Source organism: Amborella trichopoda, chromosome 12, assembly GCF_054954075.1.
Source record: "Amborella trichopoda isolate Santa Cruz 75 chromosome 12, AtrichopodaSantaCruz75HAP2 v2.0, whole genome shotgun sequence".
In the NCBI taxonomy this organism is placed as follows: domain Eukaryota; kingdom Viridiplantae; phylum Streptophyta; class Magnoliopsida; order Amborellales; family Amborellaceae; genus Amborella; species Amborella trichopoda.
This window is the reverse complement of record NC_142347.1, coordinates 2,597,617-2,669,705: the sequence shown is the minus strand read 5'-3', so window position 1 is coordinate 2,669,705 and position 72,089 is coordinate 2,597,617. Positions and strand designations below refer to the sequence as shown.

Sequence of the window (72,089 nt, the reverse complement as noted above, 5' to 3'; positions counted from 1 at the left end):
TCTAGTACCGAAAAACATATTGCGGCACTATTTAAAGGTGTGGCTTACTTTGATTGTTTGGGGTCTCAGCCCTCTACAAACACATCAGTTAATAATTAAAAGTTTATTTTTTTTCAATTATTCCAACTCATGGTCATGAATATTTTGATAAGCATTTTTTAAATTAAATGAAAATTTATGGGTAAAATAATAAATAACTGATCTTTCATGTGCATGTTAATAAATTTCCCTTTATTTGCATCATATATATACTAAATTGATAAGAGCCTATCACTACCATTCGCAAATTTTTATATAAAACAATTTCATACGCGTGCGTGCTTTTCAGATCGTGCGTAGTACATCAAGAAAGTTTCCTATGGCACCATGGGTCAATATTGCAACAAAGCTCTCAAATTATTTAAAGGAAAAAGTTTGTATAAGGTTGTAATTTTAAAAATGTAGAACTACGGTTGCACTTAAAAAATCCATCGAAAAAAGTTATTTTAATGTTGAAAAACTGTGTGATTGATCATCTCGACATTCAGATATATATGAATATGAAAAATAAAAAGATTTTGAGTCTCAGAAATAGTGCATCTTACAACATATTATCTACACCATCCACTTTCAAGATTATAGATTTACTTGATTTTAACCATTTTTGAAATTTAAATTTTTTTTTATAAAAATATATTTTGAGAAAATCCTAAGAACGTTTTACTTCAAAATTATATGTTATGATAAAATATGTTATGATAAAATCTGAAAGTGCACGTCAGTTGGATTGTTTAAGGTTGCAACCTCATGAAAACTACACCCTTATTTAAAATCCTCCCCACAAATTTGTTATTACATTCATAACCATTTTTATATTTTTCTAAAAAAAAAGATGAAATTGCCCTCAACTTTAGATCTTTGAGGTCCGGAGTTCTTCTTGGACCCTAGAAAGGTCATTTAAGAATTGGAAGGTAGTAAGTTCTTGTACCTAGATCCCATAATGGAACTTAGGACCTTGAAGTCCCTAAGTTCTTAACATAAGTTGCTTCTAGACCCCTAGAATGTAAATTGCTTTTGGACCACTAGAAGCCACCCTCTGGTAAGCTGGCTCCTACTTAAAAAAATTCATTATGAGATTTTTTGAGATATGTATAAATTTGATCCTTGTATATTTCCTGTACATTTTCTTTTTAGGTAGGTATGTGCCATTTGTCACATATAACAACTTCCTGTATATTCAGCTTCTTTCTCTGATAATGAGATATATACAACATTTTTCTCTGCATCTATAAGCATTATCATGGTATCAAAGCCAAGTTAGTCGAAAAGGTGAATAGTGAGGAATAAGCGAGGCTTTATCTTGAGCAGAAACCACTACAGCTGACTGGTGGGACATCTGTTTGCATTCCAGTTGTTGATCGACAGGACATTTGTTCTAGTGGTTAAGGATCGATTTACTCAAATTCTTCGTCTCTAAAAACAACATGCCCTATATGATCTGCTATGAGAAAGACCCCTCTGATCTCATTTCCATTCCTTATATATTTTCTCTCTCTAAAACTTCAGTTAGTGATTGTGTTCGGGTATGCATCTGCTGGGCTATGGGAGAGGATATTTTTTATAAAGAAAGAGAGAGGATATCGTTAAAAAAAAGAAAGAGGCTTGGGCTCTTTTAGATAGAGTTGCAGGTGCTTTGGAATAAAAATTTGTTCCCTTCGGCAATAGAAGGGTAAATACTATTGAGTTTGTTGAGGAGAGAGAGCCGATGCACTGTTTATAGTTTTCTTGCCCACTCTTTGTTGCTGTTTGGTGGTTGAGGTAAAAGAGAGTCCAAAATTTTGTTGAGCTTTAGAAATTAAGATTTTATTATTATACTTATTAATTGGTATTTTATTTTCCCTTTCTACAAAAAATGAAAAAAAAAAAAAAAAAAAAAAGAGAGACAGATTTTATGGCATTTTTAGATTCAGCTCCATGTATTATTGCTAAGTTATCAAAATGCAATCATTGGTCCTATCTAATGCGAAGTTTTCTCAAGGAAAGGGGCTCTTGAAATATGTAACCGGTGATAAACAATGTCCTAAACTATCGGAAAATCTTCGAGAAGGTGAATTTGAATCTAAACTAGATGAGTTGGAGGCCAATAATCATAAATTGTTACTTGGATTGCGAATTTTATCATTCCCTCTATAAGTATGCAACTAGGGAAATTTAAAATAGCTAAGGGAGTATAGGATTTTTAGCTAGAAGGTATGTCTAACTAATTTTGTTCACAAGGTCTCGTAACAACACCAGCTTCTACAACTCCTCAATCAACTCCTTCTACTCAGACCCCTACATCTACCACATACCTTACTACAAAAGAGGTCCAAAAAAGATCAAACAAGCTCTCTCTTGTATAAGTAACTCATCTATTGCTGCTTCTACAATATCGCATGCTTCAGGTAATCTTAACACGCATTTTGCTCCTTGGTATATTGATTCTGATGCGTCAAACCATATAACATTCGCACAACATCTCTTATGATCTCCTGTTTCTATTAACAATCATTCTCCCATTCGCACTGCTAATAACTCGAAGATATCCGTAAGTCATGTTAGCACTGTTAAAACCCCTAATCTCTCAAATTCTAATGTACTCCTGCTTCTTAATCTTTCTATGAATTTGACTTATGTTGCTCAGATATGTGATCAAAGTTATGACATCTTGTTTTCCTTATCTGGTTGTATTGTATAGGATCACTTGCTGGGGAAGCCAGTTGAGAATGGCCATAAAGTTGGTCGTTTGAATACCTACATATTCCTTGACAACCTAATGCTTCACTTGTTACTGGAACTTCCTCGAAATATGGTCATACCTCAGTTTTCTCTCTTTGGCATAGCAGGCTAGGCCATATTTCTTTTTATGTTTGTAAGTTTTTGATATCCTCTGGAAAGTAAGAGTGTCAGTACAAACTGATAGTTCTCATAGCTGTGTCAGTTGAAAACTAGCAAATCATACTGCGTTGCCTTTCTCTAATAGTGAGACTCTTACTACCGCGCCTTTTGAACTTATATATTCTGATGTTTGGGACCAAGTGTTTGTAAAATCGAACTCGAATGGTTAACCGGTCATGGGGCCAAAGTAGTTTAACCGCCATAACCGGTAAACCGGCCGATTCAACCATTCTAACCGAGCAAGTCTTGAGCGGTCAAAAAATTGTTGAAAAAAAATAAGAAAGATACAAAAAAAATCTACTAAAATATAAAAAACATATAAAGTATGATTAAAACAAATTATATTAAAATGAAGTTGAAAATTAATGAGAAAAATGGATTTTAAATAATGGATTTGTGCCTAGGGGTATTTTTAAATTTTTTCAAAAAACTGAGAAAATATAAAAGTGAGTATTAATGACCAAAACACTTTCCAATATTTAAGATAATATAAAGAATATTAAAAAAAATGTATTACAAACCAAATTATTTATTTTTGGGATTTTTCATACATTTTTTTGAATTTTTTTTAAAATACCGGCCAATCACCAAAACCGCTCCGGTTTCGATCTAATTGGGTGGTCACTGGTTAAATCACTCGGTTTTTTCAACATGGGTGGTACTCGCTGCTATGTTTGCTTTATTGATGATTTTTCTCGATATACTAGGATTTATTTGTTAGAATACATATAGGACTTTTGTCATGTTTATGAGGAATTTTCCACTATGGTCAAAACTCAATATTCCAAAAATGTTAAAATCTTTCATTCTGACTCTGGTGGATAATATTTGTCTAAATCTTTTAACAGTCTCTTGAATTCCTATGGAACTATTGCTCAGTTATATTGTATTGGTACATCTCAAAAAAATGATGTTGCAAAGTGAAAACATCACCACATTCTATAAACTCGAAGAACCCTTCTTTTCTCCTCCTCTATCTCCAAAGAATTGAGGGAGAGGTTATTTACATATTTTCATACATCAATAATAAGATTCTTTCTTCTGTTATAAGAGCATATCTACCTATGAGTGGTTGTACTCTTCTCCTCCTAACTATGCTTTGGTTCAACATGTTTTGTTCTTCTTCTAAAAATTGAACGAAATAAGTTATCTAAAAGGTCTTCTATTTATGTTTATATTTGTATGGTCTTCAACATAAAGATTTTCGATGCTATGATTGTATACCATAAAAGCTTCGTATCATTCATCATGAAACCTTTTGGGAACACATTCCATTTTTCTCTCTTCCTCAGTTTTGTTTTACAACTCTCTCATCTATTAAATCACTTCAATTACTCGATCCCCTCTATAAACCTTTAGAGACTCTGCTAGTTCAAATATTGAAGCAATTGTTACCCCTTAGGATACTCAAAGCAATTAGTATGAAAGTGATCCTTCTCATCACCATGTGCGATGTTACCCTAAGTGCTCATGTTCTGCTCCCAAATATCTTTAGGATTTTCAATGTTTCTTGGCATCAATTCTTACTTTTCATGAGAATCAAATTATTGTAAAGTTGTTTCGGATCCAAAATAAAAGCAATCTATAGAAGATGAGCTTAATACCCTAAAGAAAACTAATACCTTGGCAAATTAATAGTTGGATGCATATGGGTCTATAAAGTTAAAACCGGCTCTGATGGGACCCTCGAGCACTATATAGCTTGCCTAGTCGGAAAAAGGATTTATTCAAGAATATGGGGTAGACAATGAAGAAACCTTTATGCTTGTGGCTCGTATGACCTTAGTTCGGACCTTAGTTGATGTTGCTTCTATTCGTGGTTGATTCATGTACTAAATGGACGTTAAATATACCTTCATCCATTTACATTTGCATCAAGAAGTCTATATGAAACCTCTTCATGTATTGCTTCAAAAGTTTCATCAAGTCTACAGGCTTCAACGAGCCTTATATGGTCTCAAACAAGCACCTTGTGCTTGTTTTGAGAAATTCACTTCTATCATTCCTCGCTGTGGTTTTATTCAAAGCTACCATGATTTAGCCATGTTGGTTAGACTTTCATCCAAGGGTCTTGATGATATGATTATCACAAGCAACGATCTTAATGAGATTCATGACATCCAACTTCATCATAGTAACTATATTGAAATGAATGATCTTGTCCAGCTTCATTCTTTTTTGGGAATAGAGGTGGACTCTTCTCCGTACGGTTATGTTTTATCTCAAGTAAGGTATGCATCTGAAATTTATTTGACACAAAATGTGGATACTTAACTAGAGATCAATGTTAAACAACGACCCACTGATGGTGAACCTCTATATGATCCTACACGGAATCGGCAACTAGTTGCCAGTCTTAACTATTTAACAGTTACTCACCCTAATATCAGTCACGTCATTCATACTGTCAGTCAGTTCATGTTTGCACCTCGTTCTGTTCATTTTGTTTTAGTACTTCGGATCTTGTGATATCTTCGTGGCACTCTATTTTAGGGTCTTCTTTTCTGCTCTACTTCTAAACCAAAATTGGGAGCTTATTTTGATACTGATTGGGCATGTCTTGCTACGGATTGTCATTCCACCACTAGATTTATTATTCTTCTTGGTTAAGAAACAAGAAGTAGTTGCTCGGTCCAATGTCGAAGTTGAATACCATGAACTTGTTTATACTACCTCTAAGATTATCTAGTTGCGATGGTAACTCCAAGATATGGGTGCTTCTCACTTTGGTCCCCAACCTATTTTTTGTAATAATGAAAGTGCTATTTAAATACCTCAAAACAATATATTTTATAAGCGAACGAAGCACATCGATATTGATTATCATTTTACTCACTATCATATTTTACAAGGGACCATTACACTTCCTTTTGTTCCCTGAGTACACTTAGTAACCGTTCTTCTAACCAAGGCTAATCTTATAGTGCATATTCGCTACTTATTTTCCAAACTCTATCCGCTCTCTTTCAAGGCACCTTGAGTGTGAACGAGGGTGTTAAAAGATATAGAAATATATTCTTTAAGATTTTTTGAGCTGTGTACAAATTTGATCTTTGTATATTTTTTGTATATTTTCCTTTTAGGTAGGTATATGCCAGCTGTCACATATAACAACTTTTTGTATGTTTAACTATTTTTTTAAAAAAGGAAATACATACGACACTTTTCTATGCCTCTTTGAGCCTTATTAGCTCCTAAGGTGTCATAAGTTAAGGAACTTCACACCTTCAAGGTCGTAAATCGTTCTTTTAGGATCAAGGAAAAGCTTAGGACTTTGAAGGTAAGAAGTTAAGAGTAATTTGGTTATTTTTTTAAAAAAAAAATAGAAAAACATTGGTACGAATGCACTATTGGAAATTTGGGGGCGATTTTTTTTGTTAACACTAATTCACGTGGACAAATGCATAAATTTCTCTTTATTTTTATCATGGGCAAAAAATTAGAAAAATGATGGTCAGGAGTTCAAAAAATGCCCCAATATCCAAAATCAAGTCTTGACTTATGGATGACTCAAGACCACCCAATTGTTGGACAATAGGAAAATATTTAGTTTTGAAAAGTTCAAAATTACATTTCTTTATTTGGGATTCTGAGCTAAAAATTGACGTCAAAAGATTTCGGATTGTGTCGCCTATTGAGGCTTAGTGGGATCGTATGGACACCCGGAGGTCTTGGATCCTTCGAGGTTAGGGTTATGCAGTTTTTGGTAGGTTTGGGTGACCATTCTAGAATAAAGGGGTTTACACTGAATTCGAAATAAATAAATAAATAAATAAATAAAAGGGATTTCAGGTTTCAAGAACACTAAAATTGGGGTTTAGCCCCTGTACCATCAAGGGGAATAGTGGCCGCCCCTGTACCATCAAGGGGAATAGTGGCCCACACGACAATAAAATCCTTACAATTCAAGGGTTTGTGTTTGTCATACATGAAATGAAAGTTGTGATGAAGAAGCAAACAATAGAGCTGAACTGGTGATGCACAAGGGCAGGCCAACCATCCACCTCAGCAGTTCCCAAGGGATAGCATGTCGCATACGTTACACATCACGTGCATAGTCTATATTTATTTGTATATAGCTCTAAACAATAAAAGTAAAGCAGAAATGTGATTTTAATACTTAAAATTTTTATGATAGTTTTAAAATATATTTTTATTTTTAATTATAAAGTTTAGAACTTCAAAAATAATCCAATAGATCCATAAAAATTTGAAAATCTTAAAATTTGAAGGTCCAAAAATGTGTTACAAGATGCATTATGTCCAAAATTTGAGATCCATTTTTCTCTCATGTCCATACATCTTGATATTGAGATGATCAATTTGAAGATATATGAGCATCAAAACAACCTCTTCTAATGAAATTTTTGAGGTGGGCTCTAATTTGATTGTGTAGAGCCTCCTAAATAATTGAAAATTGTCTCAAAATTAATGAGGCTCTTTGCCTGCCTCTGCATTATAAAGGCAAGACCTCTGACTTTTTCAATAAAAAGACCAAAAGACCAGCCATTCTAACAGCCAAACACCACTTGGGGGTGGTAATTGACCCGGAACCAACCCGGGTCTAGGTATGGATCCAAAAATTGGGCCCAATCGGTGGGGTCCGGGTCCATGTGGATCCGACCCGAATAGTATTAGTATTTAAAAATTATTTAAATAATAATTTAAAATATTTAATCAGTATTTAAATAAATATTACTATATATTTTAATTTATAATATTTATATAAGGAAAAAGTTTATATAAGGTTGCAACCTTAAAATGTAGAACTACGGATGCACCTCAAAAAGTCATCAAAAAAAGTTGTTTTAATGTTGAAAAGCCATGTGATTGATCATCTCGACATCGAAATGTATGACTATGAAAAATAAAAAGATTTTGAGTCTCAGAAATAGTGCATCTTACAACATATTATCTACACCGTCCATTTTCAAGATTGCCATATGTTTATAGATCTACTTGAATTTAACCATTTTTGAAATTTAAAATCTTATAATTAGATCTAAAAATAGATTTTGAGATAATCCTAAGACCATTTTACATCAAAATTATATGTTATGATTAAATTTGAAGGTACACCTTAATTGGATTGTTTAAGGTTGCAACCTTATGGAAACCATACCTTTTATATAATATATGTATATATTTGACATAATATTCAAAGGAAAAGTCTAAAAAATACCATTTATCTTTGACCATAAAGAATATTAAAATTTTAGAGAGAGAAGCCACCTTAAAATTTAGAGAGAGAGAGAGAAACTATCTCAAAATTTTTAAAGAGAGAGACTATCTCAAATTTATTTTTAGAGAGAGAAAGTATATTAAAATTTTGGAGTGAGATACTATATCAAATTTTGTTGCCAAATAAAAGACATGAAAATGAAAATGATGGTAAGGAATCAATGAATTTTGTGTTGTATATTCAAACAAGAGATTTGAGGAACCAATAACAAGAATCCTTGATATTGCAAATCTATAGTTTTTTTTGGATTTCAAATATCTAAAACTCCTAATCTCCTCCTATCCAACGGGCTGTAAGAGGACTTTTCCTAAATTTTCATTTGTGCCTCTATCCTAAGGAAATACAAGAATATATATATATATATATAAAAAAAAAGGCCTGGGGAGATGCCATTTAGAGATACGGTAAGACAGTTTAGGGAATAAATAGAGTTTAAGTTTGAGATTTTATGAAAATATCGGTATGGAGAGAGTCTATGTATTTGTAAAATATATTTAGGAAAAGAGCCTGGGCTTAATTGGTTAGCACTTGACGAATTGCAACGCTCCATTCCATACTCGTGAAGGTAGGGCCCTCTACCCCACAAAAAAAACAAAAACGAAAGATGCTTGAATCTACCTACAATTTGCCTCCTATAATTTATGTGGGTATATCTTTTTCTCTCTAAAACCTTATTCCTACAAATTTCAGTACTTGCATATTACTTTAAATAATAATCTCCTTCTTATAATTTTGCTAGGATCATTGAGTATAGGGTAAATTTAAGAAATTCTTTTCTAAAATTATAATCGTGTCTCCATCCCATCCCATGGAAATAAGATAATATTTTGGAAAGATGGACTTGGCTTTAGTTTGAGATTCTAGGGAATGTAGCATATAGATCAAAGTTGAGTTATATATTATATATTTTTTTTTTGGGTGAATAAATGAGGAGACAGCCCCTACCTTTGGTAGGAATTGAGCATAGGACGCAACATGGTAAATTGTAAGCGCTAACCAATTAAGCTCGGGATATTTTTTTATAATATAAAGATATATTCTATTAATTGTCAATATATATATATAATATTTTTATATTATCGTTTCCTCTCATTCTCCTTTTTTTTTTTCTTTGTGTGATCGATTTCTTATTTGAGAACCTCATCATCATCATGTTGGTGGTGCTCGGTTAACAGACACCTTGGATGACTGTGAGCTCTCACCTTCCGTATTGTAAGTGGTCTCGAGGAGGAGGTTCTATGAATGGTCTAAAGAAGCTGTTTAATAGTATGAGTTGCACGACATTTGTTTTTTGAATAGTATTCAATTATATAATCGGTTTTTGTTTATATCATGATTTTTAATTCATCTTATTGCTACGTGCAATGCATGTAAATTTACTAGTTTAATAAAATTTATCACTACTTAAAAATGAGTATCTAATAAAATATATTTTGCATTATAGAATGAAAAATCATGTCCAATTTAGTAAATTTTACATCTCGCTCATCTTGCTCTTGAAAAACAATGCTTAAGACTATTTATTTCCAATTTGCAATAAATTACTTGAGATGTACGAGAATGTTATTTATGACACTCCAATTTGGATTAAAAGGGTAGCTTTTTGGGGTAACTTTAAAAAATTTGAAGAGAGAGACAGAGAGAGGGAGTGGAAATAAAAAAAAAAAAAAGAGTAGAAGGAAAGAAATGAAAGGAAACCCATGGGTTGATTCACTAAGGTTTTGCATTCGAAGAGATAGAAAGAAGAAAATAGAGACAGAGAGAGAGAGTTTTTTAAGATAGAGATCGAAAAAGAGTCTCAAATTCCTTTTACCTTTAGCAACTTTTAGTGTGCATTGAGAACTTCATAAAGCATTTACAAGAATATAGAATGCATGGAATGCCTATGTTAAAATCAGTTGTCAAACTTTTTACACTTTTAATAAAGCACCAAAATTTAAATTAAAATTGAACTATGAATCTCTTATTAAAAATAATTTTTTTAAAATATATTATTTTTCTCCTAAAAGAATTTCATAAATTTAGCTCACATAAAAGCAATTGGCTTCTAAGTTCACCAATAAAATAAAATAAAAAAAATTATCTCGATGAAGAATTTAGTGAAAACTTCATTGTAATCAAACCATTTTATCAGTCATATAGTTTAACACATCATACTTTTCAAAATATATAACATAAGAGTATATTTTATAATATTCATAATATTTTGGCGTTTGTTTATTACTGAAATAGTATTATGAAGCTCTGCTTTGCATAAAAATGGTAGCTTTTTCAAGTAACCTTAAAAAAAATTTGAAAGCTACCTTTTTTGGGTGACATTAAAAAAATAAATAAAGAGAAATAACAAGGAAATAAAGAAACAAATAGCAAAAAGCGAGAAATGAAAGAAAATCTAGGGATCAATTCATTGGGAGAGAAGGAAAAAGAAATTGAAATTCTCTTTCCATGATTATCAGCTTCCGAATTCACATTGAAATCTTCAAAGCTTTATTGTAAAACATTGGCAAATATCTAGAATATTTATATTAAAAATGTACAAAAAAATTCTTAACAATAATTAATAGCAATATATTACTTATGAAAATAGTGCACACATTAAACATGCAGTACATACTCTATTGCTAGTGGTCAGAAAAGCATATGTCCATGAGTTCATGTGCAGGAGGTGAGAGATGTGACTTCAGGTCCTACATGGCTGGCCACTATATGCAACACATTAATTGATGTTCAAGAAGACCCAAATAAAAGTGCCCCCAAAGAACTCATGTGTCTTGAATTATAAGCACCCCAATATATTTAGGGTGTGGTTTGTATACGGATGAGGCTCCCAACAATCTGCACTTTTAAATAGTATTGGAATTTTTTTTCGGTATTGGAAATCTTTGTGATGGCTTGAAACTTTATTTTTATATCTAATATAAAGTTTAAAGCTTCAAAAATAATATACATTGAGCAGATCTATGAACTTTTAAAAAAATCTTGAAAATTGACAGTCTAAAAATACATTACAAGATGGACTGTTGCAAGATTTGGAATCCATTTTTTCTCATGTCCATATATCTTGAGGTCGAGATGATCGGTTTAAGGATTTTTTAGCATCAAAATATCATTTGCTACTGGATTTTTGAGGTGACCCTTAATTTAATTGTTTAGAGCCTCGGCCTTATATTAACTTTTTCTATTTATTTAATTTACTTATTGGAAGGAAATTTGTGATGCTTACTTTTTTTTTTTGGAGTGGATTCAATTGCTTCCAAGAGTCCAAAAAAGGTGAAATACATCATGGAGAGAGCTGGGATTGGGGCCTAATAATTCAAAACCAGCAAGTGGTGACAGTATTCATTGAGTGGCCTACATCATGGAGAGGGCTGCTCAAGGGTTGAATGAAAGCCAAACAAGAGATAAAACCAAAAGTTGGTGGGACAAAAAAAAACGAGAAATTCCTTACGGGCATAAAAAGAAATCCAAAAAATACAAAAGGCTCAATTTTTTCGCCAATATTAAGCGGAAAGTCGGTCCCCTGGTTTTTTTTTATTTTTTTCAATTTGCCCCTCAGTATTATCAACATCGGACTGGTTTTAAATTTTTTTTTTAATATAGGATTGTATCCTACATTCGGAATCACTTCAGGACATGTCCGATGCCTGAAATATTGGATAGCCATAAAATGGGCAGGTCGATGTTGAGGACATCATACCGCTCATTGCTATGTGAAAATCCAAGTCCATTGAGAGGTTCGAGGTCCATGACATCAGACCGACCATTATGTGGCAACCACATAAGTAGAGGTCCAAGGTCTTAGACCTTGAATTGCTTACGGGACTTAAATGGAAGTTCCAGCACGGCACGATGTCTTCGACATCGGACTAGCATTTTTGGGTTGTCGGATAATTCAATCATCGGACCGGCCCCAAAATAATCCTGATCATAGGACATAACTCTATGTATGCAACAACAAAAAAATGAAAAAACAAAAAATTGATCCGATGTTGCTAACGTCGGACTCAAGGGAGAATTGGGGAAAATAAAAGACCTACGGTGAGACCGACCTTTCACATAATATTTTCCCGCCCCAACATACCTCTGCCGCAGAACTATTGACGAGAATTTATGTCATAGGTGATCCGTCCTGACCACAAAGACCCCAATTTACCACAATAACCTTTAAAATCTGGCAAAAGTATGAAGGTGCTCATGAGATCCATGTTAAAAAGTTCAAAAAAATTTGTGGTCCATTGGATCACCTAGACCATATGATTTATAGATATTATAAAGGACATTAGTGCTCGCTAGGTCGGTCCAATTAGCGATATCATACTCATTTGTTTTGCTTTAAAAAAAAAAAAAAGAAAAAAAAGAAAAGGGTCCGATATCTCCAACTTTGGACCATATAGTTAAAAAAAACGAACAAGTTATATAACTCGTTGACTTTTTTTTTGAAAAGATTAACTTGTTTTTTGGGTAAGTCAATGGGGGAGATGTCCTCCAATTAGTTTTTTTTTTATTAATAATGAAAAAAAAAGTACACGTCATAAGTTTACAATCCTAGAATAGGCCATTTGTGCTATATAATGAAGTAACACAATAGAGAGAAAATGCGGCAGTCTAGATCGTGAAATAGTAGCATCTGACAAAGTTATGGCTTCCTTGGTAAGAATATCGGCTACCATACTGACCTCACGATAAATATGGGCTATGGTCCGAACACGACCTGAAAGCTTATAACAACAATTAGCAGCAAAAATATTGAGTGCCCATGGAGCTTTGCATCAATCACATATTACATTAACCAATAATGACAAATCACTCTCAATCTACAAGGGAAAACAATTTAACTGAATGGCTAGGTCTATGCCTGCTTGTAAGGCGTGAAACTTTGCATATTTATTTGATGTTATTGCCAAAAGCTGCAATGAATAAGCCAACATCATTTCTAATAATGCATCCACCATGTAACAATCCTAAACTTTCAAAAAAAAAAAACTCTTTATAGTATGATGGTCCATATAGGCATTATGGTCCTTAGGGACCATCACTACTTTTATATCTTTTTACCGTTCACTTTTCTTATCATCTGCCATGTCCTTTAGTGGACGTGGGTTGTAAACATTAGAAGCTTATTATTAATGCTACACCTCATGTATGAGGTGGAGGTGTTTTAAAGAACTTAAATAGAACGAAAGGTAAGACGTCACCTAACAACTCCTTTCTCGTTCTCCCTCTTACAAACACAGTGAGTTCATCTCTTTAACCGAATTTTTTTTATCGAAAGCTGCATCTCAAATATTATAAGTAAGTGACTTCATTGTCTTGAAGAAATTCAGGACATCTCTATAGATTTTGTCTCTGACTTGCCTAGAACAAATTCAAGACATGATGGCATTTGAGTTATTGTGGACTGACTGACCAAAGCTGCCCACTTTCTGCCAATTCGCACGACGTACACTTTGGATCGATTGGCCCAGTTGTATATTAAGGAAATAATGTGGTTACATAGAGTTCCGGTCAGTATTGTATTGGATAGGGATACTCGATTTACTTCTAAATTTTGGGCTAGGCTACAGTCAGCCATGGCGACGAGACTCATCTTTCGCACTGCCTTTCACCCCCAAACTGATGGACAATCGGAGAGGACCATCCAAACCTTGGAAGATATGTTGAGGGCCAGTGTCATTAACTTTACAAGAAGCTAGAATGACCATTTACCCTTGATTGAGTTTGCTTATAATAATAGCTTCCAATCCAGTATTCAGATGGCACTATATGAAGCTCTGTATGGAAGAAAAATGTAGGTCACCCATCTATTGAGACGAAGTTGGTGAAAAAAAGCTTTTGGAGCCAGAAATTGTCCAGGTAACCACATATAAGATAGCATTAATTCGAGAAAGGCTCAGAACGTACACTTTGGATCGATTGGCCCAGTTGTACATTAAGGAAATAGTGCGGTTGCATGGAGTTCCGATCAGTATTGTATCGGACAGGGATACTCGGTTTACTTCTAAATTTTGGGCTAGGCTACAGTCAGGCATGGGGAGGAGACTCACATTTAGCACTGCCTTTCACCCCCAAACTGATGGACAATCAGAGAGGACCATCCAAACCTTAGAAGATATGCTGAGGGCCTGTGTCATTGACTTTACAAGAAGCTGGAATGACCAATTACCCTTGATTGAGTTTGCTTATAATAATAGCTTCCAAGCCAGTATTCAGATGGCACCATATGAAGCCCTGTATCGAAGGAAATGCAGGTCACCCATCTATTGGGACGAGGCTGGTGAAAAAAATCTTTTGGGGCTAGAAATTGTCTAGGTAACCACAGATAAGATAACATTAATTTGAGAAAGGCTCAAGACAACTTAGAGTCGGTAAAAGAGTTATGCCGATAACCGACGGAGAGATCTTGAATTTGAGGAAGGTGATCGAGTTTTCCTAAAGATCTCACCAATAAAAGGCATTATGAGATTCGACAAGAAAGGAAAGCTGAGCCCACGTTACATCGTACCATTTGAAATCTTAGAAAGAATCGAAAGTGTTGCTTATAGACTTCCCTTACTACCCGAATTGGCAAACGTCCATAATGTCTTCCATGTATCATCACTACGAAAATATCAGCCCGACCCATCCCATATCTTGAAATATGAACTTTTACCGATCAGGAAGGATCCATCCTTCATTAAACAAGAAGGGTACAAGTATTGCGCAACAAGAAGATTCTTTTGGTCCGTATATTATGGCAGTACCATTCAAGAGAAGAGTCGACTTGAAAGCGAGAAGACGATATCAGAGAAAAATATCCCTATTTTTTTGAATAATCAGGTACACAAATTTAGAGGATTAAATTTCTTTAAGGGGGGAAAAATGTAACAATCCTAAACTTTCAAAAAAAAAAAAAACTCTTTATAGTATGATGGTCCATATAAGCATTATGGTCTTTAGGGACCATCACTACTTTTATATCTTTTTACCCTTCACTTTTCTTATCATAAACATTAGAAGCTTATTATTAATGCTACACCTCATGTATGAAGTGGAGGTGTTTTAAAGAATTTAAATAGGAAGAAAGGTAAGACGTCACCTAACAACTCCTTTCTCGCTCTCCCTCTTACAAACACAGTGAGCTCCTCTCTTTAGCTGGATTTTTTTTATCGAAAGCTGCCTCTCAAATCTTATAAGTAAGTGATTTCATTGTCTTGAAGAATAATTCGTTTTTCTAAAATGAAATAATTATTTCTGTCTATTATCACGAATTTTAGGCACAGTAAATGTTATGCGTAAGTGACCTCATTATCTCGAAAAATAATCTTTTTAATAAAATTGTGATATTTTATCTATGTTAGAAATTTTAAATTCCGTAAATTCTTAAGAATAAATTTATTTATTTTTCTTGTCTATTGTTAGAACATTTTAGATATTGTAAAATTATTAGAAATAAATGTGATATTTCTGCTTTTAGTAAAATTGTGAGATTTCTTTCTACTGTTTTTTAATATTTAGACATTGTAAAATTCATGTGCAAATGACTGCCTTATTAGTTGAAAACTGATATTTTTGCAATTGATTATAGCATTGTCTGCGAAATATTTATTTGCGAATTGATATCTCATAAATAGTGTTAATTCCGTATTCTTGAATTTCTATAAGAGTTTTTTCTATTCATATTAGATTGGCAATTATACTAGAATGTATTTACAAACTGCTACCTTTCTAAAATTTGAGCCCAAAATATTTGACTGGTTATTTTTGAAATGTTATTGAAAATGACTGTTATTAATGGTTCCAGTGAAATTCATATTAATAATTTCAGTGATATGTTGAGTACATGATATTGCTGCTTTCAAATATTTAAAGAGATTTAGAAATACTTTAAGTATGTAAGTTGACTCATCCGGTTCGCCGATGAGGTATAAGTGGACCTATCCGGTACGCTGGTAGGGATTAAGTGGACTCATCCAGTATGCCGGTGAGGTATAAGTGGACCTGCAGGGATTAAGTGGACCTATCTGGGACGTCGATAGGGATTAAGTGAACCCATCAGGACGCTGATGGGGTATATAGGTGACCTACTTGGGACGCTAATAGGGTAATTTGTGAAATCCTTTGAATTACGCACTGCCATTAAAATGTTATATGCATTTCAATTATTCAGATTGTACTTAATTATGCATTTTTTAAAGTGAAACTGTTGATATATTTCTGTTAATAGATCTATTTTTTGAAAATATTGATATCATTCAACCATGATTATTTTTAGCATTATTGTGATCACTTACTGAGTAGCCAAACTCATCAAACTGTGGTAAACATTTTTTCAGGATAACTGTGGTTTCATATTGAGTGCTCGTCATGATCAACTTTGGAAGATATTGTAGTTGTGCTTAAACTTTCTTTTGTTACTTTGTAAGAATTCGCCATTGTAAATTTGTCTTGTCAGGAGATGTATATATGTTTTGACTGTCGCATCTCAAGAATATCAGTATTGTAAATTCTTGAGGCGTGACACACCGCCTACAATTCTAAGATTTTGAAATGAAGCCCTATTAATATTCAATTTGAAATGATATGGGGTGTTTGAGTATTTGGTGATGCCATGTAATTTAGAGGTTGTCTAAGTGGAAGGACCAGGTTTAGCATCCGCCATCTCTCTTACATAAGAGATAATTCTCCTGAGCAAACGTTCATGTTTAGATACCTTCTCCTGAAAAACTCAATGATTTCATTCCTCCCAAAACATCCAAATTGTGGTGAAGAATAAGGACAACCAAACATTCAGTAGACCTTCTGGTTTGAATCTAAATGCAATCTAGGTCCTAAGCATCATTGTAATTGATGTGTCTAGAATAAATCTTTTACCACATCTATTTGCAACTGATCTCCAAATATCCTGTGAGAAGACACAATGGAAAAGAATGTGGCAAATACTATCATCATTAAAATGGCAAAAGGGACACAATGGATCTATAGGGATCCCTCTTTACTGTAAAAGAGAGAAAGTAGGAAGATGATGATGAATAGCCAGCCAAGAAAAAGAAAACTATTTAGCCCTGGGGTGACACTTCAAAGACCACAAAACTTTGAAGATTGGTTGAATGGTACCCCTACTTGGGGTGACACTTCAAAGACCACAAAACTTTGAAGATTGGTTGAATGGTACCCCTATGCCGAATAAAAATCCATGCGTCCTTAATAGAAAATGATCCATTAGAAGAATGAATCCATACAAAAAAATCTCGTTGTGGCTGTAATAGAATTGCAAATACTTCAATCTCCTTCCACATCATAAGAAGGGTAAGTAACTTTATTATTCAATAAACATCATATAAAGTATCAACCTTATTATGTAGAAATAAGGTGCACCTCAAAAGCCCATCGAAGAATGTTGTTTCATCACCAGAAAATTCTCCAATTGATCATCTTGACCTCGACATGTATAGATATGAAAGAAAAATGAATTTTAAGTCTTAGAAATAATATATCTTGTAACACATTATGCAAACCGTCCATTTTAAAGATTTTCAAGTGTTCATTGATCTACTAGATCAACACCATTTTTGGAGCTTTCAATTTCATAATAGCGGTGAAAAATATACTCTTAGACCATGAAGAGAGTTTCAGCACCGAAAATACATCTTGTAACGAGATTTTGAGGTGCACCTTACTGTGATTGTTTAAGGTTGATACCTTATACAAACCTCACCCTATAAAAAATACAAGTATAAATATTATTAACAATATTGGTACTATAGATGTAATATTGGAACAAATATTATAAGGGCTACAAATTAATTGAAATCATAATTAAATATCTTAGATGTTTGTTGTACTCGTATAAGTGTCTAATTATAGGAAAAAAACCCAGGCTTAATTGGTTAGCATTTGACGATTTGCAATGCTATGTCCTAGGCTCAATTCCTTCCAAGGGTAAGGGCCTCTCCTCACTGACTCACCCAAAAAAAAGAAGTAAAAGTGTCTAATTATTAACGAAATTATGATTGTTATAAGCTTATAATAAAATATTTGTTTATATAAGCATAATAAGATGAATTGTACAATATTAATTGGTTTATCTTGCTATTATTAAATATAATTGTAATCGAGTATAATTATAATACTATTCCCTTTATTAAAATTTGTTGCATCAAATATTTATGTAGTATTATGAAATATCACATGAACAATCTACTCATTATGCTAAAATGTCTAATAGCATGAAGAAATAGTCACACTTTATTATCCATAATAGTGTATTACTTATAGTATGCAAATCACATTATGCATGACATTAACATTTTAATGAGATCCGTGAGGCAGGTACATTTTACTAGTTTAAATAGAAAAAGATTTACCTTTATAATTTGAAAATCATTACACCAATATAAATAGATCTCAAAAAATAATGAATGACAATGACCCTTTTATAATAAGGAAAAAGGTTATATAAGGGTGCAACCTTAAAATGTAGAATTATATATGCACCTAAAAAATCCATCGGAAATTGTTGTTTCATCAAAGAATGTTGTTTGATTGTTAAAAAATCCTCTAATAGATCATCTCAACATCGAGATTTATGAATATGAAAAAAAAAAAAAAAAAAGATTTTGAGTTCCAAAAATAGTGCATCTTGCAACATATTATCTAGATCGTCTATTTTCAAGATTTCCATAAGTTTATAGATCTACTTGATTTTAACCATTTTTAGAGTTTAAAATTTTATAATTGATACAAAAATAGATTTTCATATAATCCTAAAAAAAGTTTACATCAAAATTGCATGTTATAATAAACTTTGAAAGTGCTCCTTAATTGGATTGTTTAAGGTTGAACCTTATAGAAACCACACCCTTATTATAATGAAGGAAAAAGTTTATACAATGATGCAACCTTATAATGTAAAACTACAGATGTCCTCAAAAATCCATTGGAAATGGTAGTTTTAAGGTTGAAAAATATTTTGATTAAACATCTCGACATCGAGATGTATGACTGTGAAAAATAAAAAGATTTTAAGTCTCAAAAATAGTGCGTTTTACAACATGTTATCTACACCGTCCATATTCAAGAGTTTCATATGATTATAAATCTACTTGATTTTAACTATTTTTGAAATTCAAAATTTTATAATTAAGCATAAAAATAGATTGTGGGATAATCCTTAGAACATTTTACATCAAAATTATATATCATGTTAAAATTTACAAATGCACCTTACCTCTACACCTGCGGATGCATCCGTATGCCAACTGCACCCTAAAATAAATGAGAAAGAGATTGATAAAACCAATGGAGAAAGAAATTGATAAAAGGAATGGACAAAAAAACACAAGCTTTACAAACATGTGAAACATATGTGATAAAAAAAAAAGAAAAAATCTAAGTTCCAACCTATGTGATAAAAAAACATGTGGGTTAGATAGATTTTCACCATACTTTTCACCCAAAATTAACCCATTCCATATCTTTCTAATTTTTTCCAGGTCCGTGAGTATATCAGGGAATTGAGGTTATCAGAGGTGGGGCCACGTCATAGTACGTCGGGACCCACACGGCTCCGCCTTCGGTGTTTGCTTTGATGTTCCCTCTTTTCTCGCTTCATTTTCTCACATGTCCAAATCTGTGGGTCTCCAACTCTTTTAAATACTTTTAGAGAGAGAAAGCAAGCTCCTTCGTCGATAGAGATCTAGACCGAGAGAGCCGTGCACTCGCCTGTCTGGTTCTAGAGAGAGACATATAAGGTCCTGTCTAGAGAGAGAGGGTCCTGGAGGGAAAGGGAGAGACAGCGAAGAGTAGAGGGGAGGTGGTCTCTGTAATTGTAGAGAGAGAGAGGGGTTCTGTTTCTGTGGTTTTAGATAGAGAGAGAGGAGTGAGGGAAGAGAGAACCTGCAAATTTTCACATTGTGTGGATTGACATATCTGATGATTTCTTCTGAGCTAGACGTCTACAACGTTTGCTGCAATGGAGTTGGAGTTGCCGGTATTCATCTTCGCACTCATCTGTCATTCTTTCTCTCTCTCTTAACTCTTACCAGGAGACTCCATCCATGAGGAAAACCAATTTAAACAAAGAAGACCCCAAAAAGAGTGCCCTTTTTTAAAAAGGCATATTAATTCCCTCTCAATCTTCTAATTTGTGGAACCTGAAATGCTTTGAACTTACAAAAAGCTGTTGTCTTTTATTAGTGGAAGCCATGAAAGATGATAAAGTTTTGTTTCTTTTTAAGGACTTCTTTATTTTCATCAGAAATTGGATTTTCCTCTCCTCAATTGGGTCATGTGAGACCTTCCCAATAAGCAGAATAATCCAAACCAGCAACAAAGAATTACATTGTGTTACAAATTGCACATGTTATGGCTTCTCTCTCTCTCTCTCTCTCTCTCTCTCTCTCTCTCTCTCTCTCTCTCTCTCTCTCTCTCTCATCTTCAATTCAGGCGCTAGCTGCTATTAAAATTGCTTATGTGTATCTCTCTCTGTTTGCAGGGAACCTATTTGCATTTGTGCTATTTTTATCACCTATGTGGGTATTCGACGCCATCTCAAAGCTCTGCTTTTCGATCATCAAAGCACATCTGACCTCATGTAATGGCTATTGATAATTATGTTTTGTTTCTGTTTTAACACAGGCCTACATTTCGAAGAATCATAAGGAATGGTTCCACTGAGCAATTCTCTGGCTTGCCCTACATATATGCCCTTTTAAACTGCTTGATATGCCTCTGGTATGGCCTCCCTGTTGTGACACAAGGCATGCTCTTGGTTGCCACTGTCAATTCAATTGGGGCGCTTTTTCAGTTGGTTTACATATCTCTCTTCATCACTTATGCTGAGAGAAGGAAAAAGGTACTTTCTCTTGTTTTTTTTGAACATTAAAAAAAAAAAAAAAAGGGTACTTTCTCTCAATTCTGGATTCTTGTTAACAACTGAGGTATTTGCTGGTTGATGTCTTTATTCTTTTTCTTCCTCCTTTTTTTTGTGGGTGACAGGTGAATATGTTGGGCCTATTGCTTGCTGTTTTCAGTTTATTTGCAGTCATTGTTTTTGTTTCCCTGAGATTCATGGGTCCCTCACTGAGGCAGTTGTTTGTTGGCTACTTGAGTGTGGCTTCGCTTATATCCATGTTCGCTTCCCCATTATTCATCATTGTAAGTCTACTTGGATGCCTGGCCTTATTTGGTTTGGTATGAAAAAAATTTAAAATCTGCTGGTTTAGTTGATGAATTTCTGAGTCATTAATTCTAGCTGCTATATTTAATTTCTCAACTACAACAGCATATATACGCGATGATAGTGGTCTATGTTTAGCTGTCTCTTAATCCTCTTCCACATTAACGAGCTCGTAATTTCCTTGTGTGCTAGAATTTAGTGATACAGACAAAGAGCGTTGAATTCATGCCGTTCTATCTATCCCTGGCAACCTTTTTGATGAGTTTTTCATTCTTTGCATTTGGATTTCTTAAGCATGATGGTTTCATTTATGTAAGTATCTTCAACTTTGCCTGTTGGTGTATCTTCTTTATACATCAATATTAGCTAACACTGTCACATATTAGGCTCCTAACTGTTTACCTGTCTTTCTACTGATGTGTACATAATGCACACACACAGAGACAGTTACACATGCACATGTACATATATAGTGTCTTTGCAACTTTTATGTTCCTCGAATGGTGAATATCAGGTCCCAAATGGGATTGGCTCTTTGCTTGGGGTGGTGCAGCTGGTTTTGTATGCCTATTACAGCCGTAAATCAAAGGATTCAGAAGAGCCCTTACTTGCATCAGAGTAGTGAGTCTATTAGCAATCAGGAAACAGGTATGGTAAATATGCATTAATTTGTATTTTATTGAGCATGGTAGTTTGTATGATTGAAATCCCTTACCGGCTTCAGTATTATTCCTTCATGACTGTCAATTTGTTCCTAGCTCTTGCTTGTTAATTCTTGAAATTTGAAATGGCATCGTGCAGTTTGCATAGAATTTACTGTGGGTCGGGTCCAACGTACAAGCTATCTTTTCACATGGGGCATCATGATAACCAAATCTCCATATTGGCCTTTGGTAGTGTGTGGGTTTCTGTAAGATGGTATCGTCGAGAGCAGAAATGCATCAAATGGAACCTTCAATGTATGCAGAAAGCTACGACATAGATTGTACGAAGAAAAATGCTGCTGAGAATTCTAAATACTGAAGTAAATGGTGATGCTGAAATCATTGCTCAAATCCTGAATCTTCTTTGATAAACACAGTCAAATGCCAGTGGCTTTAGCAGCAGTTGGAGATGGTTTGGTTTTATATGCTTTGGTATTGAAAGCCATGCATGTGAGCATAGGCTGTGGCATTTTGCGTGTTCTGTATTGCAGTATTGTTTGCATTCAGATAATTTGTTTCACTCATAATCCTTTGGGAGGTTTATTGTGGGACTGCAGCTAAGGGGACAATTTTACTTCAATTAGTGAGACATGGATGTTGATTCGAAATGAAGCAGATTGGTTTAGTTTTGCCATCCACTATTTTCCAAGAAACAAGGGCAATAAATATTCAATAGAAGCCTTAGTTTTCTTATACCCTTTGGTGAATGAATCCTATGACCGCACCTGTTCTGTTCAAACAGTGAATGCAACAACAATGAGCCCAGAGTCGAAAATTTATTCACGAATGTAACTTTTCCTTGGTATATATAAGCACATTTATCAAATGTTCCCTCGAGTCAATCCAGGAACAATACCTTCAAATATGGCTAATATGCATCCTATGTAGTCTAATAAGGAAGCAGTTGAGGAGATTATAACATCACATGAAAGGTCTTGAGTGGCACAAATAAATCTCTAATGGATCTGATCAATTTCTATATAATTTGGAATAAATTATAGTGTTTTCTTTTATCAAAGTGTTTTTTTATGGGTAAAATTGTGAAATGGTCTTCATGTATACCAACTTATGAGTGCAAGTAAGCACGGATTTATGACATCCGAGTAATTGGTTTGTTGGAACACCAATATTCTTGTGAAGATAACCATGCCATGAGTTTTTTATTGCCCAATGAAAAACTAAACGTTCTTCGTTTTGGTTTTGGTGAGCCTTGCCAGCACAAATAAGCTGCCAATCCAGTGTTAACAGAAAATAGGGATGGCCTCACTGATCCTTTCTAGCATATAATTTAATTGACCCAAGTATGAGCCCCTTTACTTTACTTGAATTACAGAGGACTACATATTATACCCTTTTTGTTTTTTTCTCTTTTTGATTGTCCCAGTATTGATGTTTTCATAATTACCCCATCTGAAAGTGCTCTTTGGTTAATTGAAAGGTATAAGAATAAGGAAAAAGAGAGAAAAAAAAAGATCCATACTCTTTCAATCAATTGACTGTGAAATCAGTTGATCCCAGTTGAGATTTAACATGAACATTGTAGGTTGCACAATCATGCTGTAGTCTGAACTGCATCACAACAAGAAGCTGTTGGGTTATATTAGTTGAAGTTTGAACTCCGTACCTTGTAAAATATGCCAGAGTATCCATGTACATAGAATTGAATTCTAGAAGCTATTGATTCTTTAATTGCATTTTAGATTATGAGCTCTTTTGAGACAAGCATGGTAACAGGAAAAGCATGTGTGGTTCTACTAAATGATTTAAATGCTTGGTGCATTATATATCTGGTAGTATACATTGTAACAAAAACTAGCTCTTTGGAAGCTAGGAAAACTTACTCCACACTATTATTCAGGCTGCTTGAGGGACAAACTTCAGAATTCGAGAACGTTCAACCATCAGCATATCCACTTTATTTATAGAGAATCTTGCCTTTCTTAATTGAGGGTTACTTGTTTGAGGACAACTGTAATCAATGCCGTTTGTCATGGATCTTCTTATGTCTAGAATCCCTAGATGCATACATCTCTATTCCATACTAAGATGAGGGAAATATAATAATATATGTTTGCTATTAGTTGCTTTAATGGTCAAAGGTTGGGGCATGATTCCAAACATGCATGAGGGAACAAAGACATCACTTAAAATCTGTAGCAGCTCATGTTACAAACTTAGAACCAAGGTCAAAATACTCAGTTAAGGCTCAGGACTCAGCCCCTGCCTGAGCAGAATAGTCCGAGCAGTGTACAGGCCTTAAAAAAAAACAAATAGTAAAAAAAAGGAAAAATTCAAAGAAATAAAGGAAGAAGGAAAATTGATTTGGGGGAGAGAGAGCAGTTGAGATGATGGAGAGAGATGAAAACAGGTTGTGCAGATTTCCTCCCCCTTTATGGAGAGAAGGAAATGAAAATACAAGCGAAAGAAGAAAATGGCCTTTGGGGGGGGGGGATTTCCACTTGCCTCATAGAGAAAATAGTTGGCAAATTTCTGCTCCCTTTAACACTGAGAGAGAGAGAGAGAGAGATGAAAACGGTGGGCAGATTTCAGAGAGAGAAAGAGAGATGAAAACGGGGGGCAGATTTCAGAGATAGAGAGAGATAAAAACAGGGGAGCAGATTTCAATCCCCCTTTTAGAGATAAGAGGTGTGGAAAAAGGGTGCAGATATCTAACCCCTTTTAGAGATAGAAAGCGAGATGAAAAAAAGGGGGCAGATTTCTGCCCCCAATTTAGAGAGAAATAAAATAGAGGAGACTGTGCCCTCATTTCTATTTTATTAATAGCGCTGAGTTTTTTAATGCTGCTCACATCTGCCACCAACCATCACAAAATAGTGTGTGTACACTCAACAGCCTTAGTTTAAGAAATAGTATAAAATAAAAATATATGAAATCCTCTCAACATTAGGGTAAGAGGCATCAAAGTCACTTTCTCGTGTGTATTTTCTTTAGGAACACCACATGGTTTATTTTTCATTGGCATAATCTGTTATGTCATAGTTGTAATTTAGACGGTCATCATAGATGGCAATCCACACTTCATGCTGTTGTAATTCCAAACTAGATTATGCTCATGTTAGAATAGTCTGCCCATCTAGGCCATTTACTTAACTAACTAGCAACATTCACTATTTGCTCACAACCTGAAAGCCCTCTAAGAACTTTAGAATTATCTCAGATATTTTCACTTTTGTCAGTTCATGGCTCATTTTCAAAGATTGAATCCCTTAAGATGCAACAGAACAGAAGGAATGCCTGTAATATAATCTAAGGCTTCAGTGTCGAATAATCAGACTCTGATTTATCAGTATTGCCATCAGCTCACGAGGGAGCAAAGAATTTTCAAGAAGTTGTAATTACAACTATGACATAACAGATTCTGTCAATGTTCATCCAATATTGTTAACTATAGATCAGATTCATAGACTAGTGTCCTGCCAAAACATGATCTTTAGCAGGATGCTAGTCATTGTACTTGATAGAATGTTGCAAAGAAGTTGTGATGCTCAAGTAGATTTGGAGCAAAAATTTCTGATATTAGTAATTGGTTAAAATATTTGTCTGGTTTGGGCAAGGGGATTTTCAAATCTGTAGATTTTAGTTATTTTCTCTGTAGAAGACATTTAAATAGAATCTTGAATTATCTTATACATGGTTATCACAGTTGACCTCAGTATTCAACTCAAGACTGATCCAAAAAATGAGTCAAATTGTGAGTTGGAAGGTTTCTCATAAATGTAAGTCAGATTCGCAAGAAAAGAAAATAACAAAGGTGAAAAATAGCATTGGAGTATGAAGAAAAAGAACGCAGTGGCTTGCGTTGGTTGACTTGACAACTTCTGGATTTTTTAGAATTTGGGTAGCCTATAGTTATCTGGTTCGAATTTTGGTCCTCTCGAGTCAACTTTACCTAGTCTAATTGATTAAACAGTATCATAAGTAAATCCATAACATATCAAAAGAAAGTACGTCTTATGATAGGACTTACGGGGAGAGAATATGTGTAAAAGGTTAAATACTTCATCGCTCATGGCTATTTTGTTATTTTTATGCTCATGTTCTCATACACCACACAGAATTCCAAGGGCAGATCACTCATGATAATACTTTTGAAGATGTGAGATGCTTTCTTATTTATGCTTTATTAGAAATCAAAGAGTGACTATCTTTGCTGTCATTATGTTGTCTTCGTTGTCTAAGTGCCAATTGAGCTATAGTAAGTAGTTGGCATAGTTGCGGGTTATAGTGGTATTTTTTGCTTGGAAAATATAAGCCATTGCAATCCAGACAGAAGCAATTGAAAATTTTGGATAGAAATTGAAATTTGTGAGAACACTTCGAAATAAAACAAGGTATATTTGATAAGGGTTTGTCTACTATGAGACCATTTACTTTTCGTACAAGGAGATCATAATTATTCTTAACCCTTGGATATGATATTTAACGGATTGAAATGTGTGACAATATTCGAGAAATTTTATTTTGGATATTTTGCCTAGTTAATGACACATCCCCGATCACTCAATTTTGCATCTAGCAGTCAATAGTTGTGATCTCCTTGTACAAAAAGTAAATGGTCTTGTTGTATACATTTCAATTTGATAAACCTAAAAGCGATCGTTAACTAAGTTTATATGTAAGGATGATAATAGAAAACTGTGATCTCAAAGGGCAGTTTTAGATTTTTTTTTTTTTTTTAACTTGGAATAGATGGTGTCATGTAAGGTTCTTTGACCACCACAGAAGTCAAACAAGTATATGTAGATGCCTCAAAAGTGATAAGACTTTTAAGTAGTTTCTATTTTTTATTTGCAGTGTTTCTAAACTCAGACTTGGGTATGAAACCAGGCAAGGCCCTTGTGTGAGTCAGTGAGTCAGAATCAGCTTGGATTTAAGAAACCTTTGGGAACTGGTAAGCCTTGGCGGGTTATCAAGATTTTCACTGCCTGGTTGAGGTAATTCGCCTAAGTCTGAGTCAAACTAAGCAAGTTTAAAACACTGGGTTTTTGAGATAAAACTTTATTTTTTGGGAGATTATTTTGGAAGTAGCCTTGAGAAGGCTTTGTATTATTTATAAAAACCTAATAGGGGGCCTTAAAAGGCGGTTATTAATAGATTACTCCAGGGACCGTACGTGAATGTATGGCATCTCTTGAGCATCTGCCAAAAGACTACTCCGGGGGCCTTAAAAGCGATTTTTAATAGATTTGAACGCTGCGGTTAAATGGAGGGATCGGGTCAACATATGGTTGAAGTGAGGGTTACGTGCCTGAGTTCCATTGGTTTTATAGAAGCCAAATGGGATAGAGATCTGATATATGTGAGTGTGGCCCTTCTAGCCACCATCTTGGGTGTTTCTAAACAGTGTAGTCAGTAGTGTAACAATGAGTGATGCCCAAGATATCTTTAGGGCTGAATGAAAAATAGGGTGTCTTGAACAACCTAGGGAGATTAAAAGGCATAAAAAAGTGGTCATGTCTTTAATTAATATAGCAAATTCTTTTTCCTTTGTGGTGGCGTCTTCTTTTTTTTCTTTTTTTTGTTTTTTTGGGGGGGTAACTTTGGTGCTCCTACAGGAGCATCATGGAGTGGTGCTCCCCGACCTCAAAAGCCACTTACGAGGTGGGTGAGAGACTAAAAAGAGTTCCAAATTAGTCTCCTTCATTCCAAACTACCTTAAAAAATAAATATGATTTGAAGCTCTGAAAATGCTTCAACTCTTTGCTGCCCCAAAATCAAATATGGGCAATCCATTTGAAAGGACAGTAGATCTAAGGCATTCAAAGATTCTTTGGAGCTCCAAACCAAAATTTATCCAGGGGAGCATGTTTGAATATAATTTTGAGTTTTTTGGAGTTCCACACCCATATAAGAAGTTCTTCGTAAAGTGGATGAGGACCATTTTTTGGTGCTCCTGTAAGAGCACCAAAAATTTTTCCTTTTTTATTATTTTAATTTTGTTTACCAGAACAGAGGCAGCATCTGTTTTATTATCATAAGCTTCCGTAGAAATCATCTAGTCAAGCAGTGACTTTACCTAATAATGTAAAACCTTACGACTCTATGGTTTTCCCTCTGGTGTAAATGGTTTCTCCTTTTTGCAGATTTCAGCTTTTGTATAATTCAGATGTATGATAAACGTCTTTTTATTTGTAAAGCAGCTTATCAGAGGTGAACTATATTGAGGGAAAGTGTGCCTTGAGGAGATTTCATCCCTTGTTTTTCTTGAAAGCTGTTCTGTGAATTTAGTTATACACTTTTGCAACAATTTTGATTGCCAATAGTGGTTAAACTTTCATTAATATTGTTGAAAGAAATGAGGATGGCACTGCACAGCACATTCCTTTCTGAGTTCTGTTCTATGTTGCTAGTATACTGATATGAGTGTCAGAGTCTGACATGGATAAAATTGTTGGAAAACAACAATTTCAAAATTTGTCTTTGAGAGGTGCTACATCCATACATCATTTAGAGGTAGCTTTATAATGCTAGGATACTGATATGAGTGTTAGATTCTGACATGGATAAAATTGTTAGAAACATGTATGTCAAATTTGTCTTTAAGAGGTGATACATCTGGACATCATTTAGAGGTAGCTCTTTAAGAGGTGATACATCTGTACATCATTTAGAGGTAGCTCATATTGGATTTTAAATGACAGTAAACACTCTGATATTTTTCTTTTTGATGAAACTTCCATATTAAAATTTCAACAAGAAAAGTTTAGCGAAGTATCTATTCATTAGGTTTTGAAATTTGTTCAGTGAGCAAAAAACGTTTGACAAGTCACTTTGGGGAAATCCCCAAGCATGTGGATATAATGGAAATCTTCATGTGGATGTCATGGAACAACTAATAACTGAATCCCAATATGCATGGGCCTATGAAGGCGGACATACTTGTAAAAAGAAGACAGTCAAACTGGAAGAATTGAACCTAGGAGGAGGAGGCAAAAAAGAAGACAATAAAATGCCCTCAAAAGAAAAAGCTTTTCATGAATTTAAATATTTTTATGCTCTTTTGATTAATATAAGGATCTAATTGTTTAAAACTAGAGCTTGAGCTTCCAATGAACCTAGTTTTCATCCTATTCCAACTCCTAAATGGGGAGATGCAGCCTAAAGAAATTTGACATATTGTGATTTCCAGATGTTATTTGCAGGCCAAAGTCAAGGTGCTCATTTGCTGAAGACTTGCTTCATAGTCTTCCCACTAATGCGTCTCGAGGGAACACTGCTTTCTCCTACATATCTATCCATGACCATGCATTCAAATCCTTTTTGCAGTTTTGCCTGACGTAATTCAGGAGTTTAGGCTCGAATTTCCATAGCTCATAACCTCTTAGGAGACTAGTCCTTTTCTAAGTCCATTATCTTCCTAGTGTGCAATCCCGTCACATTTCTTCCATCCCTATATTTCCCCTCTCATATGAATCCTTCTGTGGGATACCATAATCACAGGCTTCAACAGCTCTTTCTTAAGGTATCCGGAGACAAGGGTCAGAACATATTCCGCCTTTAAAGAATATGGTATGTATTTTTCCTCTTCTGCAGTGATGCTTTTTCGTCTTTTACTTTTGTAATGGACAGCACTGCAAACTGTCATTTTCATGGATAATGAAAGTGTCAGTATTCTCTTTCACATTTCAATGTTAGAATCCTTCTGAGATATTGAGTTTTTTCAATTACCCGATCAACAAAGAAGTCCAATAGTTGATTTGATCCAATAATTGTGGTTAGGGCCACCAAAACGCCAATGTTTCTGAGGATGGAGTTCCTCTAGTTAACTTAAGGCTTCGAAGAGTACACGTTGAAACTATTTTAGTGGTTTTCTTGGTGCATTGGGTTGAGGTTGATTGAGGATTCACATATCGCTTTTTAAAAACCACGTACTGCTCTTCCTATGAGAGATATTTGGATGCAGTTTGATCATGGATATTTAGCAGTGTGGAACACTGGAAAATGTACCATGACTGAGAATTGATAGACCTGAGATCAAGTTGGATGAACTGTTGATTCCTTACCCCATTTGGTTCCTTGGAAATGAGACTCCTGGGGAAATGTGTATCCTGGAATTGGTACCTCCTTGAATTGGCATTTCCTGGAAGATCGGTTTATATTGCTTGCCTAGCATCTGGTAGAGACCTGGAAGATGGGTGTATGTTGTTTGTGTAGCATCTGGCAGAGACCTGGAAGATGCATTTTCACTATTTGGATTATCTAGAATATGCATCTTCAAGAAATTAAAAAATTTTCATTGTATCATTATTTTTTTAAAAATAACCATTCTCAATGTTGTGATTATTGTATATAAGAATCGTTTTGGTCCTTTTAATGGTTGTGCAAGTGAGGAATAAATGGCAACATTGCCGAGTTTATAATATTATAATATAATATAATAATATTTAAACAAGGGTATGATTTGTAAAAAAGGCTGAGGCCCTAAACAATCAAAGTAAGGCGCGCCTTGAAATAGTGTGGAAAGATGTTATTTCAGTACCGAAAATCTTTGTGATGGGGTAAAAATTTATTTTCATCTCCAAATATAAAATTTAAAGCTTCAAAAATAATTGTACATTGAGCAAATCTGTGAACACTTGATAATCTTGAAAGTTGACGGTCTAGAAGATGCATAACAAGATGCACTATTTCTCATTCTTGAAATCCATTTTTTTCTCATGTTCATACATCTTGAGGTCAAGATGAGCAATTTGGGCATTTTTGGGCATCGAAACAACCCCTTCTAGTGAATTTTTGATATTCGCCTTAATTTAATTGCTTAGGGCCTCAGCCTTAAGATAATATAATATTAACATATGATATAATATTAACATATTAACATATAATATAATATTAACATATTAAGATAATAACATAAGGAAAAAGTTTATATAAGGATGCAACCTTATAATGTAGAACTACAGAAGCACCTAAAAAATCCGTCGGAAAAGGTAGTTTTAATGTTGGAAAACCCTTTGATTGATCATCTCGACATCGAGATGTATGACCATGAAAAATAGTGCATTTTACAACATATTATCTACACTGTCCATTTTCAAGATTTTCATATGTTTATAGATGTACTTGATTTTAACCATTTTTTTAATTTAAAATTTTATAATTAGATATAAAAATAGATTTTGAGATAATCCTAAGAACATTTTACATCAAAATTATATACCATGATAAAATTTGAAGGTGCACCTTATCTCTACAGCTACGGATGCATCCATACGCCAACTGCACCCATAACATAATATTATAATAAAAATATATTTAAATGATCACTATTCCAATAATATATATTTTAAATAATATTACTAATAACAATAATAGTAGTAGTAGTTGTAATAATATTAATAATAACAATAATAACATTTGGGTCTATGCATTTCACTTTTGATTTTCAGGAAATGTCAATTCCACATATTTGGGTTGAATTGACATTTCCTGAAATTTGGCTTAAATGAGGATACATGACTTCCAATAGAAATGTCAATTTCGTCTTCTGAAGAAACCAAAGAGGTCAGTCTGGGTTGTTTCCATGGAAATGTGACTCCAGGAGTCTCATTTCCGGGGAACCAAACGGGCCCTAAAAGAAGTGGATATAATTCATTGCAGAAGCATGCAAAACCCACCTATAGGAAGGTAAAGTGGTTCACTCTATATAGCTCCTTCATCCCAAAGACATCTGCGAAATGGATAACTATAAATGAATTCTTTAGACCCAAGTACATTTATGGAAATTCATCGGAAAGCTTGGAGCTCCACTTGTTTTTGAGGTTTGATCTGCTATGGTTCCATGGATGTTTTATGCTGATCGTCTTGCATGTTGGGACTTAATCAGGAGAGAGATTGTACATTTATAACCTAAAGTTCAGTTCTAAGGGTGGAGCCATTTCCGGTTCAGATGTTTGTATTCTGCAGAATTATTAAATAGTACTCTCCATTGCATTGAGCATTATCATCGACCTTTAATTATGTGCTCATCCAGCTCTAAAATGGTATTAGGGAATAAGATTGCCATCTAGAGCATAATGTGCCAGCAACCTCAGCGTTGAGATATCACAAATGCTGCTGCTGTTATAGAGCATGACTTGCCACAGAGGTTTAACATGGTCTTCTTTATAGCATATATATGCTAACGGGGCCCTATGAGAAAAGGTGGGCAGTTGATGGAGTTGATCACCATTAATGAGTGAACTTGTTCATCTCGTTTTTAATGATTTGGAACCGTAAGATGTTAATGTCCACAATGTATTTGGATGAACTTAAATTGTCTGACTTGGGGTCTTTGATACGGGTTAATTTGGATTCGTTTTCCCATTCCTGTTCAAGTGGGATGCTTTACAACTTTTCTCTCACTAGGGAGCTGTGAGTTGTTGTGGGATACTAATAATTCCTATTTTGACCATAAAAATGTCATACACAAACTGATGAACTGAAATGGGCAAATGAACAATAGCAGGAATCTCATTGCATTTACTTCCAGTATGACCTGGTTTCACACCACATTGTCTGGGAATCTCACTGGGTTTGAAGAGTTGGAAAACCCGTTTTGCGGAAAGCCATAAAAGATCTTGCGGCAATGAACAAAGTTGCATATGTTAGTGTGTTTGGCAGGATACAGTTTAGAATTTAGTTGGTATTCAGAATAGAGCTGGCCTCAGTTTTGTCAAACTAAAGTACTCCCATGTGCTATATAACTAACATAAAATGGCAGTGGAGTCACAGATCAAGTTGTAGATATCAAGTGTTCTCATCATGCTGTGATGTCTGATGCACTAAAGTGCATCAAAATGTTCAAATAATGTTTTAGAACTGCTCCAATAGTAGGAAACCATTTAGTTAAAATCTAATAGTTGCTCGACGGCATTACACTCAAAAGGACAAAGAAGAAGAGAATCCTTAAAAGCCTGATAGTCCGAAGTCCGATTGCTGATCATGCCATCAAGAGATCAAGGGTTATTTACAGAAGGTCCCTCAATGTCGTCGCACCAGCAGGTTTCTCCTGCAAATTAGACAGAAACTCACCACATTAGAAAACCTTACAGAGATTCTGAGCTATATAGTAGCAATGGCTTGTTTACTGCCACTTTGAACAAGCCATGCTTATCTGTCATTAATTGTATGAAGGAAAACTCACACAGGGTGTCTCTCTTTCTCTCTCTTCCTCTCTCTCACACACGCACCCACACACATACACACACGAATGAAACTCTCATAAAGGACGCTGTCTCTCTCATGTATATGAAAGATAATTAGGGCCACCCTCTTTCATCTGAAGGGAAACGTGCATAGGGGTCTCTCTCTGTTTCTCTCAAGGATAAACCAAAATCAAATGGCTTACTTGGCCGATGGTCTCTTTGTAGTGTGGGAGGGGGAAGCCGCGCTCATCGTAGAGGATGAGTCCACTAAATGTCGGAAGCTCACACTTCTCCCCCATCAAAATGGGTCGCTGCCATACAGGCGAGATTGTGTTGCCAACCTTCTGTTGAAGCTCACCACCTTTCTCGAGAAGGGGAGGTTGTGCCTGCGGCCCCCCTCTTCCTCTACTGCCACCCCACCTAAACAACACCCTTTTTAGCATCCCCCATCCAAATGCTCGTCCCCCCTCCATTTTCTCTTCTATTTCTTCTCTACTGTTTGTTGCCACCACCCTCCTCTTTGTGGTGGTGCAAAGGCATATCAGTGCCACCCCCATGCAAACCCACATCAGGCTTTTGCTCCCCCACACCCACCCCTGAAGTTCCTGTTGTTTCACTAGCCTATGCCAAGCTTCCATTATACTCTCTCTCTCTCTCTCTCTATACCTGGGGCATTTGCAGTTAGTAGTAGAGAGAATGGAGGAGGTGGTGGGCATTTAAGGAGAGGTCCCATCTCATTGTTGGTTTCATTCCTTGTTCCCTAAACATCTCGTGATGTCACCGTTGGTTGGGCTTTGTACTTGGTTTTTTGCAGCTCGTTTCCCTGCTCACTATAGGGTGGCAACATTAATTTTGGATTAATGCTGCCATAAGTATTGTCGAAGTTAGAGAGAGAGAGAGGTATCCTAGGACTGAGTGGTTGAAAGGAAGAGTGTTTGATAGAGAGAGAGAGATCCTAGGACTGTGAGTGGTTGAAAGGAAGAGTGTTTGGTGTGTGTTTGAGAGAAAAATGTGGGGATGAAGAGGGGCGATATACTGTGATTCTGACAGTCAAGAGGCTATTGGTGCATCACATAGAGAGAGAGAGAGAGGTGTGAATGTTATTGGTATAGAGAGAGAAGAGAGAGAGAGAGAGAGAAGAGAGAGATGTGAATGTGATTGGTTAAAGAGAGGGAGAGGATGTTGGTAAATTGTGCAGTTTTCGATAGTGTTGGTAAGTGCGCTTCTTTACTTCAGATTCACTTAGGCGTAGCTTAAAGAGAACATCATATACATGCCCCATTTGACATTTTCTCTTCCTTTTCCTTTAACTACAGGGTAACTGCCCTTTCCATTTCTTATCACCAGATCATCAACCTCAACTACCGCATGTGCTAGAAGGTCCAGAAATAAAGGATAAACCAGTGTTTGTAAAATCGAATCGGAAGGGTCAATCGGACATGAGCCTTGAAGCGATTTAACCGGTCTAACCGGTAAATCGGCTGATTCAACCGCTCCAATCAGATAAGTCCAGAATGATTAAAAAAATATTAAAAAGGTAAAAAAAAAATCTACTAAAATATAAAAAACATATGAACAATGTGACTAAAACAAAACACACTCAAATGAAGTTGAAAATTAATGAAAATGTGGATTTAATTAATCGATTTGTGCCTAAGGGTATTTTTAAATTTTTTTGTTATCAAAGTGAGTATCAATGATCAAAATATTTTTAAATTTTTACTATAATGTAAAGAATATTAAAATAGTGTTAAAAAATCGACTTGACCAACTATTTTTTTTAAAGAAAATGATCTTTCTTTTTTTGAAAAATTGACCTTTTTTTATTTTTTATTTTAAAAGAAAATAATCTTTTTTTTCTTAAAAAGAAAATGAAAAAAAAAAAATGTCATATATAATGTAAACCCTTATTTTTATCGACTAAGTAGTAAATGTTGATCAACTAAGTAATAAATGGCATATAGTTTTTTAACCATGGTGGTTTTTTAGCCAATGGTTTTTTAAGAGAAAACAACGCTCGGGATGGGATTCGAACTGATCAACTAAGTAACAAATGACGTAAGGTGGTTTTTAAAAGAAAGCAACACTCGGGATGGGATTCGAACTGATCAACTAAATAATAACTGACATATGGTTTTTTAACAATGGTGGTTTTTTAACCAATTAATGGTTTGTCAAAACTAACCAATAAGCCATTCTAACGCATTTGATATGAATATGAAGTATTATTCTATTTAAAGTTTAAAATATTGGGTTACCACCAAAACCGGCTAAAATAGGAACCGGTCGTTGGCCAGTTCCGATCTAACCAGCCGACTAGCGGTTAGATCAGTCGGTTTTGCAAACATTGGGACAAACTATACAATCCAAATATATATGAATTAATTATGCTTCAGTAATTATTAGTAAAATTTCAAATTCAATTTGTGAAATGGCCTTTTTGAGACCCAGGCCCATGGGGGGTCTGACATAGGGGTGGCAATTGGGTCGGGTCGACTCGATGACCTAGCAGCAACCTGACCCTGGTCCCGGACCAAGTTTTGGATCCAATGCGTTGGGTCCAAGTCCAAAACCCTAGATCCCAATCGGATCTGGGTCAGGTTTGTGTCCAGGTCGACCCAAACTAGACCCAACCCGAACATATCCATCCACACACACAAGCATGCACGCACATATACACACACAAACTTGGTTTATCCTTAAAGGAAAAAGTTTGTATAGAGCCGAGGCTCTAAAAAATCAAATTAGAGCGCACCTCAAAAATTTTACTAGAAGAGGTTGTTTTGATGCCCAAATATCCTCAAATTGATCATCTCCAAGATGCATGGACACGAGAAAAAAAATGGATTTAAAGTTTTGAAAATTGTGCATCTTGTAATGCATTTTTGGACTGTCAATATTCAAGATTTTCAAGTTTTTATAGATTTGTTAATCTACACTATTTTTCAAACTTTCAATTTTATAATTAGAGATGAAAATATATTTTAAGGCTATCACAAAGATTTCCAATATTAAGGTGCGCTCTACTTTGATTGTTCAAAGCCTGGGCCCCTATAGAAACCATACCCATATTTGAAATATATATATGATTTATATGTATAGTATTTTTTGATCTATACAATATTTTGATAAATTTGCCTATATAAAGGCGCCGTGTACTATGAGACTATTTAGTTTTTATACAAAGAGGTTATAATCACTTTTAGCCATTGGATATAAAATTTAATAAATGAAAGTACGTTGCAACATTCGAGATATTTTATTTTAGATTTTATCCCCAACCAATGATACATCTTCAAGCATCTGATTTCAAATCTAACGATCAATGATGGTTGTGACCTCTCTATATAAAAAAAAAAATTGGTCTAACTCTATACACCTCCATATTTATAATGTGTGTGTATTTGAAATATATCTTTTGAGTATTTTTCAAAAAAAAATTTAGGTTCTAGACACACGACACAAACCAGGTCAAATCCAGGTCCAAGTCCAAAACTCTCGACCACGAGTTGGGTCAGGGTTGGGTCCAAATCTAGGTTGACATAGACCTGACCCAACCTATTGCCACCTCCAATCTAACATTAACTTGGGTTGGTCATATTAGGAGACCCATTGTACGAACTTGCGGCCTTACCCATTCGATCCCAATGACCACTTTCTTCTTTTGGTAAAAAGTCAAGAAAGCAGTGGTATACCCTAATGACCACTTTCTTCTTTTGGTAAACAGTCAAGAAAGCAGTGGTATACCCTAATGACCACTTTCTTCTTTTGGTAAAAAGTGAAGGGATCCTCAATTTCAGTTTTGGTAAAAAGTGAATAAAGCAGTGGAATCCGCAATTTCAGTTTCATTTCAATGTGCATTAATGTGTTTGGCCGAGCCCAACGTGGCCCAAGTTTTCCATTTACCCCAAACCTAATAAAGAGTAATAAATATTGATTGGACAAATTCATAAATGTGTACGTGACTCCGAATTTACTCTTTCAACGGTATTTTACTAGCACCAGGATTTTAGTACGCGTAGAAAAGAGGTAACTTTGGTGCTTTAAATCTTGTGATATTTCTGCATTTAAATCTTGTGATATTTCTGCATTTGTATATGTAGGATACTTTTATAAACCTTCTATTTCCTACTATCTTCTATCCTTAGGACAATTTTTTTGTGGAGAATTTATATGTGCATTAACTCTTACCAATTAGGGGTAAATATTGTTTTGTGATAGCAAAGTTTTTATGCCTTAAAAATAAGAAGATTGAAGCATATATATATATAGAAAAAATTAATAAATATTGACTGCTATAATGAATAGTAATATAAGGAGAATCCAGTCGTTAGATCTTCATCGAATGATTCAAAATACATATCACTATTTTAATTTTAATTTTTTTCTATAAATCTGATTGAGATGAAATTTTGGTATATATACCTAACACTATTGTGTACCACATAAAAATGTTATTTTTAATAATTTAAAATGACCAAATTACCCCTGTCATTTTTCAAGGTTATTTTGATCATTTTCTATTATGAGAACTATTTTTATATATTTTTTAATTGTGCACCTTATTTTTTAATACACACATGTAAAATTTCATTATTATTTGATTTCTAGAAAAAATATTAAAATTCATATAGTGATATGCATTCTGAACCACGTGATGAAGATCTGACTGCTGAGATTCCACCTATATTACTATTCATTATAATTGCCCAGTTATATATATATATATATATATATATATATATATATATATATATATATATATATATATATATATATATATATATATATATGAGTTTGTCTAGAGTTAACAATCCCTCAAAATACAAGAGTTCAAGTTAGAAGGGGTTGTCGGGTGTATTTATCAAAATAATCATTATTTTTATTAAAAATTTATTGTAATTGATAACTTTACCATTAAGCAATGGTAATTTTGAAATTTTCACAAAAGTATAATGGCATTTTAGAAATTAGTGTCGTGGAACTTTATTTGTATAGTGTCTTTGTCCTTTAGTTAAAATTTCAATTTTACCCCTTATGGAAATGACAAAAATACTCTGAGTCTTATAATAACATTTACAAATTTGCCCCACAAAAGTAATTTTTTTAAAAACATAGTCAACAAAATTAATAAATCCACCTTTCATAACTCTCTCTATCTTCAACTTGTGTAATTTGAAGGGTTGTGAAGTTTAGAATATATATATATATATATATATATATATATATATATATATATATATATATGAGAAAAGAAGTTGTACACCCAGGTGTGTACTGCTACAGTAAACATCCACGGCCCAGATTGACTCTGAGCCGATCTGACGATCATGGATGTCTGATAGTGTTTAAATTTTAGTTTTTTTTCTACAAATCCAAATCAATTGAAATTTTCGAAGTTTGATCTTCTAGAATAGGAACATCTACGAAAAATATCAAAAAAACTTTTACATGAAATAAATTAACCAAAATACCCCCAAAAATTGTCGGGGAGTATTTTGGTCAATTTTATTTTCACGAATGATTGTTTTTATATTTTTATTAGGTGCGCCTTGATGAGAATAACACAAACCTAAAATTTCAAGTGATTTGGATTTGTAAAATAATAATAATAATAAAATCAAACATTATCGAGCATCTGTAAGCGTCAGATCTGCCACAGAATGGCCCAGATTCAATCTGGGTCATTCGCATATGGGCGAATGGGCATACAGCAGTGACTATATATATATATATATATATATATATATATATATATATATATATATATATATATATATATATATATATATATATATATATATATATATATATATATATATGATATTCTACTCCCACGGGAGTAGAATATTCATTTATTCCTTTAGGTAAAACCCCACTTAAAAATTAATTTTAAGACCTCAAATTTTGGGAATGTAACCTCCTCAACCCATAGATTAACCTCAATAAAAAAAAATTATAATTATACCATCTATGCACTTGAACAAAATAATGTTTCGAGATTGAATAAAGACCATCCAATTTTTAGAGAGATCTACATGCTAGAAAACTCAAATTTTAAACCTTTTTAGAATAATCATGTAATAATTATTAAGTGATTACCAAAATTTTAGATTGAAAAAATCCTTCCAAAGTAAGGGAGCATGGTATACATGCTCATATACATAGAATCACATCTCTCTCTCCCTGGATTTAGTTAGATGATTTCAATGGCTGCTGGTTGTCGGTTTGGTATTTCTGACTCCTATATTTGATCATGGGAGTGTGGTGAAGTAGCTTTAATTTTCAAGCAATGAGTAAGAGATGTTTTGGGTATAAAAACAGCAAAAAAAGAACCAGAAAGGTTGGCATCAACTTCTTGTCCTGGTGGTTGAGGACAGCGTACAAGGTTTTAGCCGAGCCACTACTCAACCCAACAACCGTGAGAGAGAGAGAGTGATCCATGTGTTGAGTCAAACGCTTGTTTATGTACTTAAAAGACTTTCAAGAAGCTGAAAGAGACGTGGGATGATGAATGAAAACCTTCCAAAACCTAAAACAGTTGCAAGGGTTTGATATGCTAATGGATTACCATTTGCATGTTGTATGGCCATGGAGGGCTGAACTAATTAATAGACAGAGCCAATCGTGTACACGTAAAAAAAACTTAGGTAAAAATATAAAAAGGGTCAAATTGACTTAAAAATTACAAAAAAGGTAAGTTACAGTAGACTTTTTTTTTTTTTTTCCTTAAAATGCCATTCGGTTCAGGGATACCATTCCCAAAATTATTTTAATTTTTTTTTCTTATTTTTTAGTTTTTTCATTGTGTCTTATGTTTTACGACAATTGGCAACCGGTTCGAGGTCCCTATGCTCAGATTGCCAAGATTATGGTGTTATACCACATTATAGGCGGTCCGAGGATGGAGATCTCAGACCACTCACTTAGGCTCAACCTAGTTAGTAGTCTGAGGTCCTCATCCTCGAATTGCCCACACTATAGTGTTTGACTACATTATAGGCAGTCTGAGGATGGAGACCTCAGACCGCCTGTAATGTGATGTAATACTACAATTTGGGCAACCAGAGGATGGGGACTTCGGACCGCTTGTAATGTGGTAGAAGACCACAATGTGAGCGATCCAAGGATGGGGACCTCGGACCGGTTGTCAATTATTCTAAAACATAGGACACTTCAAAGAAAACTAAAAAAATTTAAAATCGGTCTAGGGATGTTATCCTCAGATCGAGAGGCAGTTTGGAAAAAAAAAAAATCTACAGTAACCAACCTTTCTTGTAATTTTTTTTAATCACTCTTTTTGTATTTCGCCTTTTTTTTTTTTTTTTTTTGTACGTAATTGGCTTACAAGTTTAAGTTTGTGATTTGAGGAGGGAATCGGAGAAACCATGGCTTCCAACCTATTTGCCAAGGATGTTTTATGGTGAAGCCTTGTTCCATTAATATAGGAAGCTTTTTGTCTTTTTATGGATTTCTTAGTTTTTTATGGAGCCTTGTTCCATTAATATAGGAAGCTTTTTGTCTTTTTATGGGTTTCTTAGTTTTTTAGGGAACTACTTAAAACCCCATTAGGAAACTCACGCATTTGGGTTGCAGCAAATAGGAGTCCTATTTTGTGAGAAACCTAAATCCTATACTTTATAAGAATCTAAAATTAGGAATGGGATAGGAGGGCCTCATGTAGGTGTTATCTCTATGTTCTTCTTCTTTATAAAGAAAGCTCAGAGGGAAAGTATACGAGTGCAAAGAGAAAAGCTGACTTTTTTTTGCAATAATTTGGGTTGGTATTGAAAAAACCTTGTTTTAAGGATATTTTTCATGTTTGCATGGTGTTTTCTTATTAGTGGAAGAGAAGTTCGCTACCTCATGGACAATCGGTGAACCACGTAAATCTTGATGTTTTGTTTTTTCAATTTTCTGCATTATTTTTTTTTTTCTTATTTTTGCCCAAACCTTAGTTTTTGTCATCTATAATTGGTATTAGAGCCCTAGGACATCCTTGCAGGCACAAGATATATGATAAATCACAGATTTTTTAATATTGGCTAGAGGAAGTTCAACCAAAATAAAAACTAAAAATCTGATGGCTCAAATTTCTCAACCTGAAAGTTGAAAATGCATGTGATGTTGATAAAAGACATCCTATGGTGGATTTAATAAATGGTCAATAAAAGAAACCTCTAAAGATGGACCAAAAAAAATTTGATGAGAAATATGAGTTGGCTAAGGTAGATACTCTTTTGGCTTTGGATGAATCTATTTTATTCAATATCTCCTCAAACAAAGGGTAGAGTATTTACATGACAAGCTGAAAAAATATTATAAAAGTAAGTATCTTTCTAATAAAAAATTTTCATTGTCAGTAACTTTATAATCTCAAGATGTGTGACAATGATTCTTTACGAAGGCACTTAAATGACTTTAATGCCCTGATTAGCAAGTTGATTCCACTAAATGCAAAATTGATGATGAAAAAATAAGGCAGCCATATTACTTTGTCTTATGCTCAAATCATGGGATAGATTTATCATGAATCTTAGTGGTGCAAGTCTCTTGAATTTAATTTCGTTCTTTCAGCACTTCTTACAGTGGAGTCTAGGCAAAAGTATGGTTACAAATTTCTATGAATATATTTGTAGCACAGGGTAGATCAAAGGAGAGACCTACAAGAAGGGGCCTGTCTAGATCCAAGTCGAGAGGCCTGAAGAAAATGAAATGTTAGCATTGTGGAAATGTAGGTGATGTGAAGAAATACTAAAGGCACAATAAGGAAACTAGGAAGCTCTTAATGAAAAGCCTAGCTCAAGTAAGTTGATAAAGTCTACCTTAAGTCATTTGGTTTGACTTTGTGTAATGAAAGAAGAAATTGCAGCTTTACATGTTAATTCTACTTGGGAGCTAGTATTGCATCTTCCAAGGATGAATGTCGTTCGTTGTCTTTGGGTCTATAAGTCTAAACTAAAACATGACGGTGGTCGAGAGAGACTTAAGGCTAGACTAGCTGCTAAAGGATATAATTGGGTTGTCAGAATTGATTTATCTATAACATCCAATCCTAATTATTGTGTCTGCTAGTGTTTGAATTGTGATAACCATAGCCATTGTGCATCATTGGCCTATTAAACAAGATATGAAAAATGCTTTTCAACATATATTTATGAAGGAACCGGTATTTATGAAGCAACCTCTTGGCTTTGTTAGTTGATAATATCAAAATCTTGTCAACAAATTAAAAAAGGTTTTATATAGTCTCAAGCAAGCACTTGGGCCATGCTTGATTTTGTTTTATTTATTTGTCGCTCTCCTCAAGGTACTATTATCCTTCTGTTCTTCATTAATACCATTATTGTCACAAATGATAACTTAAATATTTTAGAATGGTTAATTTTTCAACTCGGAGGGAATCTGCCGTGAAAGATCTAGAACCCCTTCACTACTTTCTTGGCATTGAGCTATCTTATTTTCCAATTGGAATTTTTTATTCACAAACCAAATACGCGTGGGATCTTCTTGATTGTGCTCAGATGCTTAGTGCCAAACCTATTTCAACATCAACAGTAATGAAGAATAAAGTTTACGGGAATTGTGATAGATTTCTTTATCGAAGCGTCATAGGTGGACTCCAATCCATTACCATAACATGGCGTAACTTTCCTATAGAGTTAATATACAATGTCAATTTAAGCATGCCCCTATAATGGCACATTTTCAGGCAGCTAAGTGCATTCTCAATATCTCAATATTATATAGTCCTTTGGTGTGCAGATTATACGCTTTCTCTAATCTAGGCTGAGCCAACTATCAAAGCATTCGTAATAGCAACAACTAGTTTATGTACCTATCTTGGTTCTAATTGCATACCTAGGAATGTTAAAAAACAATTGACTATGACTCGTTCAAGTGTTGAAGTTGACTACAATCTATGGCATCCATTGTGGTAGAATTAACTTGGCTTTCTTTATTCTTCAGGACGCTAGGGTGCCTTTTCTGTGAAAAATTTAGTACTCTTTACAAGACAGTTAATCTTATTTTTAACCAGACAAAGCACATTAAGTTAGACTACCAGTTTATGTGCAAAAAGATTGCTCTTAGATTAATTCATTCGTTTTGTTTCCTCTCTTTATCAAGTAGTTGACATCTTCACCAAACCTCTGCAACGTGATGTTTTTCAATATCTTTGCTTCAAACTCAGACTTAAATGTTTCCCTAGCTGAGTTTAAGAGAGGGTAAGAGAAATAAGATCCAGCACTCGTAGCAGGATAGAAATAATGATATTTTCTTTTTAAGACAATCATGCACAACACATGCAAAAAACCATGAGATAATGCAATAAGACAAAAGTATATATACGTAGAAAAGTGTTGACACTGCAAATTATATATGAGTTCTCCTCTTTTGCAATTGTATTACTGTTATATATGCAATAATAGAAGGAACCACCATTGTGCGGAGTACAATTATTTTTCAAAAGTTTCTCTCCCTCGAAAGTTATTAATCATGTACCCCTCAGGTACATGGGTAAGGTAAACAATACTTGGCCCAGTATTTTTCAAAAGTTCCTCTCCCTCTTAAAGTTATTTATCATGTACCCCTGGGTAAGGTAAACAATACTTGCTCCTGTATTCTTACATAATAAAAGAGAGGCACCACCCCCTTATCGCTCTCTTTGTCCAAAGGGGGTGGATTCCCCGCACCCTAACCCAGGTCATCTCTCCCTTTATGTATGTAGTCGATTTCTTGAGGCCAGAAATCCACCCCCTTTCTTTTCTCTCTCAAAAGGGGATGGAGAACTGTTTTCATTTCTCTATCCCTACAAGATATAGAGGGATTCTTGTGAGAGAGAGTGAGGGATGCCTATGTGGGGGAGAGATTGCAGACAAAAAGCTTAGAGAGGGGGTGTATGTGCGTGTGAGAGAGATGCATGACAAAGAGAGTAGCGAGGTGTGAGAGAGATGCATGGCTAAAGATCTCTATCCTTTCCTTTTCGCCATGTGCCCATGGCCATGCTCAAAGCTCTTTATTCATTTTATGTTTCCTTTTTTATCTCTCTTTCTTTTTTTTTTTTTGCTTTTTTAATTTTTCATAACTACACTACTCGGCAAAGCCACTCATGCTCACCTGAGCTAAGGTAGAGTTTGTAACCCAAGCTGAGTTTTCAACTATTGATATAAAGATATGGAAAAATATACAAAAAGACCATTTACATTTCATACAAAGAGGGAACAATTATCATTGTCCATGAGATTTCAAATCGGATGGTTGTAAAAGTGTCATTAACTAAACTCAAGGTTCAAAAAAATAATTATCGAACTTCGTGAAACATTTCAAGCCATCCAATTTAACATCTAATGACTAGAAGCAGTTGTGACCTCCTTGTAACAAAGAGATAAATGGTCTTGTAATGCACAATCCCTAAAGATATTGCTAGCATTAATGGAAGCTGAAAGATTTCATTCTCATGCGGGAGCATATTGTCCATTTACTGCATGGGTAATATCAATTTAGGAATAATTTTAAGATTTCCATATTATTGGGATGTAACCTCTTAAGCACACATCAATGAATTAAAACATCCATATAGCAACCTCTATGCTATAGTGTTTCAACATTTAACAAAAACCATCCAATATTTTGAAGGTGAGATCTGAGTGTCATAAAACTTGGAATTCAGCTTTTCTCCTTCCGAAAATAATCACTCATTGATTCATAGATGGTTCCCCAAAATTTTAGATTAAAAAATCCTCCCAAATAGCTGTTCTGCACGGGAATAAAGAGACAGTATTGCTCCCACGGGAGCATCACATACGCGCTCTCATGGAAAATTGCTCAAAATTGATTGGGAAGACAAGGAAACAGATCATACAAGTATTGAGATTTAAGGTCATAGGAATATCAGAAAGATTAAATGGAGGCCATGGATATGGACACCCTTAAATAATTGGATGACTAGACTGATGAAGATAGACTTGTTGGATGATCTTATTGAACCAGTGGACACCGGAACCTCTAGCCATGCCACTGTAAAAAGTGGCAATGGAGTCCAATAACGGAGGAGAGTGGAATTGCATTAGAGAAGAGAGTCATGGCTGGGAAGATCGGGATTTGGAATTAGGAAGAAGAGCTAGATGGGTTTTAGAGAGAGAGAGAGAGATGGCTTACTTGGGTCAGTAAATAGCAATTGCGAGCAAGTTGCAAGGTTTTTATTTTTATTTTGACATGCTTTAGCTCTCCCAGCCGTTCATTTAAATCGGACAGTAGGGAAAAGTCAATCACACTTGGTTTTATAAGTGGGTGGCACCACCGAGTAATTCTTCCCATATTACCGCTTCATTTGTGAGCATAATACTGAACAGCTGCCATTCATTCTGGGTCTGGAAAACCGACAAGATGCACGAGCAAAACGTATCACACTGACCCTAACGCATTTAGTAAAGCTTGTTGACATGTAAATGAATGTACTCTCAATGTAGTCAAAATTGTATGGTACCCATACGAGTACCTAAATTTAATAGAATACATATGAATTGATGTGTATGAACCTAAATGAAATAAATTGTCAAACCTGTTCTTGTTTAGAAAATGCTAATCCCAAAATACAGAAATGTGCAGCTCTGATTAGCATCCTGATGTGTCCTCGATGAACACACCCCAACTGCAATGACAACAGCAAGGCAGCACCCACCTGAACTCTTTGCACATATTCCTTCTTCCAAGAACTTAACAAACTACCAAACAAGGACCAAAAGAACCCTTTAGAATCAACTAAAATTGGATTATAAAATTGAGTCTTTTTTCACTCAAAATGAATTACAAGTCAAATTACGGATTTCCCAAGTCCCTTTAATACCAATTATTGACCATCTGATACTAACAATAATAATTGAGATACGCAGATATAACCTCCGAATCTCAATTGAGGAGTTTGTTCGGAAAGAAGAGTAACTACAAGGAAACAGAGCTTTCAACCTGAAAAAGGATATTTCTATAAGAAGAAAAAATCAGATAGCAGTTGGTTGCATTAGTCATTCAGAACCAACCAAGATGCTCGGCACAACTACATTAGCGCTGCACCAGGAGAAACATCTGGTCAAGACAACCTGTCAGAAGTACCTGCCATTGTTCATCATGTTCATCTTCTCCAGGATAGCTGGTATCTCATGGACCCAGACCCAGACACACATAATCTAGAGTTAACACTCAATCATCTAAAAGAAATGAGAAATCAAGGAGGGATAGCCTCAGATGAGTAAGGAACAAATCAAATCCTGCTATGTTAATGATCTGACCAGCCAACCGCCCACAGCATTGAGCTGGGCAACAGCCACATGATACAGGATCTTCTTCAAATTCTCTTCACTGACTATCCAAACTCCAGACTTCATACCTCATTCATTAGAAGTGGAATGTAGCAGTGATTTGCTAAAGCAAATGGAACCAAAAGAGTAACGCTTGAAGAATAAATTAATAGGAATCTTAGTGAGAAATTTTCTGAAGTAAGAATTTCTTATTAAATACAAATATATGAAGGAAGTTTTTGCAAATTATGAGAGGAAAAAGTTCATATAAGGTTGTGACCTTACGTGTAGAAGGTTGCAGTAATCTACACCATTCATTTTATTTGGATGGTGTAGATTTGGCACGATCTCAAGAGACATGCTAGTTTTTGATATTATCTTAAAAGTCGTGTCAAATTTACACTATCCAATTAAGATGGACGGTGTAGAACATCGCAACCTTATTTCTAAAAGGTTGCAACCTTATGTAAACCACAACCTGAAAGGAAAATATATTCTATATAAATTATCGCCAATTGAGTTTGATAGATGATTCACTCATATAGTTCACTCCAAGTATGTCCTGTACTTTATTTATGCTATCCCATGTGATATATATTGAATTATGCTATCCCATGTGATATATATCATTCAATACACCTCCCATATTTCCATGCAAGAGAAGAAAGTTACTACCAATAGCTCAAATTGGAACAATTGAAGATACGGAAACAAGCATAACTGAGACCATACATCTGGTATTACTAGATGTTGTTAAAGATGTCCCAGCAATGTGCAAGGGACACATTAAGGATGATATTCTAGAAGGAAACATGATAATACAAGGAAACCATCATTGCTATTTCTGAGGAGGGCATTTGAGAGATTTTCTATTTTTTGGCGATCATCATACTTCTTGATACCAACTCGTAACGGTCGAAAATTCTCACTTATTTTTTAGTTCATAACGGTGGGAAAGGGTTTCAACAAGCAAATGTTATATGGACATTGTCCTGCTTCAACAATTAACACCAACCTAAAGAATGGAGATTGACTTGCAGGTCTATTTCCCTTCAATCTCTTGCAAAGACACTTAACTACAAGAGATCCAAGGTTTGAATTTGGGGCTTTATTACTCTTCTCTAGAGGGGATCAAGTGTATGATCAATTTTAGACTTTTGTAGGTCTGGTGGACCTAGTAGAAAAGTTCTCTTTTTCATGGATCCATCATCCAAGGCTCAACAGGTCTCCAGAAAACTAGAGTGATACCATGTAAAAGTTACACACATCCTTCAAAAGACTTTTTATTATTTCTGTGCAAAATTTAGCCAAGTGAAGATGTTAAAACAGATCGAATAAAATGATTATTAGGAGAACTGAAAAGTTAGAGATTAATACGAGAACCATCTGAGATGTGGCATTCTAGGATGTCAGACAATGGACCTATGTCAGACCACTTCATTTAGCTATTTACAATCATTGAGTGGTTAAAAGAGGAAGGAAATCACCAGCATCGATTCAATGGTCCCTGTGTGCTTCGTAAAATGACCAATAAAGTAGGAACTTTACATAAACATGAAACATGTAACCAATTGACTGTCTTGAAGACGTAGACAACTAGACAATGACCTAGTTCTGCATTTGTGTTTTGTAATGCACATAATGGTTTTGTCCAATGCTAATAATAGCCATATCTCTTTATTGAGATATATTTGTACCTAATCAATCAATTGGGACAAAAAATGTAAAGGCAGAAAAACTTACAATAATCAAAATCAGTCCAAACGCCCCAAACCATCAATTGGCCAAATCTGCAAAAGTTATTAGCAATATAAATTATAAGAGAATGAGGATTTCCAGCACAAAGTAGCAGAATACCATTATGATAAATGCCTGTCAAAGAATCCAGAAAATTTATTACGTAAACTACCACAAATGAAGTAAAGTATAACCTATTGTATGACACTACCATAATTGTTGGGATCATAAGCCAGACCAGGGGAGGGATGTGGTTCAGGAGTGGGGGATTGTGAAAGGCTAGAAGATCCTATAGTTGCAAGTGTTGTCCGTACAGTGCGCACGTCAGTGATTGAGATCCCAACCTTTTGGGGATCTCAATCCCGAAGTTTTAGGCTCCCAATCCCAAGCTTTAGGCGATCTTGATCCCAACCTTAGTTATAGCCAGAACTATATATACTCTTTAAAGAAGGGATTTCCTTATTTATAGTCAGCAAACAATGCAACTATATTAAAAATATAGTTGCATTTGCCAGCTCGCTATAAAGAAAACTAGTAGTTTGGTCATTATCTTGATCTTTAATGTGAGGATTGAGATCCGTAACACTGGGGATCGAAATCCCAAAGTTTAAAAATCGAGATCCCTTCAAGACCTGTTTCCCGGAACACTAAACAAACAATATATGGTAAGAAGAAAATTGATCTCACATGGTTTCCATCCTTAAATTATAGCAAGACAAGAGAACTTGCTCATGGCATAATTAGTGAAATGCTTGCTAAAGCACACAACGAGGGAATTACAATATGGTAAATTTGAAAAGGGATTTGGAAAAAGAACATTTCGTTCATACTTTCTTCAGACATTTATTGTAACAAAGAAGGCTGATGATATATATTGTCATTGCGACAAGTGACGAGAAAAGGCTAGAATATGCCAGTGATATCACATAATTCTTAAATTGCCCTTATTTATGAAAGACAAAATCATCCTTGTGTAAATCCACAATCATCATGAACAGTACTCAAAATAACATTGGAGATCATGAAGTGATACTAAACTGAAAAATTATGTCCCAAAAATTATGTCCCAGATGTCATCATTCATTTAGTAGGAAGATCAGCCACTTATATATTGGTGTACCTATATGAGGCAAAGATATTATACCAGTTAAGAAGTGATGCAAAATATAGTGACAAGCTAGCTCTCTGTTTTTATTTGTCACAAAACACGACTTATCGTATTATAAGTAATGATTATTCTAATTTCTAGAAGCGACGCTTATACCAAATTCAAGTTTTGCACTTCCTTTTTTTTTTGACAAGGTTACATAGAAATGGAACTTGAGACGTAGTGCTATGAAACCCAGCTGCTACGGTCCTCACCCAGCCACTTGGCTGAGGACAGAAACAGCAGGCATCTTGCACCTTCAAGAAATTGAGGATCTAAGAAACATACAATATCTGGCGAAGATCTTCTTCTAGTATATAAAAATCCATAATGATCAGCATTGCCATAGGCAACTAATTCCCGTCTAGGAGATGTATACCACCTCCCGGAGTAGTCTACAGGTAGCCAGTTATGCAGCATGGTTAACAAATGTGAAATTTGATGATCACACATCTACAGATTGATCACGTAAACAGCTGACCATAGTATGAATAAATATAAATACAAAGCAGTTATCAAGCAATCTCCTTACACAAAGTCCCACTTGACCCAAGTTCATCATCGACGGCTTAACTTACGAAATGCAACTGCCATCTACCGTATCAATTTTTATGAAAATATCATCAACAAATACCAGGAAACCCATGTTCCTGGTTGTAACCTTCCATAAGCAATAAAGCCTCCACAAAAAAGTAAAAGAGAGATCCAGGCAGCCACAGCAACTAAGAGAGACATCTGTGAATTACATTCAGTACACTTCGGTAAAGCTTTTTCAGGCCACTGAGGTTCTTTTGCTGGCTCCCCTTTTGGACAACTACCCCGAGTTCCCCATGCCATATTTTTGCTGAATCATATTCTTCCAAAGATGTCTACGAGTCATCTTACCCAAAAAAGCCACATTATGTCTTTGAGTCATCTAATCCCAAGCCCCTCTTCTCTCTCCAGTTTACAGTCAGTATCCAACACACAAGCTGAAGTTTTTGGCCCCCTCCAGTCCAAGACGATAAAAGATCCCTTATAATGAGTTCTAGTCAGGTTAACAATAGAGATAGGCATCTTGGATGAAGACATTTGAAACACTGGGATATTAGACAGAGTTGCTTTAACATCCCAAGGGAGAGGAGCCTGCCCCTCCAAAACGCCAACCTCCCCTCAAACCTTTCCACCTATCAGTCTGCAGCTGCTTTTCCAGATTTCCTATACATAGCAGCAGCCGCCCCAGGTGCTTACCACGGATTTTTTCCTACCCCACAACCCAAATCTCGAGCTAGTATTGCTGTTATTCGTTTACTGAACCCTACCCCCATTATTTCAGTCTTCTTCATATTCATTTTTCTTCCAGTCATGACTTCAAAGCTCCGAAAGAACAGCCACAAGTTATCCAATTGTTGTGGGATTGCATCACCAAACATCAAGGTATCGTCAATGTAGTGGAGGGAGATTAGGACCCTCCGCTAGAGTATCTAAATCCTTGGCTGTCGAGATTTTAGATGGATGCATTAAACACCTCTGCAAACGCGAACAAGAAGGGGAATTGGGGCTCCCCTTGCCTCAGATCCTCTTGATGCCTAGAAGAAACCATGAGGACAACCATCAATCAAAACTGAGAATGTGATTGTAGATATGAATCCAGGTATCAAAGATACCCATTTTTCCATAAACCCATTTGTGATTGGACAAGGTCCAGTAACTCCCAATCCACATGGTCATAAGCTTTTTCCCATCCAATGACGAAACGGTCCAATATTTGGCGTTCCAGGACAAAAGCCCCTTTGAGTGAGGGAAATGACTATTCAATATTTCTTTTAGTCTAGTAGTCAGCACTTTTGTCAATATCATATAGAGACTATTCAGCAAAACTTTTTAGTAAGCAAGCTTATGGGCCGAAAATCCTTAAGCTCAGCAGCCCCTTCTATCTTGAGCACCAAAGCAATGAAAGTGGAGTTCATGCCTTTGTGAATCACCCGCCAGCGATGGAATTTCGAGAAAAAGGCCAATGTAAATGGGGCATGAGTATCCCAAAATTGATGGAAAAGAGACACCGAGAGGCTGTCGGACCCCGGTGCTTTATCATGGCCAAGGTCAGCTACAATCTTTTGGATCTCCTCCATTAAGAAAGGCCACTCAAGCAAAGCAGCCTGTTCAAGTAATAATTTCATACGCTTAGTTTTCTACTAATGCATAAATCTCTTTTTATTTTGGAATTTGCATAATGCATAACTCTCTAAATGTAGGCAAGCAGGGCTTGTCCACTATGATGCGAGCATAAACAGGCAGCAAGTTCCTTAGTTCAATTTATGCCCCAAACCTCATATAGTGAGGATCTGATCAAACAAAATTTATCAGCTCACCACAATGCAGAACTGAACCAACAGCACAACAATATACAACACTGCACAAATTCAAAGAGCTAAAATATATCTCAAATACGGAAACCCATCAAAAAACATTTACAATGCTAAATAGAATAAGTTCATTAAAATAAAGCAGTGTTGCATTGACAGTGAAGCAGAACAAGTTTACCCTCATCCAAACTTTCCCTTTCAGGAGTGCAAAAGGAACAGGACCATAATGCCTAGAATCCTGGGAGTGCATAATATTGTCACCTTGAAGCCAAACATGACCTTTAGGTACCTAGAATTGCAACAAGAAACTCTATGAAATAAAGGAATAGAACACAAGAAAGTATAGCCAGTATCCAAACTTGTTTTTTTATCGGTAACCAATACGCAAACAATTGAAAAGCCGAAAGGGAAACATACAGTGACAGTGATAACTTTTCTGCTGCCCACATTTGGGTGAAAACTGATGTGGTCACCTTCCAAGCCAATGACACGTTTACATATCTTGATGTTCGGATTTTGTGGCGAACAGGCAATAACAATATCACCAGGATAGATTCTTCCATGCCTTGAAGACAAGCGTTCCACTAGAAGGACATCACCATCATTGTTTAAGGTAGGCGCCATGCTGGGTCCTGAGGTCTTCACCAAAAAATCAAGTGTTAATTACAGGATCGCCCCACAATCCCCCCCAAGATTCAATGTCCTCCCCATTCTAAGCCTAGTTGAAAAGTCTCTCCCATCAATTACCCAAATTGACTTTTTCTCACTTACCCCCTAAATTCATGACAAAAATGCCCCCCATTAATTATCTGACAAAATTAGAAAAATTCATGACAAAAATGCTCCCCAATAATTTCTCCGGCCTTCCATGAAAATTGGTGTCTCGCTCTCCTTATTTTTCCTCTCTAACCTTCCCAAGCTCACTGTGTCCAAGCAACAGATAAAATCACCATTCTCACTATGTTCAAGCTCTCTGGTTCTATCTCATGGGGATGAGTTTGCCACATTTTCATTACCTTTGTGTTGAAGAAGTTTTGGCCAAATATTAGAACTGAAATGGACCAAATAACCAAAAATCCATTCCATTTTATTTTGTCGTATTTTTCTTGTTTTGCTTGGGTGGCCACGTACCTCTCTCTCATCCAAATGGGTTCCAAACCCTCCATCTCTGCTCCAAATCAACAGGGCCCTGGAAAAAATTGAGATGTCTCAGTCGAAAATTGATCGAACTTACTGAGAAATTGTAGCTGAATTGTCAGTATTTTGACCTATCTCATCGGAAAATGCACCCGCTTTGTTGGATAATGCATCTACCTCACTAGAAAACCGACCCCTTGTCAGAAAACACACCCACATGGCCCGAAATTCCAGCTGACTTGCTGGAAAACTAACCCAACTTGCTGGAAAAGCAAGGTTTCAAAAAACGCTAGGCGGCCCCAAGCAGCCATCCTGACGCCCAACACCAAGAACCTCAAGTGCCCTGTAGTACAAATTCTTTAGATATATGCATATATGTGATGTCCAAACGCACATATATGCATACATTAGTGTCAATTTTGTAATTTATTGCATTTGAAAACATTTTAACATACTTTTCAACATATCGAATGTTGAAAATAGACTTGTTCAAAATTTCAAAATTCAAACCATACAAAATTTAAAAAACTTGAAAGTCTAATAGTAATAGTCTCCAACTCTCCATCTGAGAAAATAATTCCAATGAGAAAAGAAAAGTTTAGGAAGCTTCTTCAAACCACAAAAAATACTTTTGATTCTCAAAAATAGGCATAGCTAAGATATTGAGGGCTTATGGAAGTGTTCTTTTAACTTTGGGGGGTTAAAAATAACCCCCATAACCTATTTAAACCTTTTTGGGGGTCAAAATTACCCCTTTGCCCTTTTGGGCATCTTTAAAAATTCAAAAAAGGCCCATGTCCCTAGGCACCCGTTCGGCCCAGCCCAAGTACAACCGCCCAGAACGGGGCACCCAAGCCTAGGCATGTGGCTAGAGGTGTCTTGGGTGCCTAAGCGCAGGGCAGACTATCTTTTAGAACACTATGGAAAAGTCATTCACTTTTTAAGAAAAGTCACCCACTTTCATAGTGAAATAGAGAGAACTAGAACGCAAGGAGCTTGGGAAGGTTAGAGAGAGAAAATAGGGAGAGAAGAATTTTGAATGGAAGGAAAGAGAAAGAAAAAGGGGAGAGAGATGAATTTTTCTTATTTTTTTAGATAATTTCTGGGGAGGGCATATTTATCATGATTTTTGATGTAAAGTAGGTTGGGCGCATAAACGAAAACACAAGTCAATTTGGGGCAGTTGATGGATGAGACTTTTCAACAGGGGGTATATGAGAAGGACATTGAATCTTTTATTCTTTTTTTTTTGGGGGGGGAGGGGAGGGGGTGCGGGTGGCCTTGTAATTTTCCCTTAACAAAAAGACTACTTTGGGGAAGTTACACCGCACGCATCTTGTCTTGATGGGATCAGAAAATGCCTATGGTTAACAAGGAGAACCAAGTTTCGTATACCCAGATTCAGGATCAGGCTCCTCTCTCTCTCTCTCTCTCTCTCTCTCTCTTACGCGTGCGTGCACCCAACCACCCACCCAAAAACATGCTCTCGCCATACATTTCCACCAAGTCATACAGTCAACCCAATCCAATAACCTACTGAGTTTGAAGGTTGTGTTTGAGTCCAAGATTGTGTTTTTAAACTAGAGGTTTGCCCATTGTTAAACATCAATGGACCAACTACCCCAAGTTCTCTCATAAGTTTTCTTATGTTAAATATTCGGTTGGCTTGTATCAGATATTGTTCATCATAGGAGCAACAATAGAATCACCATCAGGAAATTAGACAAAACAAAATCAAATCCGTGTACATATTAGCAAGATGTGATCAGCATGACATAGTTCAGCAGTCGGCACATGATGAAAGAAAGCAACCAAAAGGGTAAATTTCATGCCAGCAAAAATCACAAGGAAAACAACTAACCAGTTCTGTTGAAAAGGCATAAGTTTCTGTGACATGCATGAGGGAGATAAATGTAGGAACAGCGACAATATAGTGCCATGCATCCTTTGCAAGTTGCTTGAAAGAAGTATGAGAACCACCCATGAATCTCCATCCCATGTCTTTCTTAAATCTCTTTATAAATTATCTATCACCTCAAAATTCTGAAAGACAAAGTAATAAAAAAAACATCAGTTAAGGAGTACTGGAATTGATTTGCAAAAAGAAACAAAGCACTACCAATGAAACTCAATAGAAAAGTAAAGTCTCAAAAACATTTTCCTCATAACTCCTGAACTCAAGGATGTAATTAAAAAAAAATATTCAATTTCAGGTGGACATGTCAGCTAAAAAAAAAAACCCTAAGTAGTTAAGCCAGTAAACAGTAACCGTTTTGCATATAGCACAAAAATTAAACAAGGGGATCCCATTTTAGTAGCAAAACAAACAATAAAGCAGTCTTTCCCAGTATAGATGAGACTAGTGTTAGCAAACTCCGGCTGGTCGATTCAGTCTTACACAAGCTCAGCACCCGGTATGCCAGCAACTCAGGACGCATCTATATTGCAACAATGGCCACCCTAGTTACTATAGAAACTTGGGGGAGTACTCCAGAACTTGGCGAGTTCTTGATGGACTAGGCAAGCGAGTCCTTCAAAACTCACACCGAGGTTGGTTAATTTTCATAAATATAAAGTGGGCAAGAAATCCGACTGTTATAAGGTATTTTTGACTGACTTAACCACAAGTTTTGCTTGGTGGGCCGGGAATGCCCAATTCATCAATTTGTCTGGTAAATTACTAGGGCTCGCGTGGCCCATGCCGGATTAATCGTATTCTAGGCGGGAGCAATGAATCTATTTTAAGTGGCTTGTTTTGAACCAGAGAAACCTACGTATGAACAAGGATTGATTTTACTTCCCCATCTAGCTACTCTAGATGGGCTCGAAAACGAGAGAATTTTTAGAGAGAAGATAGGCTCGAAACTTGAATTTTCAGATTTGAAAAGTGAAACATCTCCATATTCAATAGGAAATATCTTGAGATCCCGAGGCAGATCGTCGAAAGTATGGGTCCGTTGCGACCGTGCTTCGAAGGGCTTCAGTTTGATATAAGTGTTGTGCGTGATCGGAGAAAGAGAGTTTCATGTGAGGCAATGTTTCAAAACGCGGACCACCTAGCGCTTTACGTCCGCCTAGGCACCAAAAATAGGCAAAAAACCCTGTGCCCCCGCCTGAACGTACCTAGGTGTCCACCTAAGGGCGGAAATACCGCTCCTTGAGGGTATTTTTTGGTCATTTTTTTATTACTAAATGGGCAAAATTATGGGTTTTCGGTTCATTTGAAACTTAAAACCCATTAGAGGATATTTTAGAGAGAGAAAACCCAAAAAAAAACAAAAATCTATTGGGCCGCCCAAGTTTTGGGCACCCGCTTGGACACCCACCTAGGTGCTAGGCGGTCTGGACCCCCCGACCGCCTAGCGCTTTTTGAAACACTGGAGTGAGGGACAAAGAGGAGGTGAGATAAAAGGTTGGAGAAAGAATAGAGAGAGAGAACGGAGAGAGTAGCAGAGAAATTGGGGGTGCAAAGAGAGGGAGAGAAAGAGACCGAGAGATTGGGGGAGGTAAAGAGAAGAGATTAAGAAAGAGAGGGAGATTGGGTAAGACCGAGAGATTAGGGGAGATAGAGAGAGAAAGAAAATTGAGCGGGGGAGATAGAGAGAGAAAGAAAATTGAGGGGGGCGGAGAGAGAGAGAGGAGAGAAAGTAATATCGTGAGGGACAAGAGAGATAGAGAGAGATAAAAAAAATTAGGGAGAGAGATCATATGAGAGAGAGATTGGGGTGAGGGGGAGAGAGAGATATGTTTGGAGAAAGAGAGAGAAAAGTTGCATGCAGGGGAGAGAGAAAAAGCTAAGAGAGAGAGTATTATGGGGAGAGGGAAAGATTGTGGGAGAGAGAATTTAGGGAGAGAGATTGGGTGGAGAGAGAGAGAGAAAGATTGGGAAAAGTGTCATCCGGCCTTCGATCACACACAAAACTTATATCAAACTGAAACCCTTTGAAGCACGGTCACAACGAACCCATACTTTCGACGATCCAACATCGGTATCTCAAGATATTGCCTCTTGAATATAGAGATGTTTCACTTTCAAATCTGAAAAATTCAAATTTCGAGCTTATCTTCTCTCTAAACATTCTCTCGTTTTGGGTCACGCCATGATGCGTGCCATATGTCACAACGAGCATATTAACGAGATTTAGCTCGTGTTCGAATTTGCGAGTAATTGGACTCAAAATGAGCAAGTTATGAGCATTTGAAATTCATCTCGAAATGAGAAAACACAGGTTCACCAAGGTGGCACTGCAATACTGTAAAACCCACCATTTTTTGGTAAGTTGGGCCCAGAATGGTCCCGGATAGTCCGATTGAGCCAAAATTTGGTATTTGGGGGTCTTTCGAAGTTTCGGATCTAATGGTGGTGGTTCGATATTCGTATGAAACCCGAAAAATAGTGTTGTTATATGATCCATTTTCAGGGTGATAGGACTTGAATTTTCGGACCAGATTTTGTCCTGATTGTTCTTAAACTCGTCAAATTGGGCTAAACTTTGGCGAGAATCCTTAAAGCACCCCAAGCCACCATTCTACCAATTTTGGGGTCATTTTGTCACTTTTCTAAAAAAGATTCTATTTGGTCAGTGCTTCCGTAGTCCACAACCAGTTTTGGTACTGGCGAGACCCGATCGTGATTGGCTCCTTCCATATTCGTGTCGGAGGCTAAGTCAGTCAAAAATACCCTATAACACCAACCCCCCTTTTTTCTCAACTCTTCACCATTAAAGCATCTTTTTTAGCCCAAATTTCGTGTGGATGCGAGGTTTTGAATGATCTATCAAGGATGGAGTTCACGAAAAATGCCACATATTTTGCGGATTTGAGAGATCAAGATTTTGACCTAGGTTTTGGCTGAATTCGAAAAGCTATGATTTCTTAACAACGGTTTGCCGATTCTAGATGAAAATTGTTCCCTAAGCCTATTTTTTAGTTATCCATCAAATAATAGGCTTACGAAAAATATCGAAAATCTCAATCTCAAGGGATTTTTATTGGATTACAATGCACCCAAAATTTTCAAGAGCTTGGATCGATTAGAGCGGTACTCATAACGGAAATCTAGTTTGGAAGTTTCCATTTAGGTTGTTTTAGGACATTTTTTACAAAAGTCAAGAGGCCCCAATTTGCACTGAGCACAAAGATTGGAGAATCGACCTCAAAATCTTGCGTAACTTTTTTCAATTGAATTTCAATTGAATTTCACATAATTGATTTATGTTTGACTGATATCACTTCTGCCACCATAGTTCCTATAACACCAAAATTGTGCCCTTCCCTTCAAGTTTTTGTTAACTTTCCACCAAGATCCCAAGCTTTCTAGAAAGTCTTCTCATTTGTTGCCATCATTTTCGCTTCCCCAGCACAACGTGCTCTTCCCATAGCTGTTGGGATCAAGAGCAATCAGTATTGGGAGTGGGGGATGGTGAAAGGCTAAAAAATCCTTATGCTTGGAAGCATTGTTTCTAAAATGCATATTTTAAGCAACGTGATCCCCAAAATGTTAGGGATCTCAATCCCGACCTTTTGGGGTCTCAATCCCAACCTTTTGGGGATCTTGCTCACAACCTTTAAGAGAATATATAATCTAGCACTATAGTTATTCTTTAGTAGGGATATCTTTATTTTTAGTCAGCAAGTAAATGCAACTATATAAAATTTACGATTGCTTTGCTAGCCAGCTATAAGTAAAGAAAATCATCAACTTGGTTAGTAACTTGGTCTTTAAGGTAACGATCAAGATCTCTAATAGAGGGATCAAGATCCCAAAATTTAAAAATTGAAATCGCTTGATCCTTTTCCTGGAGCACTAAAGCAAGATTCTAGAGAACATATCCACGTAAGTTAGGAAATCCTTGCTCTCACCAAACCACAAAAAACAATGTTCTCTCTATATGCCCAAACCTAGCAAGCCTTTAGGTCTCTCTCTTCATGAATCTGAAGTCTATGGTTTCCGACGCATTCTTTCTCTCTCTAATCCTAAAAATATCTGTTCTCTTATTTACCCACTATCTGTTTCTATCCAAGCAGCCAAATACCCTGGGTTTCTAGGTTGGGAGAAGGGCTCCATAGGTTTAGGTTCAAAGACAGCATGCCTTTTCTTGTGAAATATGGAAAAAGAGAGGAGGAGCTTTTATATTTTGAACTGAGAGATACAGAGAGAGAAAGAGTGACAGAGTGAGAGAGAGAGATGACAAATAATCTGCTGAGATAATCACAACAGTAAGTTTTGGAAGTCAATTGAAAAAAGAAATAAAAAAGTGGTAGAAATTCAAGACTTAAAGGAGACTTGTTGGCAGTTCTCATAAACTGAAAAGAAATGTGGCAATTTTGAATATCTAATAAATTGTGGTAGCAAAAGTGAGGTTTTCATATACATTCGACAAGCTCAATATTGAGCTCAAGCCAAGCTTGTCATATATTAAGATTGACATGTTAAATAAACAAGTCTGCATGTTTGTCTAGGCTTAGCTTATTGAGACGAAAATTCTGCTCCACAATCCGAGCTCATTACAAACTGAGTCAACTTTGGATTGCAAGCTACCTTGGTATGGTGACACCGGTAGCTCAAAATGTGATTTGTCAAAAATTTGGCCATCTTGAATATCACGATTTGGAAAGCTTGTCTCATTTTAAGATGTTTAATAACCAAGCTTGTCGGTTCGTTTTGGCTCAGCGTATTGAACCAAAAATTCTGCTCCACAAACCTGGCTCATTACGAGCTCAATCAAGTTTGGACAGCAAGCTACCTAGGTATGGTGACAACCATAGCTCGAAATGTCAAGATATATTGTGAATCCCCCGACGATTTGCAAAATTTGGCCAACTTATAATCTATGTCAAGCTTTAGCCAGTAAATAAAAGATGCTCTGGATGCTGAGATAATTAGCCAATGCTCATGAAAGAGTAACTACAATCATCCCTAGGGTAAGCCTTCTTTAACAAATAATCACTAGACGTTGATATCATAGTGAATATAATGAGACAAAGCATGATAGGCAGCTTTTAAGAAAACAATTAACGGCAAATTTTTAAGAAAATAAATTATAAAATTGTTTCAATAAACAAAAAGATGCTACCCTAATTTAATTAAAATAAAGGTATATATCACACGCGCGCACGCACGCACACGCACACACACATTCACATTCGGGGCTACACCACTCTAATCATCATCATCGTCATCCAAACATTATGCCGACTATTTGGGTCAGCTATATGAATCGTGTTCCACCATTTTGCTCTATCAAGAGCCATAGCCTCAGATAGACCACACATCACCATATGTATTCTCATTACTTCCATGTCCTTTTGAACCTTCCTCCTACCCTTCTGGAGTCTTAACTTGAATCAAATCACGCATCTCTAACCATTGTTGTTCTAGTCAACGCTACACATGACCACACCACCTAAGTCTATTTTCTCTCCCCTTATCGCTTACTGGAGCTAGCCCGAAGTTCTCTCAAATGTATTCATTCTAGATTCTATCCTTTCTTGTCTTGCCACTCATCCATCTCAACAACGTCATCCTAGCTACACTCATCCTCAACATTCCATCCCATTAAGCATGGCAGGTCTTACAGCCGTCCTATAGAACTTCCCCTTCTTATAAGTACACGACAATCACATAAGACTCCATAAGCACGTCTCTACTTCGTCCGAGATTTCGAGAATAATTTCTTTTATCTACTTCTTGGCCATCAATATTTAACTAATTCTGCATTTAATCTTATTATTAGTAAATTTGCATTCCATGTATTGTCTTAATCCATATAATTGTAAAACCTTTAGATTCTAGAGCATTTGTCGAAAGTTATAACATTGTGTTAACGGTATCTCTAGTGTCATCAATCAAAGATCTGTTATCCACAAACAACATACACCATGATACCTCATCCTATAGATGCCTAGCTAACTCATCCAAAACCAAGCAAAGAGATAAGGGCTCAACACTGACCCTGATACGGGCCCACTATCACTGAAAACCCACTTGTCTCTTCACTAGTTTTCCTCATACTAGTTAACGCTCCTTCATACGTATCTCTCACCATGGCAATATATCTTCTAGATACTTCTTTTATTTCCAACACCCACCAAATTAACTCTCAAGGTGCCTTATCATATGTTATCTCTAAATCAATAAAGAGCATGTGGAGGTCCTTTCTCTTGTCCCTATACTTCTCAATCAATTGCCCAAGTAGTAGCCCCAATAGAGGACTTCCTCGGCATAAAACCAAATGGATTTTTTGATACACTCATTTTATGTCATAGTCATTGTTCAATCACTCTCTTCCACAACTTCATAGTGTGGCTCATAAATTTAATCCCTGAATTGTTCACACAACTCTGAATGTCTCCTTTGCTCTTATGAATAAGTACCACAATACTTTTTCTCCATTCATCTAGCATTTTTTTTTGTTATCAAAATCTTGTTGAACAGCTTCAACAATCAAAATATGTCAATCTCCTTACTTGCACTTCCAAACCTCTACTAGTATAACATCTAGTCATAAAGCCTTTCCTATCATCATCTTTCTCAGAGCTTCTTTCACTTCAGATATCCTAACCCTACAAATGTTTCTATGACCTTCGATCTGATTTATGTCAAAGGTTCCTCCTAACACTGTACTACACCGCTCTCATGGTGAACTTAAAATTTCATGTTCCATAATTTTTTACCATAAAATGCCCTTTTAAGTCCAAATATGACTTTTGACTATAAATAATGCATGTATTTTAGGAGGATATTTTTTGTAATTTCAAAACCCCAAAAAAAATCCATTTCAAAAATAATATATACTTTAGATTTTTTGAATCATATTTCCCGTCATTTTAAAATCCCTCCAAAAGTCAATTTCAAATTTAAAAATACTCACTAGATTTTTCAAACATGTTTGAATTTTAAAAGAAAAATTAAAATTAAAATTAAAATTAGAATATGCCTTTTTCTAAATTTCCAAAAAATTTATTGCTAATATCATTTTTGACTTTTAAATGCATTTTTTAATTAAAATTTTCGCAATAGGAAATTCTTAATTCACCATAACAATGTTGTACACAGATTAACCTCGCATCCATGCATACACACACAAATGTACATAGGAAAATTATTATAAATAGGAAAGTTATTATAAACACCAGCTCATACACAATAGTACTCGCTCAATGACTTAGACTAGAATGGGAAAAAATGGAAGGCCACAATTTTGTTACGTATTTTTATTTTATTTTTCCACAAATTTTTCACATAAAATCTAGGGCATCCATTCTTCTAAACGAGGCACAAATAAAAAAATGAAAAAAAAAATTAATTCGAAAAGAATAAGTGATCAAAATGGCCCCAAAATATTCAAAGGTATTTCGATCAATTTATTTTTTCAAACTCTTTTTTTTTTTGGTTTTTTTTGCGGTGCCTCATTGAGGGGAACATATCCTCAAAATCTCATGCAAAAGAGATTTGTAAAGACAAATTAGAGTTTATTGACCTACATGCAACCATGATTGCCCATTTTCTTCCCTTTTAATCTGGACCACTGCGTGTATATTACTGTATACCAGAGCTAGAATTTAGAATTGTTTCCACACACACACATCAACTCTCTAAATTGCTTCTAAATTATGTTAATGTATTAACGTAACATGCATGTCAATTAGGACATGTGTGGAAGGGTCTTTTGATTTATCTGGTGTCTTTGAAAGAAGTATTTGTACATCCAACCAATTCTAGCCTGTGCTAACAAAACACTGGTAAGAATTGATTGTCCAGATCCATTCTGTAAAGAAATCACAACAAAATTATGAAGTGCATTATGATAACTATTGCTAAAGATTAAAAAAAAATGGTTGTAGGATACTTCCCAAGTATATACATAATCCTCCTCCTAAATCATCGACATACTCACAAAAGATTGGCATATAATTTTCATAGTTACTTTACTTTAATAGTCATGTATGTGTGCAAAATCATAGCAACATTAGAGAACCCAATGCTAATTATATTAAAAAAAAAAGTCAATTCATATCCACAGTTTTGCATTTAATTGTCTATGTGAGCTAAAAGTAGAAACACAAATACCATATCTTTTCATTCTCAAAAAACCTTTGTTTAAGTTATTGTATTTTGTATCTTGATGATAATTTTCGTAAGATTTCATATTGTAATTAGATATGCAAGAGCCCATAGAAATTGCACTAACTATGAAGCAAACCAAACAATAGGAAAAGCAAGCCTTTAGATAAACTATTTGAGGCATGGCGGTCTTTCCAAAGCCAACTTATCGGTTCCTTTTGGAAACAACTATAAATGTTGACAAAGCAACCTAAGCGGTTGCCTTTGTAAACATGGCAAAAAAGTCAACTTCAGACTCAACTTAACTAAAGTAGCGCCCTGCTTCTAGACTCTCAAAAGGCCTTTTTCCCATCTAGGTTGTGAGAACATATGGTATGAACATAGATCAGAGAGTAATCGTGAGTGCTCATATGGCTTGCAACATAAGTAACTATCAACAAAGTTTATACCTGGTGCAGAAACTAAGCTGGTCTATCTACGAAAAGAAGAACAATAAGGTGGCCCACCATGACACTAGCAAAACATGGCACATTCTGCCTTGAAGAAAATGCTACTCTCAGCAAATACAACATTTAGACAATACGACTTTGCACTATACTTTTGTGATATTATAACTAATCACATGGTTGGTGGGCTGTGAAGACTAAGACATTTTGATGCTTCTCAATTTTTCAAATATACCTCGCTCATTCTTTTCATCAAGCTGAGAGTGTACCTCAATGTTGGAAAAAGATGCCAAATAGTTTGTATTTATTCCTGAAAGCTTGTTTCCCAGCCTCTATACATGTCCTTGTCAAAGCTGAACAAATCAACTACTACTTAGAGCTATTGGAAAAAAAAATTGGTTCTATGCCTAATATTACTACAAGTAAAGAGTATACTGGATCAATTTAAAGAGAGCATCATCCATAACCAGACGCTTGCTCTTCATCACTGTTCAGTGCCATGCAAGAGGAACATATGATCTAATTAATGGTTAAACTGCATAAATCACTAAATTAGTATGATAAAACCCAATCTTAAATTATTCGGCAGGTACACATTCCATAAAGGGATAGATTCCCATGATAAGTTTTTTCTCACACTAAAACTTATGCACATGTACATAAGAATATTGATCAAAACTGCCATCTGAACTACTTATTTGAACAAATAGATCAACAAAAGTTACCTAGAGCTCGCATACAAAGATGCCTATAATTCACCAAGTGTCTACCATCAAAGACATAGATATCCAAATGTGAGAAAAATAAATTGATCATTTTCTCTATGAGAAGTGAATTATCATTTACTGATAAGGTGCAAATAGACAAGCCCAAGGCGGTACCAAGTATCATCTACTTACCAAGCAGTAAGCTCCATGAAGTCCAGAATATTAATTCATGTATAAATCACTGGTTTTTTCAAAGAAATTTTCACGATTTTTTGGGTCGTGGTTTTTTTTTAGCTCAAAAAACCACAAAATCGACGTTGATGAGCTTAAAGAGCATTCCCCCCTTTTTAGAGCTCAAGAAGGTTTAAATGAAGTGTTGGAGGTTGAGGATTCGATCTCACTTTCCCAATTTTCGTGTTTTCAGGGACTTAAGTGTTACAAACTTCAGCTTAATCAGCTCCAGCGAACCCCAAATCCAAAAAATACACAATACCTGAGCTTTTTTTACTGATTGGCTTCAATGGAGATTCAACAAAGTTTTTTTGGGCGGTTTTAGCTTGGACCTCTAAATGAATGAGAGAGAGAAGAGATTCGAAGACTACCTGGATTCTCGATGATTTGAACTTTGAAGAGGAACGAGGCCCTGGATATTTGCTCTGAGCTTTCTAGAGGGAGAGACGAGAAAGAGGAGTATTCGTCATATAAAGATGATGAGAGCGAGCGGAAATCAAGCGGAAAAGACGATGTAAAACTAGGGTTTTAGCAATGTTGTTAGGTTTAGACCGGTGACTGTATCAGTGCTATAGTTGAACCGCTCGACCGGCCCCGGTCGGGTGGACTAGTAAATTAATAAAAGAAATAAAAATTAGAAAAAATAAAGAAAAAGGGTGAGATGGTGAAAATTGTAAAAAAAATTAGAAATATCAAAAAATATCAAGTAAATCAAAATGTGAGTATGTGATTCATGATGTCTTTTAATATATTTAAATTGTTTAATCTTTTTTATGGTGGGTTTTTTACTATTTTAAAAAATCAGCATAATAAATTGTATAAAGTCATAAATAACAAGCTTAAAAAGAAAATATCTCTCTATCAAATTATACCTAAATCAAAATATCCTTAATAATATGGAAAAAGATTGGATTAACCCACTAACTCATATGAATATATGAGCCCAACGGTCCAGATTGAATATGATACGATCTGATGATCATGGATATCCGGTAGTATTTAAATTTTAATTTTTTTTCTACAAATTCAAATCACTTGCAATTTTAGAAATGTGCTCATAAAAAATTGTTGAATATTCGAAAAATATCAAAAAAAAATATTTTACATGAAATAAATTGACCAAAATACCCTCAAAAAGTTCCGAGGGTGTTTTGGTCATTTTTTTAAATAATTTTTTTTTATTTTTATTTTGTGCGCATTGATAATAAGAATACACGCCTAAAACTTCAAGTGATTTAGATTCGTAGGAAAAAAACATGAAATGCAAATCTAAAATGAGGTCGTGACCGTCAAATCAGCCCAGATTAAATCTGAACCGTTGGGCTCATATGTTCATATGAACTAGTGGGCTAATCCCAATTTTTTCCTAATAACATAACCTTCAAATTTCATTCAATTATTCAATCTTAAAAAAAGTAAAATACATAAAAGTCTTGCTTAGAGGAAATGGCAGCAACGTTTAAAGTGAGAACGAAAAAGTAAAAAAAGCACGCAAAATTTCAGAAAAAATTATAAAAATGAACAAAAAAAAATATTTTTTCATGTTAACAAACCTAAGAAAAAACAACCCCACGTGATAGATATTGGATTGGACATCGAATGATCAATAATAAAGAGATTCAAAGTTCACTACAAGACTTCCTACAAAAATGCATAAAACAAATCCAAATTTGTCCTTCTCCATTTTTTTCCAACAAATGTCAACCAATTAAAAAGTTTTTGGATATACTTGGAACTTAAAAAATGTGGATTGATGGACGAATTTGCCGTGGAAAATCGCTTGAAAAAAGCTCCAAGGAATGTGGCGTTTTGATAAAGAGCAAGGTGCCCCAAATGAGCTATTTCCCTCTAAAATTACAATTTTCATTTTTGAAACCCTATTCTTCTCTTTAATTAAACTTGACAAATATTTATCCGTAAATGATTTAAAAATGGCCAAATGAAAACAATAAATAAACGTAATTTCAATAAAAATAAAGGGCATAATAAGAATTAATGGATCATCTGGTCTACTATGTTGGATCAGACTAGACAGGCGACTGGCTCATTAGTTTCTTGTTCAAACTAGTCAATCCGGTTTAGTTCCTATAACATTGGATTTTAAGGTGGGAGGAGCAAGGATGCAAGAGAAAAGGGATAGTAACATATATATATATATATATATATATATATATCCAGTTAGGGGAAGCAACAGACCTGACTAGACTTGGGATCCAATGGGTATAGCCTACTTCGGGTCTGGATATGGGTTCAAATTGTGGACCTCAATATTTTTTGGATCTTGGTTGGGTCCAGCCGTATCCATAGTCATAGGGTATAAGATGCCAATCACGGGTATATTGTTTCGGACTGTGATTTGTTGGAGGTGATATATCATGGGGAACGGTTTCTCAATGACACTCAAGAAAACACTGCTGCTCAAACCATGAAAGTTGAGCTAGACATGGATTGAGGAAACTATTATCCAAATTGCACCTGTTTAGCTGTCCAAATAGGAATGATCTCTTTTTTCCTGGTCAACAAGCTGAAAAGGTGATGACTGTTGTAGGTGGGCCTAAGATTCTGATTATAATGTCAGTTGGAGCTGTTGATATAAATTTTGCCAAGAATAATTGATTTGTCGGAGCCATGCTTTGGGCTGGTTACCCTAGCGGTGAAGGAGGGAGAGCCATTGCAGATATCATCTACGGAAAATATAACCCTGGTGGCTGGCTCTCCCTCACATGGTACTACAATGACTACATTTCTCGTACTTCTTTGCTTTCCCTCTCTCGCAGTCCTCACTCAAGGTGAGAGAAAATGACGATATTCCAACTCTTTCTCTCTAGTAGCTTCACTGCTCTTCCTTGTCAATGGATGCTGCAAGGCATACTATATTCCAATCGAATGTAAACTCTCCAGCCCCTTTAACTATGTGTGATCTTTGAGGTATCTACGTATGAGACTTGACATGAACAAGTTTTCGTTCTGTAACAAGAGCTCATCTTACTCAATTAGAGCAAAGGATTTGGTCAAGAGGATGACTCTTGCATAGAAGGTTTACCAGTTGGGAAACTCAGCATCGAGGGTGGCAAAATTGGGGCTTCCGAAGTACAAATGGTCGTCAGAGGTCCTTCATGGTGTCTCCAACATAGGGCGTGGGACTCACTTTGATGCTAAGATCGCTCCAGGGGCTACTTGTTTCCCTAATGTGATCTTCTCTACTACTGCCTTCAATGAAACTCTTTGGAAGACCATCAAAGAGGTGGTTTCCACTAAGGCAAGAGCCATGTTTAACCTAGGCATGCCTAGTCTCACATATTGGAGCCCTAATATTAATGTGGTAAGGGACCCAAGGTGGGACTGCAAGCTTGAGACCCCTGGTGGGGATTTGTACACCGTTGGCTGTTATGCCACCAACTATGTGGGGGGATTGCAGGATGTCGAAGGCACTATCAAGAATATATGCCGATGATTTGGACTCAAGGTTGCCTCTCGCTTTAAACATTATGCAGCATATGATGTTGATAACTAGCAGGGCATTGACCGTTACCACTTCGATGCCAAGGTTACTGAGAGAGACATGGTAGAGACCATGGTAAGACCCTTTGAGATGTGCATCAAGGATGGTGATGTTAGCAGTGTGATGTGCTCCTACAATAGGGTTAATGGCATCCCCAGCTTGCGCAGACCCTAAGCTATTGGGTGACACCATTAGAGTTGAATGGACGCTTAATGGGTATATTGTTTCAGATTGTGATTCGTTGGAGGTGATGTATCATGGTCATCAATTTCTCAATGACACTCAAGAGGACATTGTTGCTAAAACCATGAGAGCTAAGCTAGACTTGGATTGTGGTAACTATTATCCAAATTACACCTATTTAGCTATCCAACAAGGCAAGATAGGTGAACTTGATGCGGACAAGGCATTGGTGAACCTGTACATCGTGCAATTGTTTTGATGGCAATCTGCTTACACATCACTTGGGAAGGATGACGTGTGCAGTGAGTCAAACCTTGAGCTCACAACGAAGCAGCAAGAGAGGGCATAGTGCTTTTGAAAAATAGGGATAATACTCTTCCGTTGGATGTGAATAAATACAAGAAGATTGTAGTCATTGGGAACAATGCTAATGCAACTGATGTAATGAGAGGAAACTATGCAGTAATGAGATGAAACTATGCAGGTATTCCTTGCAGGTACATGTCCCCTATCAACGGCCTTTCAAAGTATGCTACTATTGAGTATCATCCGAGGTGAAGGGACTCTCATTGTCGGGACACTAACATGTTCGAAGACGTAGTTTGTGCCTCGAAAACCACAGATGCCACTGTTCTTATCTTGGGCTTGGATATACAAATTGAAGCTGAGTGCCGTGATAGGAATGATATCTTTCTTTCTGGCCAACAGGTTGAGCTGATTAACATAGTGATGGCTATTGCAGGTGGGCTTATAATGTCAGGTGGAGTTGATATAAATTTAACCAAGAATAATTGGTTTGTCAGAGCCATGCTTTGGGCTGGTAGCCCTGATGGTGAAGGAGAGAGCCATTGCAGATGTCATCTATAGAAAATACAACCTTGGTGGCCGGCTCCCTCTCACATGGTACTACAATGACTACGTGAAGCAAATCCTGATGACATCCTTGACTAGGGCTATGCTGGTAGAACCTACAAAATTTTCACAGGCCAGACCATCTACCCCATTGGATATGGCATGAGGTACTCATACTTCAACTACACCCTCAAATCCATTCCTGATGTCGGAGACCTCAGCCTAAGCCAGAACCAACTTTTTCATAAAGTCACTTACACAAATGACGCCCCTACTAGACCGCCCTCTTGTGCATCGGTCCTGGTTTCTGACTCGAGCTGCAAATAAGTTGTGAACTTTGAGGTGATGGTGAACAATTTGGGGCATTGGAGTATGATGTGTCACCAGTGGGGCTCGAAGCGATAGCGCCCGGGCTATGGGAGGAAGACACATGAGCAGATTTCCTGATTTGAGGGATGATGGGTAGCTCCTTTGTCACGGCCCAAGAATTTACAATACTGATATTCCTAAACTGTGACAGTCAAAACCTACATACATCTCTTGATAAGACAAATTTACAGAGGCGAATTCTTACAAAGTACCAAAAAAAAAGTTTAAGCACAACTACAATATCTTCCAGAGTTGATCCTGACGAGCACTCAAAATGAAACCGCAGTTATCCTGAAAAAATGTTTACCATAATTTGATGAGTTGGCTACTTCAGTAAGTGATCATAGTAATCTTAAAAATAATCATGTTTGAAAGATATCAATATTTTCAAAAAGGAGATCTATTAACAGATTCACTTTAAAAAATGCATAATTAAGAATAATCCGAATAATTGAAATGCATATAACATTTTAACGGCAGTGTATAATTCAAAGGATATCACAAAATACCCTACTGGCGTCCCAAATAGATCACCTATATACCCCATCAACGTCCTGATGGGTCCACTTAATCCTTATCGGCATCCCAGATAGGTCCACTTAATCCCTGCATGTCCACTTATACCTCACTGGCGTACCGGAAGAGTCCACTTAATCCCTATCGACTTACCGGATAGGTCCTCTTATACCTCACCGGCGAATGGGATGAGTCCACTTGCATACTTAAAGTATTTTTAAATCTCTTTAAACACTCGAAAGCAGCAATATCATGTACTCAACAGATCACTGAAATTATTAATAGGAATTTCACTGAAACCATTAATAACAGTCACTTTCAATAACATTTCAAAAATAACATGTCAAATGTTTTGGGCTCAAATTTAGAAAGGTAGCGGTTTGTAAAGACATTTTAGCATAATTGTCAATCTAATATGTATAGAAAAACTCTTATGGAAATTCAAGAATACGAAATTATCACAATTTATGAAATGTCAATTCGTAAATAAATATTTCACAAACAATGTTATAATCAAATGCAAAAATATCAGTTTTCAAATAATAAGGCAGTCATTTGCACATGAATTTTACAATGTCTAAATACTCAAAAACAGTAGAAAGAAATCTCACAATTTTACTAAAAGCAGAAATATCACATTTATTTCTAATAATTTTATAGTATATAAAATTTCTAACATAGATAAAATATTACAATTTTATTAAAAAAATTATTTTTCAAAATAATAAGGTCGTTTACTCATAAAATTTATCACGCCTAAAATTCATGATAATAAGCAGAAGCAATTATTTCATTTCATTTTTAAAAAGAACGGATTATTTTTCAAGATAACGAAGTCACTTACCTAAAATATTTGAGAGGAAGCTTCTGATAAAAATTCGGCTAGAGAGAGAAAGAGCTCACAGTGTTTCGACTAGAGAGATAAAGATCTCAAAAATTTTCTAGGGTGGGAGTCCTCGTCTCTCCTATTTAAATTCTTAAGATACCTTATTATATTATCTTATTAAGTTACACCTCATACATGAGGTATAACAATTATATTACACCTGAACGTTTAAAGCCCACGTCCACTAAGAAACGTGGGAAAACGGCAAAAACTTAAACCAAAAGCTTTTGAAAGTAGTGATAGTCCCTAAGGACCATCATGCTCATATGGAGCATCACTTATTAAAAGTTTTTTTTCTTCTTCTTTTTTTTTTTTTTTTCAAAATGAAAGTTTAGGATTGTTACATTCTTCCCCCCTAAAAGAAATTTAGTCCTCTAAATTTGTGTACCTGATTACTGAAAAAGATATGGATATTTTGCTCTGATACCATAATTGTTACGCCCCAAAAATTTACAATACTGATATTCCTGAGATGTGACAGTCAAAACCTATATACATATCTTACTAGGACAAATTTACAGAGGCGAATTCTTACAAAGTAACAAAAAAACGTTTAAGCACAACTACAATATCTTCCAGAGTTGATCCTGACGAGCACTCAAAATAAAACCGCAGTTATCCTGATAAAATATTTACCATAATTTGATGAGTTTGGCTACTTAGTAAGTGATCATCATAATCCTAAAAATAATCATGGTTGAAAGATATCAATATTTTCAAAAGGAAGATCTATTAACTAAAATGTATTAACAGTTTCACTTTAAAAAATGCATAATTAAGTATAATCCAAATAATTGAAATGCATGTAACATTTTAACGGCAGTGCATAATTTAAAAGAATTCTCAAAATACCCTACTGGCGTCCCAAGTAGTTCACCTATATACCCCATCAACGTCCTGATGGGTCCACTTAATCCTTATTGGCGTCCCAGATATGTCCACTTAATCCCTGCAGGTCCAGTTATACCTCACCGGCGTACCGGCAAAGTCCACTTAATCCCTACCGACGTACCGGATAAGTCCACTTATAACTCACCGGCGAACGGGATGAGTCCACTTACATACGTAAAGTATTTTTAAATCTCTTTAAACATTCGAAAGCAACAATATCATGTACTCAACATATCACTGAAATTATTAATATGAATTTAACTGAAACCATTAATAACAGTCACTTTCAACAACATTTCAAAAATAACCAGTCAAATATTTTGGGCTCAAATTTAGAAAGGTAGCAGTTCGTAAAGACATTTTAGCATAATTGCCAATCTAATATGTATAGAAAAGTTCTTACAGAAATTCAAGAATACGAAATTATCACAATTTATGGGATGTCAATTCGCAAATAAACATTTCACAGACAATGCTATAATCAAATGCAAAAATATCTGTTTTCAAATAATAAGGCAGTCATTTGCGCATGAATTTTACAATGTCTAAATATTCAAAAACAGTAGAAAGAAATCTCACAATTTTACTAAAAGCAGAAATATTACATTTATTTC

At 35.6% G+C, this 72,089-nt stretch overlaps 2 protein-coding genes across 51 annotated transcripts; one reads left to right on the top strand and one right to left on the bottom strand.

Moving 5' to 3' along the window:
* The first annotated feature begins 19,797 nt into the window (after window positions 1-19,797).
* On the top strand, window positions 19,798-30,353 carry SWEET2 (Nodulin MtN3 family protein). Of its 15 annotated transcripts, none has more exons than XR_016046126.1 (8): window positions 19,798-20,126; window positions 20,631-20,667; window positions 20,774-20,990; window positions 21,134-21,292; window positions 21,507-21,626; window positions 21,829-21,962; window positions 29,182-29,548; window positions 29,759-30,353. XR_016046126.1 is itself a non-coding variant. In XM_088854151.1 (7 exons), exons 1-6 carry the CDS (start codon window positions 20,069-20,071, stop codon window positions 21,934-21,936), a joined length of 699 nt encoding a protein of 232 aa, XP_088710277.1. In that variant the 5' UTR covers window positions 19,798-20,068; the 3' UTR covers window positions 21,937-21,962; window positions 29,182-29,660. The 15 variants fall into 15 exon arrangements, 7 of the variants coding, with proteins under 7 accessions (XP_088710277.1, XP_020522442.1, XP_088710276.1 ...); XR_002280855.2 differs by having other exon boundaries at window positions 29,169-29,548; XR_016046122.1 differs by having other exon boundaries at window positions 26,834-29,548.
* Window positions 30,354-45,589: 15,236 nt separating this feature from the next.
* Window positions 45,590-64,763, bottom strand: LOC18433734 (mitochondrial ATP-independent inner membrane protease subunit 1a). Of its 36 annotated transcripts, none has more exons than XM_088854142.1 (8): window positions 64,648-64,763; window positions 63,608-63,691; window positions 54,688-54,869; window positions 52,821-52,878; window positions 52,107-52,328; window positions 51,868-51,978; window positions 48,204-48,250; window positions 45,590-45,890 (listed from the first exon to the last, which is right to left on the bottom strand). In XM_088854142.1, the coding sequence occupies exons 3-7, from the start codon at window positions 54,768-54,770 to the stop codon at window positions 48,215-48,217; spliced, it is 510 nt and encodes a 169-aa protein (XP_088710268.1). In that variant the 5' UTR covers window positions 54,771-54,869; window positions 63,608-63,691; window positions 64,648-64,763; the 3' UTR covers window positions 45,590-45,890; window positions 48,204-48,214. The 36 variants fall into 36 exon arrangements, with proteins under 36 accessions (XP_088710268.1, XP_088710271.1, XP_088710261.1 ...); XM_088854145.1 differs by having other exon boundaries at window positions 52,107-52,321; XM_088854148.1 differs by lacking the exon at window positions 45,590-45,890 and adding an exon at window positions 45,917-46,262 and having other exon boundaries at window positions 52,107-52,321.
* Window positions 64,764-72,089: the final 7,326 nt, after the last annotated feature.

Coding starts and splice junctions, on each gene's coding strand:
- SWEET2 (XM_088854151.1), top strand. CDS start 20,069: ATGATTTCTTCTGAGCTAGACGTCTACAACGTTTGCTGCAATGGAGTT. Junction 20,127..20,630: donor CAATGGAGTTGGAGTTGCCG/GTATTCATCTTC, acceptor CTCTGTTTGCAG/GGAACCTATTTGCATTTGTG. Junction 20,668..20,773: donor GTGCTATTTTTATCACCTAT/GTGGGTATTCGA, acceptor GTTTTAACACAG/GCCTACATTTCGAAGAATCA.
- LOC18433734 (XM_088854122.1), bottom strand. CDS start 54,770: ATGCATGGCACTATATTGTCGCTGTTCCTACATTTATCTCCCTCATGC. Junction 52,322..52,705: donor AAAACTTCTTCAACACAAAG/GTAATGAAAATG, acceptor TGAAGACCTCAG/GACCCAGCATGGCGCCTACC. Junction 51,483..51,867: donor AAGGGAAAGTTTGGATGAGG/GTAAACTTGTTC, acceptor TTACTTGAACAG/GCTGCTTTGCTTGAGTGGCC.